This window comes from Psammomys obesus, unplaced genomic scaffold, assembly GCF_907164565.1.
Source record: "Psammomys obesus unplaced genomic scaffold, mPsaObe1.curated_primary_1811, whole genome shotgun sequence".
Lineage (NCBI taxonomy): Eukaryota > Metazoa > Chordata > Mammalia > Rodentia > Muridae > Psammomys > Psammomys obesus.
In genome coordinates, this window is record NW_026590809.1 from 1727308 (window position 1) to 1799396 (window position 72089).

General features: G+C 42.4%; 1 protein-coding gene across 1 annotated transcript; it reads left to right on the forward strand.

Moving 5' to 3' along the window:
• The first annotated feature begins 6568 nt into the window (after positions 1-6568).
• On the forward strand, positions 6569-38617 carry Usp38 (ubiquitin specific peptidase 38). Its single transcript, XM_055609069.1, has 10 exons — positions 6569-7722; positions 9059-9194; positions 13765-13894; positions 16855-16956; positions 21762-21920; positions 24313-24506; positions 29598-29691; positions 32088-32194; positions 33426-34788; positions 37324-38617. The coding sequence occupies exons 1-10, from the start codon at positions 7041-7043 to the stop codon at positions 37483-37485; spliced, it is 3129 nt and encodes a 1042-aa protein (XP_055465044.1). The 5' UTR covers positions 6569-7040; the 3' UTR covers positions 37486-38617.
• The last annotated feature ends 33472 nt before the right edge of the window (positions 38618-72089 follow it).

Sequence of the window (72089 nt, forward strand, 5' to 3'; positions counted from 1 at the left end):
TGTTTACATATGCCTCTTGAAATATGATTTGGAAATCTCCAGCATCACTGTTCCTAAATATTAGAGACTGTGTTTTTGTTATTGTTGTTGTTGGGAAAATTATAGAGGGTGCAGCAGAATCACCTGATCATAAGCTCTAGCTACTTACAAACGAAGGCTAGATATGAGTGGGAGGTCATTTGTCCCTTTTTATTTTGAAATAGATTACAAAGAGTTACAAATATGGAGACCGTTTGAACCCTTCGTTTCATTTCCTCCAGTGTTACACATCTACCTACATTCAGCAGATAAAGATCTGGAAATTAACATTGGTATGATGTGTGTAATGTATGTATGTAAGCATCAAGGTGCAGAACCAGTCCATCACAAAGAATCAGCCTCCTCCTTTATAGTCATACTCACCTGCCTCTACCATCCTAAAGCCTTGTAGTCACCAGTCTTTTGTCTCTAAAACTCTTCTTGACGATACTATACAAAGGGACTTAGACAGAGTAGGACTTGGAGATTGCTTCTTTAACTTGGCGTAATACTCCTAAGATGGATCAGGTAGGTGTGCCTATCAAGCCTGTTGCTTTCTCTTGTTGGTATTTGAATGTACCAGTTTATTTATCCAGTTTAACCATTCCATTGATTACCATTATCTTGATTACTACACATACACCTGCTGAAAACATCTGTGTGTGCTTGCTTTTATTTTAATATAATTTCTCATTTCTCTGAAATATCAATTGCATGGTCATATGATTAACGACACATTTAATTCTGAAAGATTTTTAAAGTTATGCACATATGTCTGTGTGGCAGTGGAGATGGGTCTATGCAGGTGCACACTGAGGCCACAGGCACTGGGTCTCTCTGGAGCTGGAATTACAGGCTCCTGTGAGCCACCCAATATGAGTACTTCAATTGAAATGCTGACAGTAGGCACTCCTTACTACTGAGCCATTGCTCCAGCCAACATGTTTAATTTTAAGAAGCTGCCAAGTAAAATGGATGTAGGGAATCATGCTTGTAATTCTAGTACTGCAGAGGCTGAGGCAGAAAGATTACAAGTTGAGGCAAACCTGGGTTACATAATGACACCTGTTTTAAAAAGAAAAAAAAAAAGAAGAAACTGCTAAATACTTTTTCAGAATAATGTATATCTATTTTCTCTGCATACTTGCCAGAATTGTCACCACCTTTAAAGTTCACTGTAATAACAAGAATGTTGTGGTGCCTCGTGTTTTTAAATTTCATTGTTTTGTGGCTAGTAACACTGAATATCTTTTCTGACTTACTTGCCATCTGTATGCTCTTCTCAGTTAAATGTGTTTCATGTATTTTGCTCATTTTTAGCTGGATCGCATATATATACACACACACACATCTAAATACATATATATTCTTTTTATTTGGGGTTTCATATAGCCTGGCCTGGTCTATATAAAATAAAATAACAAGCTCCTAATGTCCTTGCATCTACCTCCTAACTGTTGGTATTATAGGTACACACCACCACACCCAGTTTACCAAGTGCTGAGGCACAGGGCTTAAGGCATGTTAGGCAAACAACCACTCTGCCAGATCATCTCCAGCCATACTTTAAAGTGTTAAGTTCAGTGGCAGAAGACTTTCCCATTATCATACAATCACTGCTGCTGTTCATTCCCAGACCTGTCTATCTTCCCAAGCAGATATTGAACACCCTCTAAAGAAATGTTCTCCTTTCCCTACCTTTGCAGAAACCTCTATTTTACTCCGTAGTGACTTAATTATTCTAGCTATCGCACAAATGTGGAATCACACAGTATTGTTCTGTGAGTAGCTTCTTTCACTTGTGCTAGTGTTAAAGGTTCATCCATGTATCAAAATTTCATTCTTTTAAGGCTGAATAATGTCCCTTTGTATACATGTATCACATTTTACGTAATCATTTACCTGTTCATAAATAGATTGTTTCCACCGATAGGACATTTTTTTAATAATGATGCTGTGAACACTGATACAGTTAGTTGTTGCTTTTAATTCTTTGAGGTATATGCCTAGAAGTAGAATTACTCTATGGTTATACTCTTCATGTAATGGAGCATAGTGGCAAAGGCAGGTGAGCCTGGGAAGTGGGAGGCAGGAGGAATCAGTAAGTCAAGGTAATACTCAACTAAGCCTTTCTGGGGGCAGCCTGGACAAAATCAACAACAAAGGCACAATCCTGACACTTCTAGAAATGCAGAGAAATTTTAATTCAGAACAAGGCTTCTCTAGGAAGAAAATCATCCAAAGACTTTCTAGGTCTGTGTGATCCAGCTGGGATACAGACATGGATCCCAGGAGACACAAGCAAGCAGCTCTCTGAGTTCAAGGCCAACATGGTATAGAGCAAGTTTCAGGTAAAGAAAAGCTTAGGTCCAGGTGGTTCAAGCATTTAATCCAAACACTCAGGAGACAGAAATATGCAGATCTCTGAGTTCTAGTCAATTCAGTTGAGTCAGTGAGCTGAGAGGTAGTGAGTGGAGTTCAGTACATGGCAGTTCAGTTTGTGAAATTCAGATCAGTTTTACCTGGAGAGTTTTACATGCTGAAGATAGAACAAGCTAAACACAGATGAAGACAGAATGAGCCAAAGAATGAAAGGAGGCAGATTAGAAGAGATTTCTGGAGTTAGTTTGAGCCAAAACAACTGAGTTCAAAACAGCTAGTCGGAGTTCAAAAAGAACTAGAGAAGTTGAGCTTATTCAGCAGTAAGTATCAGAGGCAAAAAACATTCTAGGCCCAAGTTAGATTGTACAGAGGCTAGAAGCTTCCAGGACTAGGCCTAGGTTAGCAGACGGAGGCAGTCAGCCAAGGAGACAATTTTACCAGGTGAATAGAAGTTACTTTTACGTAGAAACTTCACTTTCTTCACTGTATTTGTTTTCTTTTTTATTAATTTTTAATTTTTTATATTAATTACAGTTTATTTACATTGCATCCCAGCTGTAGCCCCCTCCTAATCTCACCTGTCCCTCCTCATCTCCTCCCTGCCCCTCTCTAAGCTAGGATCAGATGGAAGGGGAAGAGGACCTCCCCTATCAGATTTGTTTTCAAATGTAGCCGGAAAGCCAAGCCAAACTTTTCTCTGTAGCTTTATCTTCTACCTACCTGAAAAGGGAAAGGGGGATGAAAAGCCTTTCCTGGGTCTAGATACAACCTCTTTGCTTGCACTTTTCCATCTCTTCCTACAAATCAACTGAGTCTCCAGTTTCTATCTCCTCTCCACTGCTATTTTTAGTATTATGAAAATGGACTATGTTAAATATATTGATGTAATAATCATCTTGTAGCAAGAAAAAAAATATTCAAGCAAATGGAAACAACTTGCCTTTTTCCTCCCTATTGGACACTTATAAAGGGATAAAATGATAGCTAGAAATGTCGGATTCAACAAGATTGAAGGAAACTAAAATTAGGCTACCTTTCCCAAAATAAAAGGCTATGATGAAAAATTTTGTTGTTCTAGTATTAAGGGGTCCAGTCAGGGGCCTTGTCAGGTACTTTTCCTGCTGGGTCACATACTCAGGCCTAGAGTTTGAAATTGTTTTTTTGAATCTTTGGGATGTAACTTGAAAGGGCACACATGTGAAGAGCCCATCTGTCCTCCCTTGCTGCACACATCTTCAAAAGTTTCTCTTTTCAAAGTCTCTTCTTTACAAGCACATACATTCACTTTCATCCTCACCTCCGCACTCCAGCCAATGTGAGGTGCCGTTTACACACTGTCACTGAATGCAGCTCAGCAGTTGTATTTTTACCACAACCTTGCTTCGAATCATCGATAAATATATGTACTACCAGTACTCTCCTTACCTTAGCAACCATTTCATAGGGAAAACCCAGCCTTACCCAGCCATTTAAGGCACTGGAACATGTCTTGACCCAACTGTGTGCTTTGCTGTATTAGGTTGAAGTCTGACATCTCTGGATAGCCATTTGCTTGCACTCCCATCTATTATGGTTAACTCCCTTTTCTCAGCAAGACCCCCCCCCCCATATGTGGCCCTTCATCTTGAAAGGAGTGTCACATGGCCCTCGGGGATGATTATAGGCTAGACCCTTTCCCAATAGAGAAACCGGTTCAGCTAGCTACCTATTCCTAGAAATAGCCCACCCTGCTAAGGATCTTAGTCTTCAGCAGTGACCTTCAATTGTACTTGGAGATTCCCCCATCCATAGACTAATTAAGTACTATTTTCTCCTCCTTGTGATAGGAGCATGCTACTGTATGGAAAATGAAGCGCTGCACACGGTACCACCACAGGTAAATCAAGTACCCTAACCTCATCAAATCAAACACATTTACCCTCGAAATCCCTCCCACTGCCCAAGGTTTATAAATCCCTGATTCCAAATAAATGTGCTGGGGTTGTATGTTTTGTGATACTATCAGCCTTCCAACATGGCCATCTGAGATTGGTCATTTATTTCCCCACTGGGCTGTGTCTCACCAGGCCTACCCTCCAGCCTGCTGGGCCTGGGCCTTGGCTGCAAGCGGAACAGGCATCGGCTTTCGCCTGCACTTCTGCCGTGCTTAGCACAGCAGTTTAACCCAGCGCTGTAACACGTTGATATCGTCATAGGTTTTGAAACACCTCAGTTTCCAATGCTACTGGCAATCTCATTCTAAAAGAGCTAAACTGTAACACTCCATGGAAAACCTTTCCACACTCCAGCCTAGCACACTCTGGCCTCTCTCTAAAGCACTGTAGCTAATCCTGAGAGAAACAAAAGCCCCATTCCCTGTCCAGAAACAAAGTTCCAGGCCGACCACCGAAATCCAGCCCCCACCCCACCTCCACCACCAAAATCCAGGCTCCTGCCCAACAGAGAATACCACCAACAAGGTATTTAATTCCCAAAAAGCTTTTTTTTTTCTTATATTTTTTCCACTTCCTCTTCCAGTGTTCTCGAATTTCTAAAACTTTCTCAGACACAAGATTTTAAATAAATAGCACTTTCTCAAATTTTCCTAAGGAACAAAACAGGTTCTTCCAGTTTGTCTCAGCTGAGGCCACTTTTGGTTTCGATGAAAAAGACACCATCACCCCCCTTAAAACCTCCCCCGTGAAAAGTCCTGACACTGGAAGTGGATGAAGAGAGAACTGAGTGAAAGAGGGAGTGGGAAAGGGGAGAGCAGGGGTGGGGCGAGAGGGCCAGGAGAGATACGAGAAACACCTCTGAGCAAGCTGGGAGCACATGGGAGTGACTCTAGCTGAGACTCCCAGCAGTGGGGGATGTGAAGACTGAAGTGGCGCCTCCTAGCCAGGCAGGACTTACAGTGCCTCGGGAGGGGGACACAACCCATCCACAAAACCTTTGACCCCAAATCTACCCTGCCTACAGGATAATCAGAGATAAAGATGGAGCAAAAAAAGAGGGAATGGCCAACCAATGACTGGCCCAACCTGAGGGAGGCCCACCCCGTAGGAGAAAGCCAAGCCCAGACACCATTAATGATACTCCGCTATGCTTGCAGACAGGAGCCTAGCATAGCTGTTCTCTGAGAGGTTTCACCCAACAGCGGAATAGGACAGATTCTGTGACCCACAACCCAACATTAGGTGAGTCTAGAGTGTTGTGGGGAGTTGGGGGGGAAGAGGTACCCAAAGGGGACAAAAACTCCTTAAGAAGACCAACAGAAGAGGACCTAACCGAGGACCATGGAGGCTCAGAGACTAAACCACCAATCAAAGAGCATGCATAGACAGGACCTCGGCCCCTACCCGTAAGCAGCTAATGGGCAGCTTGCTCACGAGCATCCTTCTAGCGGGGTTGTCTCTGACACGGACTCTGCTGCCTGCTTTTGGATCACTTTCCCCCAGCTAGGCCGCCTTGTGCCGCCTCAGTGAAAAAGGATGAGTTTGGACCTGAATGTGACTTCATGTGTCCGGGAGGGCGGGCTCCCCTTTTCCGAGTGGAGGGGAGAAGAGGGTGAGAGGGAGGAGGCTGTGATAGGAATGTAAATAAATAAAAACAAACAAAAAGCCCTGTACCCAACCCTGTTCTAAGAACTGGGGACATGCCCCAGCTAACTGTACGTTCTGGCTACGGTTAACCTGCCTGCTTACTTTACTTGCCCCTGCCATTGCAAACAAGCACGCAGTTTTCCTGTGTTCTTTGCCTTTAAACGCTTCCTGTAAAGCGCATTCGGGCTGCTCTGGGGGAAGAGTTTCTCCGAAGTCGGTCGTGCGGGGCGGTTCTTGAGCAGCGAGCCAGCCACACTGCCGGAAGCCCCGTCAGGCGACAGAAACCTCAGAGCAGCGAGGGACTCCCACAGCGGCCCCTCGGGAAGCCCGCCTATGACGTCCACTCCGCCAGGGACGCAGGCGCGGCCGCGCGAGCACGCAGAGCCTCGGCGCCCGCGCGACAGGAAGGGGGCGCGGTCGGGACGGGAGGGGAGGAGCCGGATGGAGAGGAGGAAGGGGCGGGGCTGGCGGGAAGTGGCCCTCATGGAGGAGAGGGAACCGGAAGAAAGTAGGCGGGGCGAGGTCGGGTCTACCTGCTGTACCTAGCGTCACTTCCTGTTTGCCGGTATTTCTGCTTCCGGGTCAAGGGTTTCCGTCGCCTACAGGTCCTCTCCCCGGCTGATCGCGGTCCTCGGTGACGGCGCCTCCTGACGCAAGCCGGGGCGGCTTCTCTGCCCGCCCGCCGGAGGCTGGACCCCTCACCGCCCGGGACGCCAAGGCGCTCCTTACCTTCCGGCCCAGCCTGGGGTCCTGGAGGGGCCCTGAGCCCGGATGCCGAGCGGGGCCGCGGGCCCACTGAGGCAGCCGTGCGCGGGCCTCCGGCCCCTCGGGCGGACCGCGGAGCCCGGCCGCCTTCCGGCGCCCCAGAATTGCCCGCTCCCGTCCCAGCTCGGATGGGCCTTCCCGCTCAATAAATGTGGCTGCTGAGGCGGCGGTGGCGGTGGCCGGACCTGCTGCTGCTTGGCTCCAAGTTCACCTCCGCCGCGGCGCGTTGCTGCCCCCCGGGGCTGCCGCCGCCAGCTCCTCGTCCCCTGGGCCTGGCCTTGCAGCGTGGCGACGATGGACAAGATCCTGGAGGGCCTGGTGAGCTCCTCGCACCCGCTGCCCCTCAAGCGGATGATTGTGCGGAAGGTGGTGGAATCCGCGGAGCATTGGCTGGACGAGGCGCAGTGCGAGGCCATGTTTGACCTGACGACCCGCCTCATCCTGGAGGGCCAGGACCCCTTCCAGCGGCAAGTGGGCCACCAGGTGCTGGAGGCCTACGCGCGCTACCACCGGCCAGAGTTCGAGTCCTTCTTCAACAAGACTTTCGTGTTGGGCCTCCTTCAACAGGGCTACCACTCGCTGGACAGGAAGGACGTAGCCATCCTGGACTACATTCACAACGGCCTGAAGCTGATTATGAGCTGCCCGTCGGTGCTGGACCTCTTCAGCCTGCTACAGGTGGAGGTGCTGCGAATGGTTTGTGAGAGGCCGGAGCCGCACCTCTGTGCCCGGCTGAGCGACCTTCTGACCGATTTCGTGCAGTGCGTCCCCAAAGGGAAGTTGTCCATCACCTTCTGTCAACAGCTGGTTCGAACGATAGGTCATTTCCAGTGCGGGTCCTCCCAGGAGAAGGAGCTACGGGAGTATGTCTCCCAGGTAACAAAAGTGAGTAACTTACTACAGAATATATGGAAGGCTGAGCCCTCCACGCTGCTACCGTCTCTACAAGAAGTTTTTGCAAGCATCTCTTCCACAGGTAAGGGTCATTATTTCAGGAGAATGTGTCTTGGAAATTCAGCAGGTGTCTCCCATAAACACACTACGATTTCTACCCTGAAACATTACCTTTTGGGGACTGCTATGTCAGCAAGCATATTTTATTAGGGTAAATCCTCCAGACGAAGGCATTCTTGATGTAGAGTAAATCTAAATACCCTTATCCAAAATTTTATTCGATTTCTCTCTTCAGAGTGGTACGTTGTAGCCGAAATGTTTGAGGATGTCTAAGTACAGAGGCCTTTGTCACTGAACAAGTCCCCTAATTATGCAGCCTCTGCTCCAGTTTTGGGATGCTTACAGGCTGACAGCCGCTGTGAAAAGCTTCTAGTCATTACTGACTAATGGTCATATATGATGTGTACCATATCATTATTACTGTATGTAACCTATCATGTTGAATTTTTTTTTTTTTTTCAGTTTTCACATGTTCTCATTTTTAAAAAAAAACTTGTGAGTGGTGCACGGTCTTTTATAAGATTTTCCCAGTTTACCATGTTTTTTAAGTATCAGCATTTTCGTTCCACAACAGTGTAGTGGCAAGAGATCCAGGAAGCGGGAGGACACGGGAGTATGGCAGCTTAGGTGCTTGTCTGTCAGGAACTGCATCCTCACAAACTAGGAAAAGGTCAAAGGCTCACTTAGAAGACCTCTCACCCAAGACTTTTGTCTGTGTCTGTTCTTGAAGGTGCTTTCGAATCTGTCAGTTGTGAAACAATAGGTTCAAACTGAACTTGTGATGCTGTTCTCATTTTACCTTAACCAGAAATGAGGGTTGAGTTTTAAAACTTTACGTATCAGGTACATTTTCTTCCCCGTTCTGTAGTGTTGCCTGTCGTCTGTCATAGCTGTTAGGTATTCCCTCACAGTCTTTCACTGCAGTGGTGAGGCCAGCCATCCTGAGGCCTTACATTTTATATAAGTAAAGCCATCCCTTTCGTTCTAATTTCCACTCTCACAGTTGTGCAATGACTACTATAACATTTTCGTAATGACTTTAACACCCTGACATGGAAATTAGAATGATATCTGACTGGTCCTCCCCTCCCCCCTCATTACTGCTTTGCAAAGCATTATCTAAATCCAAAAATGTAATGTAAATAATGAAGTATCTTATTGACTAAACTTAATAGTTTTTCTCATGAGTGGTTATTGCTATTTACTCTTAACCTCTCATTTCAATGATTTAACTTTTTATTTAGACTCTACCCATGATGCTACCTTAGTGCAAGTGTGTGTGGGAGTTTTTTCTCCTTTGAACTACTTCAGTTTGAACCTCCGTGCTATATTTGTCTGTCTTTTTAACTAAAAACTAGATGCATCCTTTGAGCCCTCGGTCGCCCTGGCAAGCCTGGTGCAGCATATTCCCCTGCAGATGATCACAGTCCTCATCAGGAGCCTGACCACCGATCCAAATGTCAAAGATGCAAGCATGACCCAGGCGCTCTGCAGGTAGTTTGCTGTTGTTCTTCTGGGTTTTCATAGTGGGAACTTAGAGACATTTCTAAAACTAGAGTCATGAAATTAATTGGTAGTTTCTCCGCATTAATTAGAATGATTTACCTTTTATGGTCTCATCTGGTTTTTTGGTTGGGTTGTTTTTCTAGTCTCTATTCCTTACTGTTTCCTGTAACCTACTTCCGTGTGGGGTGGTGCTTGTCATCATCATTTGGTTCTGGGTTTGGTTTGGTTTCCCCTAGCCAGGTATAAATTGTATTTTCTTTTTCAGACATACTCCATAGGTACCACCTTTGCCCTTGCCTCTTTGGATTGATTTATTTTGTTTGTGTATATGTTTTGTCTTCTCATATGCGATTGTACCACACGCATGCTTGGTGTCAGAGAAGGCCAGCTCCTGCAGCTGGAGTTGTGGATGCTTGTGAGCCATTAAGTGTGTGCTGGGAATCAAGCCTGGATTTTTGCTCTTAACCGCTGAGCTATCTCTCCAGCACCTGCCTTTGCCTCTTTGGAATTTGGTTTCTCTCCCTTATTCTCAACTGGATGAATTTGGCCAGGAACAGAATTATGGTTTTAGAGTTGTGTTTTCTTTTAACATTTTGAAAGCTCATTGTTATTGGGCATCTACTGTTGCTGGGGGGAGCTGCTGGAAAGTCTGATTGTCAGGTGTTTCTCATTGCATGTTTTTCTTTTTATCCTAAGTGATCTTCAGTCTTATTCTCCAGTGTCTAGATATAAACTGATTTGCCTTAGCAGCACTTTTATGCTTATACTCAATCATTCGTTCGAAGTGATTTACTGAGCACTTAACAAGGGTGTCAGGCAACATTTAAAATACCCTCAGCAAACTGATAAAAATAGTTGTCGGAGAGACCAACAGTAATGTAATAGCACTTCACTGACTCCAGCATTTATCCTGATTTGTAAAATGCTAAAACGTGTAGCAGTGGGTGTTCTAGTTAAACAGGCCTGGCATTCTTGCCATACTGCTACATAATTAAATTACGTTTGGTTTTTTTGTTTGTTTGTTTTTGGATTTGAATTTGTTTTAAAACATACAGTAAATCATTTAGTATATTAAATGATAATAAGCATTTATTGAAAAAGGTAGACAAGAAGAGGGATAGTCTATAAATAGGTAGTTAATTTTCAGTAAGATGGCTAAGGAAGGGTTCATTGAGGTCATGACGCTAAAGTGAAAGAGGAAGCAATGCTGTGTGTATTATATTAGGAATATACAGCACAGACAGTATCTCAGTTTTTGATTTCTCAACTTTCTGATGGAAAGCCATGCTTTGACTTTTGAGTTCTGGTTTTCCTGGGCTACCATAAAAAGTATGAAACTTTCTTGAACTTCTGGACACCGTGAGCCACAACACTGAGTCAGTCACACAGGCAGGGTAAGAGCCCAGTGTTGTGCAGTGAACTGTGTTGCTAAGTCAGGGTGTTTGGTAGGCTGTTAAGTTGAGGTTTCTCCTTGTGTTTTCTATTTACAGTAGGTTTCCAGCACTGTTGTAAGTCAGGGAGTACTTGTCCTAAAAACGTGCTCATTTTTCTCAGTGCTTGTCTCACCTACTGAGGGACAGTATTGTTCTCATACTGAACTTGAACTTTCTCTTCTTGCTGAGCTGCTTAATTTTTGTCTCTTCTGTGTTTAGCCTGTTTAAACAGAAGATTACAGTGCCTTCTGTGTCTATATTACAATCGCATGAACTGAAGTATTCTACGGTGTGCAAGAATCTTAGGAAGTGCCATGTGCACTACACAGCTCTACATCACAGACTCAACCCTGGCCGCTTCTTTGTGCTGCTTAGTTAGTGGAGCCAAGTAATCTCTAACTTGTGCTGCCAGTTTCTAGATCACAAATCTAGAAGCAAGTGTAACTCCACTCCATCCTTTCTCTTACTCACTGATTAATATCTAAGTCCTTCGATTTCTGTCTTTACTTCTCAGAATGTCATTTTTCTGTCTTTACCATTTGTGGAAATCAAACCTGTATTGTTACAATAGTCTGCTACTAAAATGTAAATATATTCCAAGAACATAGATAACATTTATGTATGAAACAGGCCAGGAATCAGTGAAATGATGGGGACTGGGCTGGATAAGCAACTTCTGAAAGAGAAAGATGGGCCTTGACTCCAGGTGGCCATTGATACAAAGAAACTTGAATCTGCTCTTTCTTCCTGTCTGTAAAACATTGGGCCAAATAAGACTGAAAGCTAGATGGAATCCTCAGCTGCCTTGTAAAAGTGAAAGTTGGTTTTATATTCCAAAACTTATGATTAACTCTGTTTTGTTGCTTTTCAGAATATTGCCGGGTTTTGTGTTTTGTTGGTTTTAGGTTGGGGCTGTTGTTTGGTCTGTTGGTTTGGTTTTGTTTGTTTGTTTGTTTGTTTGTTTTTGTTTTTGAGACAGGGTTTATCTGTGTAGTCCTGGCTGTTGTGGAACTCACTCGGTGGACCAGGCTGGCTCAGATTCACGAAGATCTACCTGCCTCTGCCTCCCAAGTACTGGGATTAAATCCATGTGCCACCACTGCCCAGCTGCCTGCCTGTTTTAATGTTAGGGTTTTAAAGCTGTATTTCTCTGAGCTGTAAGAATAAATGTCTTACTCATCAACACTTACCAACAACTCTAGTCTAGTCCAAGCTAGAATCCAAAGTGTTTGATGGAAGCAATACAATCACTGGAGGAGAAAAGACTGAAATATATGAAGGACTAACACAGTTAAAATTTTAAAGTACTCTAAAAAATTGCATTATAAAGTCCTGTATCATAGACTGACCTTTAGTTTCTGATCCTCCTCTCTAGTGCTGGGATTTCTAGGCATGTGCCACCATAACTGGTTTATGAAGTGCGGGTCACCAAACCCACAGCTTTGTGCATGCTCAGCCAGCAAGCAAGCACTCTACAGCTCTGTACCTGCCTCCAACATGAATATACTCCTCAGAAATGCACTTGTCTCTTTTCTCAGTCTCTGTATAATGGCTACAAATAAGAGCAGCCCTGCAACACTTAGAAGATAAAGAATAGCTAGTAGAAATTACTTAAATGACTTGTAACCATCACAGTTGTTGTAAGAAGCCAGAAAAAGAAGAAAAGAAAGAATACTTGTCTAGGACATAGAAGGCACCCCAATAACTTAGTGTGCATTGCACTTGGGATCCTCACTTCAGAACATTTAAACTTTTAGAACATTTAAAAGCAGAAACAAACAAACAAAACCTGGCTGTGCAGTACTATAAGCCCAACGCTTGGGAGCCTGAGACAGGAGGATTTTCACAAGTTTAAAGCTAGCCTGGTACCAAAGTGAGACCCATCTTAAAAGCCAAAAGAAGAAGACTGCTAAAGATGATATCCCAGACTTAAGGTAGATGGTTATAAAGTGCCCGTGTCATGGTAGTATTTCTGTTACAAGTTTCTGTGCTCAGAATTTCTTTTGACATTTTATACAGTGTTTATTGCTGGGCTGCTGAGATGGCTCAGGGGAATAAATGTGCTTGTTGCGCCAGTCTGACAGCCTAAGTTCACTCCTCAGAACCCAGGCTTTGGTCTCCTTGTCTGTGTTCAGGCACACACATCGCACATGCACACATGACCGTGTGCGATGTACACGCTCACAGAATAAGAAGAAGTAAGCTGTTTAGAAAGATGCCGTTGCTCCCTGTGTCAATATCATCATCATGAGGTGGCTCTTCCCAGGGCTTTTCATTCATTTGATGTTCAGAGCAGCCCTGTAAGTAAGTGTGTTTATAACCTAGAGATAAAGAGGTTAATAAAGAGAAAAGAAGGTATTTACATTCCCCCAACTAGTAAATTGGGAAGTGAGATTTTTAAATCATTTACTCTTGACGACAGAAATCTGAGAACTTTTCCATTCTCTTTTATTAGTATCTGATTATTGAACTAGATTACTTTGTCAGGGTACATAAGCACGTAGCCTGCCTGTTCTTCACAGACTTGTGCTGATCTTCAGTGTGCTGTATATCAGCTTTAGAAAGAGGCTCCATCAGAACCCAGAGCACTTTGTCTCTTTTCCATAGAACTGGCTTGATATTTAAGAAAGGAGATACTCGGTGATCGAAAATCAGGTCATTGGAATGTTGACACAGTTGCTGTTTTTTATGATTGGAAGTTTTCTTCTGTTGCAGGATTTTGAAAGATTTAGAGACACCTGCTCCAGGGCTCAGAATAGGGTGTTTCACATTACATTGCTTACCAAGAAGCAAAGTCTTGGTTGATAGTCATACATCATAGTTCAGATGTCTGATTTTAACTTGAACAGATTCTTTATCCCTATAGCAAGCATCCATTTGAAATTTGGCATTTATGAGAAATGTTCATTTATCATAGAGTCGTATAGGAATATATTGAATAAAGAAACTGTCAGCTTATAAGACCAGAAATGCTTGAAGATGGGCCACTGTTACACTCATTTTTGTACAGTTACTTTTACTAAGAGCTCAGTAAATACCGAGTCAGGAAGTGAGTGATTACTTATTATAACTTTATGTTGAAAATATTTTTAATCCTGATAGTGGTGTTTTCCTTCACGTTTCAGAATGATTGACTGGCTGTCTTGGCCGTTGGCTCAGCATGTGGATACGTGGGTGATTGCTCTCCTGAAAGGACTGGCAGCTGTCCAGAAGTTTACTATTTTGATAGATGTTACTTTGCTGAAAATAGAACTGGTGAGTAGCGGTGGAGCAGCCCATTGGAGTGCATAGGATGCTGAGTGTGTTCCAGTTTGGGTTTTGTTTCAACTAGGTTTTAGGGGTAGAATCCAGTGCGGCACAAGGATATTCAGCTGAAACTAGTATACAGTTCTCAACCATTGCTATGAAAACACAGTCCACCCGTTAGCTCTTTTGTTGTGTATTTTCAGGTTTGTTGTTTCTTTGTTGCTGATGATGGTGGTTATGATAATGTTTGTTTTTATCTTTTGGTAATAGAGACAGACTCACTGAGAGCCTAGGCCAGCCTCACACTCAAAATCCTTGTGCCTTGGACACAGAGGGAGGAAGGTTACAGGTATTCAGCACTGTGCATTGCTGCCATGAGCCCCTAAATACAAACTGTCGAGCTCCTAGCACTGTGCTCTACCTGACTGCCTTGGGGACTCTGCTTCCAATGTTGCTAAAACCAGGACACAATTGATCACCACACTTTTTGTTTTGGGTTTTGGTTTTCCACAGTGATGGAGATCAAGCCCAGGGTGGTCAAGCCTCAGCCCTGCTCCACATCCTCAGCCACATTGCTCCCTCATTAACATACTTTTGCTACTTAATTCCCAGAACATTATGCTGTCGAGACTCTTGTCTTTTACTGACATGCCAGTCTCTGTCCTAATTTTTCTTTTTTGTGTGTTTGTTTGTTTGTTTGTTTGTTGTGGGGTTTTTTTGGGTTGTTTTGTTTTGTTTTGTTTTTGCTTTTTGGTTTTTTTGTTTTGTTTTATCAAGACAGGGTTTCTCTGTGTAGCCTTTGCTATCCTGGACTGGCTTTGTAGACCACACTGGCCTTGAACTCATAGTTCACCTGCCTCTGCCTCCCTGGGTGCTGGTATTAAGGTGTGCACCACCACACCCAGCCATCTCTGCTCTAATTTTTCTTTGGTCCACTTTCTTCTCAATCCATACTTCCTGCAGCAAGTGTTCTATGCCGTGAAGTGATCATAGATGCTCTATGGCTCTAAAGGTGTCCAACTTAATGGCTAACAAGTTTATGTTTTAGTTTATTGTTTGCCTTTAAGTTCCATATTGATTTTTTTCTTAGTTACTGTCCTGTTGCTGTGAAGAGACACCGTAACTGTGGGTACCTTAAATAGGTATGGTCTTCATAGACTCATGTGTTCAAATGCTTGGCCCATGGGGAGTGGCACTGTTAGGTGTGTGGCCTTATTAGAGGAAGTGTGTCACTATGGGGGCTGGCTTTGCGGTGTCCTATGCTCAAGCTATGTCCAGACATAGTCCCTGCGGGTCAAGGTGTAGAACTCTGGCTCCTCCAGCACCATGTCTGCCTGGATGCTGCCCTGATGATAATAAACTAAATCTCAGAAACTGTCAGCCAGCCCCAATTAAATGTTTCCCTTTACCAAGAGTGTCTCCTGTGGTGTCTCCTCACAGCAAACCCTAAATAAGACAATGACCAAGAAAAGCGCTTATAAAAGAAAGCATTTAATTGGAGCTTACTCAGAATTTCAGAGGGTGAATCCATGATCATCATGGCGGAATTAGACAGGAATGGCTTTATCCATAGTCTGTATGACTACAGAGCAGTAGCTGAGAGCTTTGCATCCTGACCCCTCAGGCAGAAATCAGAGAGACAGACAGACAGACACTGGGCCTGGCATGAACTTTGAAACTTTCAAAGCCCACACCCAGTGACACATCTCCTTATCCTTCTAATCCTCAGTAGTTCCACTTGTAGTTGACTAAACATTCAAATATGTCTATGTGGCCCATTCTTATTCAAACCATCAAACATTTATTCACTTATCTAAACTCAGATCTTTCTCTTTTGCTTTGCTTTTCTCTTTGGGGTGGGGTATCTGCGGGGGTGTTTTGGATTTTGTTTGTTGAGATATTTGTTTTTATAAAAAGATTGATCACCGCAAAAGAAAGCTAAAACATGGCAAAGACACAAGTTCTAAATACCTGAGGAAGTGAGTATCCTATGCTCAAAAATATTAAATTCATATTATGTACAATCTCACTACTGATTTTTACTCCCAAACCTGGTCTTCTCCTTCTTCATAAATAGCTATCCCAAATAGCTTCCGCTCACTTAGGCCCTAGTGTTTGAAGCAACCCTTATCTCTTTTTTAATGTCTCTCAACCTCTGTCCTGAAAATTCTAGCTGCTTTTAAAATATACCTAGAATCCTGCTACCACTGTTATCTTGGTCCTAAGTCATCATCATCATCATCATCTTTTGTTACACTGATGTCAACAGCTTCCTTGCTCCTACCTTTGGTTCCTTATAAATGTTGCACGGGGAACTTCTTTTGCTGTCTTTTGTCAACCCATCTCCAGATAGTCTTGCCATCACCTTTCAGTTCAATGACATTGTCCTTAGTTGTCTAGCACACCAGTCTGGGGGACCTGAGCCTGTGCACTGTCTGCCTATGTGTAAAAGCTCTTGTCCTAACTGTCTGTGGAGCTGATATCCCTTCATTTTACACTCGGATGTTACTTCTGGATCGTTTTTACCACGCGCTATAAAATGACAAGAGTCCTTTGCTACCCAGTGCTTCCTGATCACTGTGTTCACTTTGTGTTTTTAGCATGTATTGCTGTGTATTGCTTTTTTGTTATCTTCTACATGTCTCTAACCATAAGCCTGTGTGGCCTACAGTGCCTGAAACAGTACCAAATAATAGTAGGTGTTCAGTAAATATTGAGTACACTGAATGAATACCTTATTTGCAAAGTAGGACATATTTTCACTTAAGGAGGGAACTTGGGGAATTGTTTAGCTCATTAAGTTCTCTTTGATGTTAGTCCCGTTATTTCCTTTTTCTTCTTTCAGAGTCTAATAATGTGTTATTCTAGAGCTTTCAAGGAAGAAGGGAACAGTGACATAAAGGGCTGTCAGCATGGGAAAGGGTTAGTGCTTTTCCTGTGAGCTCTAAGGATGGTGTCTCATTCTGCAGGTTTTTAATCGACTTTGGTTTCCTCTTGTGAGACCTGGTGCTCTTGCAGTTCTCTCTCACATGCTGCTTAGTTTTCAGCATTCTCCAGAGGCATTCCATTTGGTGAGTATGATATAAGCGCTTGGAAGTAGAAACACTTGTTCTCAAAGTGTAGCTCACAGTATGCGTAATGAAAGACTGTAGGTTAGCTTTGTATTATTTCACGTAATTTTACAAACTTTTTTTTTTTTTTTTTGATGGGGGGAGGTTTCAAGACATGGTTTCTCTGTGTAGCCTTAGCTGTCCTGGACTCAGTTTGTAGACCAGGCTAGTCTCTACAGTCCAGAGATCTGCCTGCCTGTGCCTCCCAGAGTGCTGGGATTGCAGGTATGTGCCACCATACCCGGCTGCTTTATAAACTCATAACATTGAATTTATAAATTATTCCTGGCAAAGAACATATTTTCAGAAAGTTTTGTGCTTCACCAAAACTGCCCCACGTACAACCATTGCCAGCAGCTGGAAGTTGCTGTAGAGGGAGCCATCACTGCAAAAGGCCCTTACGTACAGTGGTGCAGGGTCACCGTGGAAGAGGGCGATAGCACTGGAAAGCACAAAACAGTTTAGCTCTGATACAGGGCTTTTCCCTCTTTCTCAGCCCACTAACTCCATCTTTAATCAGAGTCACAGTGCTACCTACCACCCGAAACCAGTCGCTTGCCAGCGTTGATTTGATTGCAGTTGTCAGTTACTAAAGATGAGGAAGGACAAAATGTTATTTGGACTCTGTCCATTTCAGGAATCATTGTCATCGTTATCTGCATTCTCCAAGGAAGGTCTGCTCATGTTTTACAGGAGTAGAACCTCAGCAGCAGCATCCCCACTACCTTAGGGACAGTAACATACCATGACAAGTCAGAGGAAGCATGAGGAAGGACAGAATTAATTACTCTTGATTGTGCTTCGCTAGCAAAGTACCCTCAACACTGTAGGTCAGTGACATGGGCTGCTCAGTGACTCCTCCTTTCAGGGAAAATCCACAGACTTTGTTTCCAGGAAACCTTGGCAACAGGTCACTTCATTTGATATTTTGGTTGGATGATTTTTGTAGTCATTGCTCTTACTATGGTGAAATTGATAGTGAAGCCGTAGGATTCTTATTTATAAGATGAATCTTGATTTTGAGCAAATTTAATAAGTATACAAACAAAATGCCCAAGAAGAGAAAACATTTCTTCCCGTCTTCTTGCATCATCCTGTTCAAGATATTTGAGAAAAGGCTTCTTCTCAAAAGTTCTAAGAAACATATCACCTTCACACTGACACCATTCCTTAACTTCTGTGGTTAATCACTTAGGCCCTGGTGTAAGTTTATTTCTTTCACAATTTGTTGAAAGAAGAAAAATATTTCCTTACCTTTTGTATTGCTTCTCTCTCTTTCCGGAAAAGGGACTTCAAATAACATGCTTGACTTTGAAATCTTAGCCATTGGATTAAAGTAGTTTTAAATTACCTATTTAAGAAATATCTGGGTTTGAAACTTGAAATTTTTGGTCTGAATTAGTAAATCCTAAAAATCAAGACCTACTACTGTGTAAGTACCCTGCACAGCTGAACTAAAGATAGCTTGGAGGTCCAGCAGTGAAGCATGTGGGGTTAGTTAGCAGTGACTCCAAGTAACTCAGTAGAGGATTTTGTGTAGGGTAGGTAAGTGTGAGCAGTAGCCTGGATGAACATCGTTAGCATTCTACTTTGTGTTTAGAATCTGAGAGTGAACCAGGAAGTTCTGGTATGTGTTCTGAGAGGCCAAGCTGCTTTTCATATACTTTTTATTAAAAGAAAACTTCATTTTAAACAGATCAGTTTAAATAGTTAAAATGGGGGAAAAAAGCAAAGTTAGTAATTAAATAAGTTATATGTATTTCCTTAAGTAGCAATTATATTTAATGAATAATACAGTAAATTCTAGAGACATGCAATTTCACACATTTAAAAAAATTAATTTGGGGGGTAGAGAGATATCGCAATGGTTAAGAGCAGTTGTTGAACAACCCAGTTTCATTTCCAGCACATATACCATGGCTCACAACCATCTGTAACTAGAGTGCCCAGGGCTCGGACACATTCTTCTGAGCTCCCTGCATATGCACATATGTGTGCTCATGGACATAAAATAATTACTTTTTTAAGTCTAACTTGGAAGCGTTTAGAAGGCATCACTTGAAACTACGGAATTCACTTTTAGAATCCTCTTTCATCTGTTTCCCTTCACTTCTGAGAAAACTAACTAATTTTGGGTTTCAGACTAATTTAACAAGAAAGTGACAGACTTCAGCTTTATAAAATTATCACTGAGATGTGTTTAGAAATGTAGAGGTGAGAGCTAGGGATATTCTCAGTGGTAGAGCAGTCATCTAAGACACAGGAGTAGCCTCAGGGTGAGGGAGGAAGGAGGGAGATAGAGCAGACATGGTAGTAAAAGAACATTCTCATTAAAAACTGGTAGCAGCCATGTCCAAGCTGCATGCAGCCACACGTAACTGAGGAAAGCTGTGACCAGAGCCCAACACAAAATCATAAACCTACAAAGAAAAGGGATTTGTAGGATCAGTGGTTGGTGAATCCAAGGGAAGTATGAGAGAGCAGAGAGGCTTGCAGTTAAGAGCGTTGCTGTTCTTCATTGGACCTGGGCTTAATTCCCAGCATACACGTAGTATTCACAAGTGACTGTAACTCCAGTTCCAGGGAATCTGATGCCCTCTTCTGGTTTCTGTTGGCAACAGACCAGGGACACATGTGGTACATGGGCATACATGCAGGGAAAACACTCAAGCGAATAAAATTAAAATTCAAAAAGAAAGAGGATGGGGAATGAAAATAATTAAAATGTTTACTGTGTGTGTATGAATTGTCCAAGAACATATTTAATGGATGAAAATTAAAAATTTAAATCAAATTTAAAACATTGTGAGCTTTCTTTGCCTCCTCCCCAAACCCCCAATTCTGGAACACAAACCTAGTAGATAACTGTGATACTGCATACACCTGCTAGAATAGGACCACATTAGTAACTGTAATAGAATTGAGGGTAGAGAAAGTGAAACCTACAGTCTGACTCAGCGCATTTGACACAGAATAAATCCAGACAGTGCAGGACAGAAATCACCGCTGACTGAAGAATCTGACCGCTGACTGGAGGCAGCAGGTACGAGAAAGGGAGTGGATTGGACCAGCTGTTCTTAGTACTGTGATGAGACAACCCTGACAAAGCTGTGACTGCACACTGTCATGATGTGGAGATGGAAAGGTGTTTTGCATACAGGACCTGAGACACCTTTAGTTTCAAAAATATACGTAGAAAGTTATCAGATTATGACTGACAATTAGTTGATAAATAATCTATCTTGATAGCAGCCATTTCTGTTAAATAGAATGTTTCATTTTGGTTATATCTTAAGTCTTTGATAATATGAAAGTTGACTTTTACACTATTTTTAAATGAATGAGCATTAATGTATTGTTTACCGATATTAAATGTTTTCAAGATATTTATCAGTAGTGAGCATTTACATTTTTCAATTTACTTTTATTTTTAGTTTCTTAAAAATAGATGTTGCCAGGTAGTGATGGCACACACCTTTAATCCCAGCAGGAGGCAGAGGCAGGCAGGTCTCACTGAGTTCAAGGCCAGCCTGGTCTGTTACCTGAGCATAATTTTAGTTACATATTTAAGTTATTTCAGAGACTTTCTTGAAGTACACATTGTTGTGCAAGGTGTGTATAATTTTTTCAATTAAAAATTTAAAATTTTAGTTGGATGTAGTGGTGTATATGCACTTGCTTGTAATCCCAGCACTCAGGGAGATAGAGGCTGGCAGATTGCTGTAAGTTCAAGGCCAGCCTGGTCTACAAAGGGAGTCTAGAACAGTCAAGGATATACAAAGAAAACCCTGTCTTGAAAAAGAAAAAAGAAAGAAAAAGAAAATTTTAAACTCACAACTAGACGGAGGTATTTCCCTAATTCCAATTTGGGGTTTTCATTGTGTTTTTGTGGGAGTTTTAACATGGTTCTGTTAAACAGTCTGGTTGGCTTGTGGATGCATCTCACTGGCAGGGCACTTGCCTGGCATCCACACAGGTAAGGCTTAAGCCGAGTACTCAAAACAGTTTTCCAAAAACAAATGGTCTGTTCCCTAGACCAACTATTGCATTTTTCAAGTGAAAGTTTTTTAAATGCTACAGTGACTGAAACGCCTATATTACATTTATTTTCTATTTTAGGTGGATTGTGTTCATAGCATGGCATACATACAGAGGTCCTAAGGATCAAAGTCATGTCCCTCAGGCTTGGTAGCAAGTACCCTTGCCCACAGAGGCATCTCACTGGCACTGTTTAAGAAATTATTTTTTATTTTTGGGTTTGTGTGTATGCACGTGTGTGCGCACACTGTGGCGTATGTGTGGAAGTCAGAGAGTAATTTGACAGTGAGTTCCACTGTGTAGGTTCCAGCAGTTGAACTGAGGTGACAAACGCTTTTTACTGCTGAGCTGAAGGAGAAGCCTACTAAATGCAATTACAAGAGCTGGAGAGATGGCTCAGGAGTTGAGTCTTTCAAGAGGACTGGAGTTCAGTTCCTGCACCTACATTGTGTGGCTCACAGCTCTAGAGGAATTCTACACCCTCGTCTGTCCTCTGTGGGCACACTCACACACTCAGACACATACAAAAAAAAATAAATTTTTAATGCAATTACAGTTATGTGACTTCAAAAATTAGGTTTACCTTGCTGATTGAACAGTGAGTGACTTTTGAAGAAAAAGCATGGCTTAAGTATGCGGAAAGTATGTGCTTATCATGTAAGAGTTGCATTTTTTCTGTCGGCTGGGGATATGCTGTCAACGTGTGCTTGTCTCTGTTTTCTCTTCAGATTGTCCCTCATATAGTTAACTTGGTTCACTCTTTCAAAAGTGACGGCCTGCCTTCCAGCACAGCCTTTTTAGTGCAGCTAACAGAGCTGGTCCACTGTATGATGTACCACTACTCCGGGTTCCCAGATCTCTATGAGCCGGTTCTGGAGGCAGTAAAGGTATGAGCGCACACGGTGTAATGCACAGTCTGGTAAACTGTGTTGTTGCAGTGATGAGCAGTCTTTACCGTGGTGTGTTCGTTGATGCCAGGGCATCACCTCTTATTTGCTCTCACCCTTCAGAGTCGCTAGCCACAGTTCTTAGTCTGTAGTGCCATCAATAAAAGGTGTCACCGTGAACGTATAAGAGCTGTGAAAGAAATTGCCTACTGACAATATGCTACATTAAATGTGTACAGACATCAGTTTTGCATCTCGTATCAAACCATCTTGGGATCAAGGAAATAGCTGACTATGGTTCCTTCTATTTTGATTTTGTTTTGTGTTGTAGACTTTATAAATGTCTATATTTCTTTAGAATTATTTAAATTATTTGTAACCTTGTTTTTCAGGTTCATAATAGGCAAGTTCTAAAAAGTATTAATTCTATTTGTGTTGAAGAATGGAAGACTGCAAAATCAGAGTATACCCAAAGTATTGGCTAACTTAATTTAGCCAGGCTTAATCAGAAGTTACTAGATATCAATTCTAATTATGATATTAATTTTGGAAATAACAATATACAGACCTCATTGCCTTACTACTCTATGTGGAAGGTAAATGAAGAGCGTGTTGTTTCCGAATCTATTCAACAAACTCAGCCTAAGGACTAGGTCTAGAACCTCAGGCTGTTAGCCTGTGTGGTGCTAATAGAACCCTCCCTTTCAGAAGTAAATTGTGCACAGAAGCATTTGCCATGGACATGAGAGCTTGTTACTGTCATCACTCGTTGATGCCATGTCAATATTGACCATATTCTTCAGCTTTCCAGCACTCAGAAGCAAAGAGCTTACTCTTACCCCAAGGAAAGTATTTGCAACTAGCTGTCAGGAGCAAAAACAAAACAAGAGAAACATGGTTTAAAATGCCATTTCAAAGTGTTAGTTTTCTCTGGGGTAAACATTAAGATAGTACCTTGGTGTCTGAGTTAGGTTTTCTGTTGCTGTGAAGAGATACCATGACCATGGCAACTCTTATAATGAAAACATTTCATTGGGGCTGGCTTACAGTCCAGAGGTTTAGTCCATTATCTTCATGGCAAGAAGTATGGCAGCGTGCAGGCACAGATGGTGCTGGAGAAGGAGCTGGGAGTTCTACATCTGAATTGGCAGGCAACAGAGAGAGAACTGGCTTGAACATCTGAGACTTCCAAGCCTGCCCCCAGTGATGCTCCTCCTACAACAAAGCCACGCTTACTTCAACAAGCCCATGCCTCCCAAAGGCCTAGGGGGCCATTTTCTTTCAGAGTACTACACTTGGTCTAGAAAAGCTAATCGTTTATGCATAAATAACTTTTCTAGGATTCCTTATTGCTCATTGCTCTGCTCTGACATGAAGTCGTTTACACTTAAATTTTGATTTCATTATTTGCTGCTTTAATAAGAAAGAGGACTCTGTGTAGTAGTAATTTTCTAGACAGCAAACCGTGAGATTGAGTTTTACTTTTCACAGTAAGGTCAGTATGCTAAACTCGCTTTTAATCCCTGCTGCAGTAGGCCACCATCTCTAAGGGCTGGTACTGCATGAACCAGGGTCGCCATCTTGGAACTTGACTACAAGTAGTTCACGTGCAGTTTGAATTTCTTATTCTGTTGACTTTTAAAGTATTTTAAGGCAAGCATGGTATCTCATGCCTGTGATTTCAGCACTTGGGATGCTGAGGCAGGAGGATTACTGAGTTCAAGGTGATCTTGGGCTACAGATTGAGATTCTGTCTCAAAAAAATAAATAAGTAAATCCTCTTAAGATTCTAGGAGGCATTTGTTTCCCTTGTCTGTTACTTTTCTTGATGTTCTGATGGAGTTAGTGACAAGAAGTCACGAACAGGAGGAAGGATTCTCTTGCCTCACAGTCTGAGGGTCCACTCCATCACTGTAGGGAAGTGAGAACGAGAGCAGCAATCTGCTGGCTATAATGCAAGAGCTGTCCACACCTGAGCAGAACAGGAGACAGCGAAAGGTGAATACCAGCACTCAGCTGCCCTTTTCACTTTCCTTTTCTGTTAGTTTAGTCCTTGGCCCCAGCCTGTGGGATGTCACAGCTCATATACAGGGTGAGTCTACTCCTCAGTCAGTCCTCTCTAGAGACTCCTCACATACATACACAAAAGTGCACTTAATTAATGCCTCCTTGTTTTCGATTCAGTAAAGTTGACAATTGAGAGTAACCATCACCCTGTAGTATAATATAATCTTTTTAAAGGGCTGACTAAATGCTGGCTGTAATATACAAATGAGTAACAGCAAAGAAAGCTTAAATGTCAATGGGGAAGATCCTCGTTGTGTTGTTAGCTTGTTTAAAACATTTTTTTTTTTTAATTTCCTTTTAAAATACTTTTTTCTTTATGACCTAGGATTTTCCTAAGCCCAGTGAAGAGAAGATTAAGTTGATTCTCAATCAAAGTGCCTGGACTTCTCAATCCAATGCTTTGGCATCTTGCTTGTCTAGACTCTCTGGAAAATCTGAAACTGGGAAAACGGGTCTTATTAACCTGGGAAACACATGCTACATGAACAGTGTTTTACAAGCATTGTTTATGGCTACAGAGTAAGTTTCAGTGTGAACTTTGTGGTTTTAACTGGAAATGAGTGCATGCTGAGGAGACAGGAGAAAGTGAGAATCGCCCCTCCTTCCATGTAAGCAGCATAAATGCTAACATTGCCAGTGAGTTGCCTCAGTCTGATGTGAAACTTCCCCTAACACTTAGGAATGATTGAAATACCAACAGGAACAGGCTGCCCAGTTAGACTGCACATTGTTATTCGCAATGGCACTTTTTAATCCCAGTGACTTTATAGCTTTGTAATGGAACCAAGGGATTAACTGAGCTGACTCCAAAGAGTGAACGTGCCCTGTGGTACTTCTGCTTCTTAACCTGTTTCTTTGCTTCTACTGTCCCACTGTATTTTGTAATTCATATTATCCTTTGAAGAGTCACTTATAGTCTTCTCTGGCTATACATATTTGCTGTTGATCCATATCAGCAGCTGCTTCTTTGCTTTTAGCTTTGCTCTCATCCCAAGGTGTTGATTCCTGAACAGATGTGAAAACAGGCATGCTTCTTTCCATTCCCATGAACTTACTTTCAAATCCATTTTCTTTTGAAAGCAACAAAGCTGGAGTCAGCTGCTCATTAGCTAGCTGAGTGGCATCCTTGTGCTGGAGGCTCAGCTGCTCGGAGCACCTGCCTGGAGTGCAGGAGGCCCTGTGTGATCCCTGGCACCTCACAAAGTGAGGCGTGCTCTTGCACATCTGCAAGCCCAGCACTTGTGATGGAAGCAGGAGGAGCAAGAGGTCATGGTGTGTTCAAAGCTAGCCTGGACTACAACAGGCTTTTTCTCAAATATGTATATTTGAAGATACAAAACAATAGTCAGCTTTTCCTTTTAAAAAAAAAAAAAAAAAAAAAAAAAGAAGAAGAAGAAGAAAGAGAAAGGAAAGAAAAAGAATTTTTCTCTTATTGCCAATAAAATTGAGCTGGCCCAAAGATGGGAGCTGTTGCTGTTCACACTTCCTGGAAGGATAGACTGTTAGATGTGGACTTAGCTTTAGGGTTTTGTTGTTTGTCCCAGATTATAAGAACCTGGGTGTTTGGGGTTCTGTTGAGCTTTGTTGTTGGTTGTTTGTATTTGACAACTTTTGCTGTTTTAAAGTAAAGGAGTACTCTTAGACACAAGCAGTATTAGAGGTACGGCTGAAGAGTCCATATCTCACCACCAGAGGTCGCCTTTCCAGCCATGTCATGAAGCAACTGGAACTGGAAAGAGTTGTGGTGGCCCATAATGGTAACTCAGAACAGGAAGGTCTCTTAAGGAACACATTAATTATTTTTTATGGTTTAAAAAAAAAAAAAAAATCTATAAAAACCCAAAATGCATACATTCTCAAAAATGTCAGCCATGTGCATTATTTCAGCTCTTTTAACAGTTGCATGTAGTTAATGTATGTGTACACACACATCTGGAAGAAGTCCTGTTGAAAGTTTTCCTATCAGTCATTTGCTTTAGCACTTAATCACTTGCCCGTGTGAGAGCAGTATGGATCTGTTACTCTGAGTGAGTAGGACATGGTTTTCATCTTTTCTCTTTAAAGTTAGTGTTGGGTTAGGACATACATGTCATGACACCAGTGAAGAAGACTCTGTGGAGTCAGTTCTCTCCTTACCTCTCCATGGGTTCCAGTCCTAGAACTGAGGTCATCAGGTGTGTGTGGCAAGTACCTCTCCCACTGAGCCATCTTCCGGCCTCTCATCGGCCTTCCCTATACTTTTGGTGAGCAGCATATTGTACTGCTCATAGTTAACATTTCTGTAACCATGTTCAGATAAGACATCCTTTGACTAGAATACTCCAGGTCATTTTCCCTTAAACACTATGGAGGCGTGTGGAGGGCTGAGTCTACAGGATGATACCAGGATAATTGTCCTCAGTCAAACCTTCACCTGACGGCCTCTCATGGAACCTGAAGCGCCCCACTTTAGCGAGACTGACTGGCCAGAGACTGAGCTCCCAGAATCTACTTGTTGTGCCCCACAGTGTTGGGTTGACAAAGGAGAGGCACCTTGCCCAGCTTTCATGGAGACATGAACTTAAGTCCTCACCTTACACACTGGCTATCTCCCCAGCCCAGACTGACCTTATGTAAGATTGTACCTGTGTCCCTGCCCCTCTGACGGCACTTGATTTAACCAGTCTTAAATTTTTCATAACTTGGCAAATGTTTTTCTTGTTTTCTTATTTTAAAAAAGATAGGGTCTTGCCCAGACTGGCCTTGAACTCATGACCTCCTGCCACAGCCACCTGAGTATTGGGGTGTACAGATGCATGCCCTGCACACAGCCATTGTGTTTTTATGTGAACATTGCTGATCATTGTAGAATTTTTCCCTCTTTACTCAGCAAAATGAAATGAATGAGCTAGTATTTTCTTTGTATGTCTTTCTGTTGACTTTTTGTTTGGTTTTCATGTCAGTTTATATAAACTTAGTATAATCTTATAGTACTTTCTTCCAGTCATGTGATTTAAATTTATAGTGTTTTATTTATATATTTTTGTTTTATGCAGTCACATCTTCAATTTTTGTATTGTCTAGACTTTAGACCCCCAAAAAATCCTTTTCACTTTTTTTAATTTTTATTTTATTTTTATTAATTATACTATATTCACTTTGTATCCCAGCTGTAGCCCCCTCCTTCATCCCCTCCCAATCCTACCATCCCTCCCTCTTTTTCTCCAATGCCCCTCCCCCAGTCCAATGATAGGGGAGGTTCTCCTCCCTTTCCATCTGACCCCAGCCTATCAGGACTCATCAGAACTGGCAGCATTGTCTTCCTCTGTTGCCTGGTAAGGCTGCTTCACCTTCAGGTAGAGGTGATCAAAGAGCCAGCCCATGAGTTCATATCAGAGACAGTCCCTGTTCATATTATTGGGAAACCCTCTTTGACACTGAGCTGCCATGGGCTACATCTGTTCAGGGGTTCTAAGTTATCTCCATGCATGGTCCTTGGTTGAAGTATCTGTCTTAGAAAAGACCCCTGTGCCCAGATTTTTTGGATCTGTTGCTCTCCTTATGGAGCTCCTGTTCCCTCCCACTTTCTGTCTCCCCCTTTCCTAATAGTCACTGCATTCTGCCCAGAGTTTGGCTATAAATCTCAGCATACATTTTGATACCCTCCTAGGTAGTCTTTCAGAGGCCCTCTGTGGTAGGCTCCTGTCCTGTTCCATTTTCTCTCTCTCCTGATACCCATCTTGTTTGCCTTTCTGAATGAAGATTGAGCATCTTACCCAGGGTCCTCCTTCTTGATTAGCTTCCTTAGGTGTAGAGATTTTAGTATGATTATCCTATATTATATGTCTGATATCCACTTAAAAGTGAGTATATACCGTGTGTGTCTTTCTGCCTCTGGTTTACCTCACTCAGGATGATCTTTTCTAGATCCCACCATTTGCCTGATTTCCTTTTTTTTAATTGCTGAGTAGTATTCCATTGTGTAAATGTACCACAATTTCTGTATCCATTCCTCAACTGAGGAACATCTGGGTTGTTTCCAGCTTCTGGCTATTACAAATAAAGCTGCTACAAACTTAGTTGAGCAAATGTCCTTGTTGTATACTTGAACATCTTTTGGATACATGCCTAGGAGTGGTATAGCTGAATCTTGAGGTAGCACTATTCCTAATTGTCTGAGAAGGTGCCAGATTGATTTCCAAAGTGGTTGTACAAGTTTATATTCCCATCAGCAATGGAGTAGGGTTCCTCTTTCTCCACATCATCTCCAGCATGTGTTGTGACCTGATTTTTTTTTTTTTTTATCTTAGCTATTCTGTTAGGTGTAAGGTGAAATCTCAGGGTCATTTTGATTTGCATTTCCCTGATGAATAAGGACTTTGATCATTTCTTTAAGTCTTTCTCTGCCATTTGATATTCCTCTATTGAGAATTCTGTTTAGCTCTGTACCCCATTTTTTAATTGGATTACTTGATTTGTTGCTGTTTAACTTCTTTAGTTCTTTATATATTCTGGATATTAGCGCTCTGTCAGATACAGGGTTGGTAAAGATCCTTTCCCAATCTGTGGGCTATCGTTTTGTTCTGACGACAGTGTCTTTTGCTTTACAAGAGCTTTTCAGTTTCATGAGCTCCCTTATATTGATTGTTGATCTTAGAGCCTGTGCTTTTGGTGTTCTGTTCAGGAAGTTGACTCCTTTTTTTTGTTTGTTTGGTTTTTTTCAGATGTTTAACCAATTTATCCTATACTGGTTTGGGGGATAGTTTGTATGGTTTGTTTTTGTTTTTATACTCTTGTTTTGTTTGTTTGAATAGACTCTCTCCCTCTCTCCTCCGTCCAGTGTTGTCCTGGTACTCACTCTGTAACCTAGACTGGCCCCAAACTTAAATTTCCCCTCTGTCTCCTAAGAGCTGGATTACTGGTATATGCCACCAGACCTGGCTTGTAGTACACTCCTTTTATTTTTAAGACTTTCACTTTTGAGAGAGAGAGAAAAGAATTCAGGTACCTATGGAGGCTGTAAGATCCCCTAGAGCTGGAGTTATAGGTGGCTGTGAGTTGCTAACATGGGTGCTAGGGGCCAGACTCTGGTCCTCTGCAGGAGTGATAGCATCTCTAGCGACTGAGCCTTTTCTCTGTCCCCCATATGACTTCTTATATATTTTATCTATTTTGATGTTTTGCCTGCATGTCCGTCTATGCACCACTTTAATGCCTGGTGCCATGGAGGCCACAAGAGGGCGTCCGAGGTCCTGAAACTAGAGTTACAGATGACTGTTAATGAGTTCAACCCAGGTCCTCTGGAAGAGCAGCCAGTGCTCTTAACTGCTGAGCCACCTCTCTAGCTGTACTCCTGTTCTTTTTAAATTACCCTGACTTTATGATATACTTTGATGGAAGCATATTTCTTACTTGGTGATTATTTTGAAATAATTTCAAAGTTAATTTTTTGTAAGTTAATACTTTAGGCAATTTACGAAGTGTGACAGCATGTAGACCAGATCATGTAGCGGGAGCCCGTCCGTTTATTGCCACCCTGCCTCCTCCGTGACAGAGGTGTGCTGGTGACCTTGTTACGTAAAGAGAAAGTGCATGTGTGTGTAAGTAACATTATATTTTGTTCTTTTTCAGTTTCAGAAGACAAGTATTATCTTTAAATCTAAATGGCTGTAATTCATTAATGAAAAAATTACAGCATCTTTTTGCTTTTTTGGCTCATACACAAGTGAGTATGCGTGCAATATGTCCATATAAGCTGCATGGTCTTTAAACTACACATTATCTTAATGAGGTTTTTTTTTTGGGGGGGGGGGGTGTTTTGGTGGGTGGGTGGGTTGGTTGGTTGGTTGGTTTTTCAGACAGGGTTTCTCTGTGTAGCCCTGCCTGGAACTCAGAGAGATCCTCCTGCCTCTGCCTCCTGAGTGCTGGGATTAAAGATGTGCTCCACCCCACCTGGTTTTTCTCTATTTCCCTTTAGGTACCTTTTCATTGTAATTGCAAGTCTTTATTCATCTCTTAAGCTCTTAAACTTGAAACTTTGTGGTGATCTTTCATATCCACAAATTAATTCAGGGACGTCACTTGAGGCAGTGGCTGAAGGTCTTGTAGTAGAGAGGTTCTGCCTGTAGTCTGTGGTGAGATCTAACGGGGACCCTGCTTCCAAGGAACTTCTAGCTAAGGCTTGGACATAAATAGAATTTATGTATGTCACTCATGTAGCACATAAATCTTTATTTTTCTGGTTCACTGTGATTGCCATTGTCTCACAGTATGACCTGTTGTTAGGACTAGAATAAATTTCTTTTGTTCTTTTTCTTGTTTGTGTTTTGGTTTTTATTTAGTTTTTCCAAGCAGGGCTTCTCTGTGTAGACCTGGCTGTCCTTGACTCACTTTGTAGATCAGGCTGGCCTACAGAGATCCACCTGCCCCCGCCTTTCAGAGTGCTGGGGTTACGAGCATGTGTGCCACTGTGCCCAGCTAGAATAAATTTCTTGAATGGAAAGATAAAGGTAAGGGTGATACAGCATTAGAATCGGGAGTGTACTCAGAAATATTATTCTCCTGGAAGAGATATGGTAACAAATTAACATTTTCAGTACCCGAGGAAATGAAAACTGCCTCTTAGCCAGGTGTGGTGGCACATTTCTGTGATCCCAGTATTCAGGAGGTGGAGACGAGGATCAGACAAAAGTCTTAGGCCAGTCATGACTACAAAAGCAGTATTAGACCGTAATCAAAACAAACAAACAAAAAAACCTCTCTCTCTCCTCACATATTGTTTTCCAGTAATTTACTAATGAATTGTCTGTATTTACTTTCTACATAAACATGTATGTGCATCTGGGCAGGTGTGTATACTTCATTTATGTACTAAATCAGAACGATTAGGAAAGAAAACCTTAGGAACTTTCCTCACTTTCAAGAAAGATGATTTTGCTGGGCATGGTAATACACGTCATTAATCCCATCACTCAAGAGGCAGGTGGATCTCTGAATTCAGGACCAGCTTGGTTTATACAGTGAGTTCCAGGACAGGCTATGTAGTGGGACCCTGCATCAAAAAAGTGGGGAGGGTTAGCAAGAAAGCCTAGCTGAGGTTCTGTCACTGTAGAGACCTTGTCAGATAGCACAACAATACGGTTACTTTACATAAGCAGATGTCTCCACATAGGTGAAAGACTTTTTCTCTTACTAGGAAAGCTGATGCTTAGCAAGCATTAACATTTTTCTAGCCCTTATGCAGTCTTTTTTTTTTTCTTCATCCTCAAAAGCAAAGTCTACTGACAGAAATGTCTCCAGTTGGCTGAGAAAAAAAAAAAAAGCTTATTCTGATTTTGGCACTAGGACGCTGACCCTTTCTTCAGAGTGCTATAGAATAAGTCCTAACACATGTAAAATTTTCCTTAATTGTTTCTTTATGCCACAAATATTTAAAATATTGTGAGAATCCAGATTTTCAGGTCATTATCAGGTCTTTTTATATCTGTGCAGTACCATGTGAAAATGCCTAGGATTTGAGCCTGGGTGACCCTAGAGTCCATTATCAACTACCATTGCACTTCTGAAGGAAGACAGGGGAAAAGAAAAAGAGGCGGGGAAGAAAGGAAAGGAAGCAAGCAGAGAGAAATGGAGAGTAAGAGATTATCCAGGTCTTAACAAGCATGCTCTTTCCATACATGGATGACTTATGCCAGACAGAAATTTCCAGCAAAATAGATATGTATGGCTTCTATTGCTCTTTTGCACAACACACACACACATACACCCCATTCTCGTTTGTTAACATCCTTCTCACACTGAGTTTTTCGAAAACCTTAGGGACTCAAATACGTGAGTGTCATAGAGGGATATATCAGGGATGGTATGTCAAGAGTAGAGGCATCTGAGACCTGTTGTAGTCACCCCCGCTGCCCGCTTGGCTGTTTGATATGAGCCGGTCCCATGGCTTTTCTGCATGTCAGTTCTATGCAGAATTCATTTGTGACTGGAGCTTGCTTAGTGTGAAAGTTTCCTCTGCCTCTGGCACACCTTGGTAGAAATGGAGTGTGGGATAATTTTAAGTAATCTTTATGAGTCAGTTACTGATTTGTACCATAAGAGTCACTTTCTTGCATTTTCCAGAGGGAAGCGTACGCACCTCGGATATTTTTTGAGGCTTCCAGACCACCATGGTTTACTCCCAGGTCACAACAAGACTGCTCTGAGTACCTCAGGTTTCTGCTGGACAGGTACAAAGTATTTTAAACTTCATTTGAACTGTGTCATCTCTTAGTACATCTGTTCCCCTTAATACTGATTTTTAAAGCACATTTTCAGAGTTGATCTTTAAAACACCCTAATATGAACAGTGGACACCCTGTGTTACTTGTTCTTGTTTGGTTTTTGTTTTGGACGCTTTCACTTTAGAGTACTTGTGATCAAAATATAGTAACAGGGTTCCTAAGGGGCTACCAAAACCTCAAGTCCCCTTTTAACTACATATCTGTGGGAGCTCAGGTTTTCTTCTCATATTTCATCTTTAAAAAGGAGATATGAATAAGGAAGGATGCGGTACAGATACTAGTATCCAGTTGTCTTCTATGAAGCCAGATGCTTAGCATACTCAAAAAATGTAAAGCAATGCCACTCATTTAAAAATACTGTAGATTAATTTTTGATGAATTCATTTTAAATATATTTTATTCTGTTTTTAATATAGTAAATATCAATTATATATACATATATACCTACTTTTCTATTGCTTGGTAAAATACCAACATAGAGGTAAAATCAACACAAAGGAGAAGAATGTATTTTGGCTCAAGTTTGAGAGAGCCTGTAGTCTATCGTGGAAGAGAATTCAGGGCAGCAGGAGTTTAGGACCAGCCTGGCAGCTGGAAGCAGAGGGAGAACGGAAAGTGGGGCCAGGCTACAAAATCTTAGCGCCTGTCCTCAGCAGTGTGCTTCAGCAAGGCAACACCTCCTAAACATTCCATGACCTTCCAGAACAGTGCCACCAAGTAGAGATGCTGGTTCGGTACGGTTTGTTTTGCTTTTGTTTTGTTTTTTTTTTTTTTTTTTTTTTTTTAATGAATATTAAGGTTCCCTAAGACCAAAATCATAAGAACCAATTTGTAATTATAAGGGCATGGTATGTTGTAGTGTCTTTTTACCACTTAATTAATAATAAAACCTCTTATGTCTGTATATTTCTCTGTCTCTTCCTTTCTGTGGTATGAATAACTAGGAAAGTTAAGTCAGCCTGCACATCCTTCCTTTTTTCAGTGTGGTCATCAGTTTCTTGGTGCTAGGCTACTGCGGTGTCAAGCACATAAGGTGTGTGTGAGACGGTACAGCAGTGTGACGTGCTGTAAACAGCAGTGCAGAGAACATGAGATGGGTGTGTAGAGTGGGCAGAGTCTTCTAAGGCTTTCCTAGACTACACTAAACTTGGCTATGTGATGATGCACATTCTTGCAGACTCCATGAAGAAGAAAAGATCTTGCGCGTTGAGTCCTCACACAAGCCTTCTGAAGGTCTGGGCTATGTTGAAACCTCTTCACAAGAAGTAGCCAGTAACGTTGCTGTGCCAACAGAGTCTCCCGGCACAGGGGCCGGTGAGAAAACGCTAATAGAGAAAATGTTCGGGGGGAAGCTACGGACTCACATCTGCTGCCTGAACTGCAGGAGTACCTCACAGAAAGTGGAAGCCTTCACAGATCTTTCACTAGCCTTTTGTCCTACCCCTTCTGTGGAAGACTTGTCTTTCCAAGATCCAGCTTCGTTACCCGGTGCACAAGATGATGATGTTCTAATGCAAACCAGTGTCACTGACCCAGAAGAAGAGCCAGTAGTTTATAATCCAGCAACAGCTGCCTTTGTCTGTGACTCAGTTGTGAATCAAAGATTATTAGGCAGTCCTCCTGTTGAGTTTCACTGTGCAGAAAATACTTCTGTCCCTAATGAATCTGCAAAGATTCTCGTCAGTAAAGATGTACCTCAGAATCCAGGAGGTGAAACCACACCTTCAGTAACTGACTTACTAAACTATTTTTTGGCTCCAGAGATTCTTACTGGTGACAACCAGTATTATTGTGAAAACTGTGCCTCTCTACAGAATGCTGAGAAAACTATGCAAATCACAGAGGAACCTGAGTACCTTATCCTTACGCTCCTGAGATTCTCATATGATCAGAAGTACCATGTGAGAAGAAAAATTTTAGACAATGTGTCACTGCCACTGGTTTTGGAGTTGCCTGTTAAAAGAACTGCTTCCTTCTCCTCCTTGTCGGAAAGCTGGTCTGTAGAGGCTGACTTCAATGATATTAATGAGAACCTAGCTAAGAAGTTAAAACCTGGCACTGAAGATGCCTTCTGCCCTAAGGTAGTGCCCTACCTGCTAAGTTCGGTTGTTGTGCACTCTGGTGTGTCCTCGGAGAGTGGCCATTACTATTCTTATGCCAGAAACATAACAGGTTCAGGGTCCTCACACCAGATGTGCCCCCAGTCTGAAAGTCTGGCATTAACACCATCCCAGAGTTGTTTACGAGGCGGAGAAAGCCCCAGTACAGTCATTGAGCAGGACTTGGAAAATAAGGAAACGTCACAAGAGTGGTTTTTGTTTAATGACAGCAGGGTGACATTTACTTCATTTCAGTCAGTCCAGAAAATCACAAGTAGGTTTCCAAAAGACACAGCTTACGTGCTTTTGTACAAAAAACAGAGCCGTGCTAATGGCTTACGCAGTGACAATCCAGCCAGTGGCGTCTGGGTCAATGGAGATCCACCACTGCAGAAAGAGTTAATGGATGCCATAACAAAGGACAACAAACTGTATTTACAGGTGAGTTGCAAGCACAAGGGTCATTCCTGAACAATATTAAATACTACAAAGTTAATCTGGTAATTTCACACTTGGCACGTTTTCCAGGGTACTGAAGCTTAAATCTGGATGTGTATATTTCAACCGGTAAAGTGTGAAAAGTACCAGTTATCTGCAATTTAGGAGACATTATTTTTAATTACAAAACTGCCTCAGTTATTTGTAGCGGCAAAAGATGATCCTTTCTAATTAAAATGATATCAAATCATGCCATACAGAGAGAGAAAGTGTAATGGAATATGAGTGCACAGCTCCCCTGCCCGGCTATGCCACCTGCAGAGAAGACAGCTGCTATTTTTTTTTTTTTCTGTTTTTATTTATTGTGAGGAGCAGTGCACACATGGAGGTCAAGGACAACTTTGTAGAGTCAGTTCTCTTCCTCCTCCCTCTACTTGGTTCTTTTAAACCCAGGCCCTTAGGTTTGGACAGCAAACACACGGAACCACCTCACCGGCCCACAATTAAATTTGATGTTAGTTCCTGCAGGTTCTTTTTGTCACTGTGTTACGGAAAATTATTGACATTCAGATGAATCAGATAAAGAAGTTGATGAATGTGTGCAGGATGTTTTTGTGTGTTCTTCAAGGGTCTACCACAGAGCCAAGGGATTGTAGAACACTTACTAAGTAAAAACTGAGGAGTAAAACCTTCATATGAGATGAATTTATATTCTTTCAAGAAACTATTTCCTTTAATGTTAATTGAAGTCTTTCTTCAAGTTATTTTTTGTGAAATTTTCCAACTTCCTGTCAGTGAAAAGAGCCAGCAGAAGCTAGGAATGATAGTGAGTGTGTACCACCAAGCCTAGCATGAAGGAACTGGAGGCAGGAAGATTGCCAGGTGGGGGCTGGCATACCACATAGAGACCCTCTCCCCAAAACAAAAAAGAATCCACAGTAACTTGTAGATGAAATTACAGGAGTAAAAATTGGCTAGCTCAAGTAAGTTCATGAGCTTAAATGGTAACTTAAAGTTTTATGTTTGAAATCACAGAAGCCATAAAATGCTAAAAGAAGAAATGAGCCATCAGTACTGATTTTTATGGAAATTTTTTCCAAAGGCTTACAGATTTATTGAATTATAAAATATTCAAAGGATGCTACATTTTATAGGGGTATGGCAGTATTCGAGAGTGTTATAAAAATTAATTAGCTTTACAAAGTAATTGGAATTTTAGAACTGCCCTGATTACCGTTAATGCTCATCCAGGTGGCTTAATTTCCAGGTGATAGAAATAGGTGTATGCAGTCATCTCTTCCTGCCTTGTTTTCACTTAACACTACAAACCACCACAGTATTTACAGGTTGGAGAGGTAGAGTGGAGAACAGAGGGCCAAGTTGAAATGGGAAAATGTATAGCATAAAATATACTGCACGGCCCAGCACAGCCTGCCCTCCTGAAGTAAACAGGTTATCATTGTTAGGATGATTAGTAGAAGAGAAGCTTCTTTCCATGATTGAGCTGCCAGGCACGTTTTAGAGCCACAGCTACTCCACTTGGAATGCAGTCTGGGTCTGTATGTTCTTCTGGCTTACCTGTTCCTCTGGCCACATGGTATTTGAACATGAGGCCTTTCTTTTCAGTGTTGATTTTAGGTCCATTTTACCACACTGCCATGTGCTTCTGCCATTATTTATTCACAGTTGCTCTTTGTAAAACTGATTTTTTTTTTTTTTTTTTTTTACTCTTTACATTTTTTGCATGAGCATATGTGTATGCATTCATGTTGTTCACATGTGGAAGTGGGAGGACAGTGTGTGGAAGTCAGTGCTTTGCTTGGACCATGTGGGCTCCAGAGTTGGAACTCGTCAGGCCAGCTCATCTTCCCAGGAACAATATTTTAAGATAAGATCATTAGTATTTACAGCACCCAGCATGTACCTGGCACATAGACAAATACCACTGATTTCCTGGGAGACTTTTCAATAAACTAATAGTAGAGTTCTAAATACCACCGTGAAGAAGAGATGGGCTTCATTTGCTCATTGATGTTTCTCAACTCTTTAACCTAAGGAAGCAATAGGGAGGAAACTCAGGCATTTGTAGTGATTTCTCACACTTCCAAAATGGATTATAGCTGTTAAAGAATGTCATTCCTTTTATATTAGAGTGTTTTGCAGGAGTTTCGGTATCCTCTGTTGTAAAGTATCACTCTCTAGAGTTACATCAGGATTTTGCCCTCTCTGCGTTGTTTGCACCATGTACTTCAGTGGGAGTTAACAAAGATAGATGTCAGTGTTTATTTTGTTTTTTGGAAATAGGGTTTCTCTGTATAGCCCTGGCTGTCCTAGAACTCTGTGTTGACCAAGCTGACCTCAAACATTGCCTCCTAAGTACTGGGATTAAAAACATGTGCTTGGTGTCAATGTCTTTAAGTGTTGTAAATGGAGAGTCCTTGTTTGATAAAGACTAAGGGTTAGATTTGTGTATGTGCCTTACTCATCCATTGTACTCAGCGTTCTAATTCAGATCATAAACATTACTTTTAATTTTAGGAACAAGAATTGAATGCTCGAGCCCGGGCTCTACAAGCTGCATCTACTTCATGTTCATTTCGGCCCAATGGATTTGACGACAATGATCCACCAGGAAGCTGTGGGCCGACTGGTGGAGGGGGCGGAGGAGGATTTAATGCAGTTGGCAGACTCGTGTTCTGACCTGAGAGAGCTGGCAGTGCATCTGGTCACAGAACATCAGTACTGCAGCTGTTCCATGTCAGGCTGCAGCCCATAGCTTACCTATCCTCTATTTTTCTCTTCAGCAGACCCGAGTACTTTCAGAAAATACACTCAGTGGTTGTTTTTATTTTCTTGACAAAAATGCATCATGGAAAAAAAAAAATCTACCTCTTAAACTTCCATTTGCATTTATGGTTAGACATGCTTGACCAAAAATGTTGAGAGGAAAGGAGTGTACCTGGTCTCTATAATTAAGCTGCATTAAATTTGGTAGAAGGATTTAAATGGTGTATTTTCAGTTTTACTGAACGAAAATAATTCTTTTAGCATTCTTTATAAAAGAATTGAAGCTAGAGATTCAACATACGTTGTTTTAAGAAAAGTGAAAATCTTTGTTTCTGGTATCATTACCCCATTATTAAATTCAAGTCTTTGAAAACAGTAGAGATGATCAGTCTCTATGGAGGCAATAACAGTTTTAACTTGAGCCACCAGCCTTTGGGGCTTTTGCTTATGCTGTCCTCAGCATCGCCTAGTTTCAAGAACAAGTGTCTTTAAAGGATTATTTACACATGTGCCGAGGAAGCCTGCAGAAGGTGCATGATGCGGTGGGGCTGTGTTTTAACCTGTGTAGTGTTTCCAGTTGTCCAAGGACTTTAAGATCCTGTTCCAGGGAGTGTATCTCCTGTGTGCTTCAAAGGAGGCGAGTCCTGTATGTGCCTTGCAGTACTATAATTCAAAAATAGGTTATCTTTGGCTGCAGTAAGTTTTCTAAAACAAAATGTTAGGAAGTAATTTTGTGCTAACATTAAGATTATAATTTTTTAAAGGTATTAGATTTTTCAGAAGTAAAAATCTGATGGTTCTAAACCAGTAAGTATAATGGTAAATTTCTAACTCTTAGAAAAATTCAGATGAAATGAAGCTAGTTTAAGTAAAAAAACAAAAACAAAAACTTCAATTGATTTGTTACTTAATCCTCAAAACATTAAACATTGATAACATTTTTAGAGTTGTATATTTGGGGTTTTTTTCCTTTGTTTGAGACACATGCCTTACACAGTTTCTGCTTCATAAAATATTAAAATGCCACACCCCACCATCCCTACTATCCTTTTTTGCTTTTTCCTTTTTGGTGTTTGCTGGGGGTGTTTCATGTGTGTGTGTTTCTTTTTGGTTTGGTTTGGTTTGGTTTGGTTTGGTTTGGTTTGGTTTGGTTTGGTTTTTTATGGTTCTGTTTTTGGCAGGAAGCTGGGTACCTGTCACTCCTCCTGGGTCTTGATTATATAGTACTCAAGTGTTGTCCCAGATACCCTTCTTCCTGTCTGGTTTAACACATCCATGACCATGTATTGTTCTGAAGATCACTCACATATCTATTTTTAAAACACTTTAAGGAAATAATGGTCTTTGGTGACTTAAGGTTTATCTTTTTCCCAAGCTTTTGTAACAGGGATTAAAAACAACTCCTCATCTTCATCCTGCTACCTCCCAGCCCTGGCCTGTGTCCAGTCACCAGGAAGGTTCTGAAAGCAGGCTAGTCTATCGATGGGAGTGCCTTACAGATTGATGAAAGCTGCTCTGCCCTTCCAGGGAAGACCTGTGGGCTTCCTGCAGTCCTGACCAGGCTTTCCCGGGTTACCCTGTGTTTGGTCAGCCACAGGCTGGATGGTAACTTACAACCAGATTGTGTCAGTCTTATCATTTGCTGAAACTGATAATTCATTCAGCACTTGAGTTAATATTGGTTAAGGTGCTAATGGAACATCTGCAAAGGCAGTCAGCCCCAGTTTTCCTTGTGACTATCAAAGATCTCACGTGTTTTTTGTGTGCCAAACAATATTATTGAATTGCAAATGAGAAAGTGTAAATTCCAATAATAATACTAGGATTATTCAAATTTTAATTGACTAACCAGTGCCCAAATTGAGGGCTTTCTTTTAGGATCAGGAATTAGCACCCTAATGCCTTGCTAGATTTGATACCTTTGGAAAGGGAGAGAGCTCCCTGTTGAGAAGCCCACCCAGCTGAATTTAGAGGAACTGCTGCACCTCGCACATCTGTTACTGCTGCCTCATTTATACAGTGACACAGGGCTTCCCTGTCACCTGTACCTCCAAGTCCTCCTCACATTTATTCTTTGTAAATGTTGTCGACGTCTCATGCTAAAGGCTGGCCAGAGGACCATTGTTAACTTCTGTTCAGTTCAAGACAATCAGCTCAAATGAAACTGCCCATTGCTGCTAAAGAGAATGTGTATTAGGCTTCACTATAACCCAGAATGTACAGCTACACATGTAAGTCTGTGCCCCTGAAAGATGTCTCTTGATATCTCCTCTGCCCGCCCCCCCCAAAAAAAAAAAATGCAAGGAACAAAATATATATAGGGCTTGAAAGCCCATTTAGTGGGTGTGTAAAAGTCTGAGTCCTGACATTCATGGAGCCACTTGGAGGAATGAACCTGGATTGAGGCATCAACTTCCACTTGAATAGGCAGAGGCTCTTCCTTAAGAGGCCATTGGAGTCCTTTAGTGGCGACACAAGATTCCCTCATTTTCAGTCTTAGACGTATTGCAATCCTTCTGGCATTTCAAGCAGTTCATCAGATCACATCTAGGAAGAAAAAAATTTTAGTCTTAGATCTATAATTTTGGGGATCAATAAAATAAGTCATTGTGAAAAGGTGCTTGCCACCAGGCTTGAGGACCTGACATCAATCTTCAGGATCCACATGTTGGAAAGAACCAGCTTCTACAAGCTGTCTTCTGGCCTCCACACATATGAATTGGCACAAGCACACCCATCCACATACATACACACACTAGAAATAAAAACTATGGTCGGTTTTCTTTGCCCATTTAACTGTTTTGTTTTTGTTTTTTGAATCAGGGTTTCCCTGTGTGGGGCCCAGGCTGGCCTTGAACTCGGAAAGATCTGGCTGCCTCTGCCTCAATTACTGGGATTAAAGGTGTCCACCACCACACCTGGCCCTTAACTGTTCTTTTATGATGGTGTTGTCTACAAAAATATTTTTCACGTACTGCCCCTTTAATGCTACCCTTCTATAAATGAAGATTGGATGCTTATTCTGTGCCCAACACTGTAAGAAGGGAGGAAGAAGTTGGTGCAGCTTGTCCAGTTACTGGAAGTCTTTGACTATTGTTTTGTTCAAGGTGTATACATTGCATAGTACAGTCTCTGTATACTCGAGCACTTTTTGAGGGAGTGTCTCAATGAAAATGGTACTGTACATTTCTATATAGCATCTTCTCTCAAGAACGCCATACTTCAGGCCTGGGGTTATAGTTCACCGGCAGAGCTTGCCTACCATGCACAAATCCCTGGATTTTATTCCAAGCATCACCCACACCTTTAATCTCAGTGCTTGGGAGGTGGAGGCAAGAGGAGCAGATAGAAGTTCAAAGTCATCCTCAGCTACATAGTTCAGGACCAGCCTGGGGCAAATGAGACCCTGTCTTTAAAAAAAAAAAAAATCTTTATGTATTTCACTATAGTGTTTTTGTTTCTACTGAGTTTGGACTTGTGAAACTATTCCTGAGGTGGAAAGGTTATCTGTGTTTTATTCTAAAATAGCTAAGTGTTAACTGTTACTAAAACTTGTGACATCATTAGAAGAGTAAGGATAAGTCTAGATACCCTGTAACTGAGGTCTAAGTGCAGCAACAAGGCAGTTGGATTAGAAGACACCCTAAGTGAAAAAGACAGTAAGCTCCTCACTTACTGAGCAGACTTGCCCAGCTGCCTACTTCTTCACTGTTGGGCTCGTTTCCCTTGCTAAGTTTTTGTAAAGAGTCCTTTTTTAGAAATGAATGAACCTCAAAATAAGTAGAGTTTGGTTTTTTGTTTGTTTGTTTTGTTTTTTTTTAAGGGATTCAAAGTAAACAGTGCTTTTAAAAAAGAGTATTTTAATCAGCAGCTTTCCCAGGCAAAGAGAAATTCCTATGGAAGAAATTTTTTCAAAGACATGAAAACCAACATTTCTATAAAGTCAACAATCTGAGTTTCAGGCATTCAAAAGTTGTTATGTAAAACCTTCGGCCCCAATGTTATGTAACCAGTGTGGGTTTAACATTAAAAATAGAATCTAAGAAGTCAGCCAAGAGTATTGCCAGCTCTTGTCAGTGTCTGTTACAGCCTGCAGTGTTCTCGCATGGATGTATTTTCCCGTGTGTGCTACACACCAGCACACACATGCATACAACTTCTGCACTGATTTGGGGGCGTGAAAACCTTACTTTCACTCACTAGATCAGCAGAGTTTTGGTGCTGGTGAGGTTTTGTTTGTTGTTGTTTTGCACATTGACGTTCATGTTAAAAATCACTTGGAAGCTACCTATAGAACCACATACCTTCAATGCCAGCACTCAGGAGGCAAATGCAGGTGGATCTCTGAGTATGAAGTCAGCATCATCTACAGAGTGAGTTAAGGACAGCTGGGGCTATACAGAGAGACCCTGTCTGAAAAAAAAAAAAATCCTTGTTCAGGCCTCATCCCAGACTAATTAAATTATGAGAGCACTGGACATCTGTGTTTGAGGATATGGTGAAAGGCTGGGTTGAGAGCTTAGGGTCAGAGGAGGAGTCTTCTTCCTAGGGCTTTTCCCCAGGGAAATTCGCATAATGTTACGTGTTTCTCTATGTGCTGTATAGTGCCAGATATTTTTGCTTTTAATTCACACTAGCTTCGTAGTGGCCTTATGCCCATAACCATCAGAATGAGGATTTTACCCATTTTCAAAACTATAATTGGTAGTCTTAAAATGGAGGTAGTGACAGAAGGAAAATAGAACTTTCCCAAACCACATGTTAGTAAAGCTCACACTAAGTTTAATGAGGCATTTCTTCTAGTCAGCCTAGATGTGGAAACCAGAATCCAGGAGGGTGTGAGGGAGGCAGCCATGAACATGGGGAACATGTTCCGGGGACCAGCATCGAGGTTCGGGTCTATTTTCACTACAGAGCAGTAAGCATTTGTATACAGCCTTTGGACCAATGGTGAATTGACACGAGCTCTGGGGTAACAGCCATCCCCCTGTCACTACCTGTCACAGGTGCTAGGCCTGTGAGTGCCCGGTTTCCGTGAAGATGGGAAGCAGCTGCAGCTGGTTTCCGGGCCCATTCTAAGGTTCTACTAGTTTGCTAGGATCCTCTGTTTTGTGTCACTCTGTATGCCAGCAGAAACAGGCACGCACTATAAAGCAGTGCGGAAACCTCCCCCCCTGTCCACGGGCCCCCACTTGGGGCCACAGCCCCAACACCTGGCCTTTGTGTTTTGTGAGTGTTGGTAGACCGGACCATCGTCCCTACTCCACTCCCTGCTTACAGTTACTATTCCCTGGTCAAGTAAGAGAAGGTTTAACAGTAAAGGGGAATTGGCTCTGCAGGATTTTTTATACTCAGAAACAGGTCAAAGTAAACCTTAAAAAGAGTCAGATTCTATTTAATTTATTGTGTAGGTAATAGAACAAAGTTCAACACTTTTTCAAGAATAAACATTTAGGAAAGTAAATTCATAATGATCAAAATTACCATTCAAAGTCAGGAAGACATCTTCTCACTCACAAGTGAAAATCTGTTAGATCCAAAAATTAATGGAAAGGAGGGAAGTTGCAAACTAGAAGCCTAAAAGAAACGTGAAGAAAAACACATGGAGAGAAATGAAAAGATCCGAGAGTTAACTGAGGCTAGAAACTAAGACATGCAGTAAGGGCACCCCATCTTGTTACTTAGAGACAGTAATGAAGAAAATCTTAATGCAGCTAGAGAAAAACACAGATAGACCCAAATTCAGCAAACTATCCAGCCCTCAGACCGGGGCTCTCCTGCCACCTTCCTGGAGCTAGACTGAAGCACTAGTCCCTGTTGCCTTACATACTGTCTTTTTACATGCTACTGTGGCAGCCTTGAGTGCTTGTAGCAAACTGTCAGTAGCATAGTTCTCAGAGTACTTTGCAGGAAAACTGACTCAATAAAGACTAAGAGCTGTCAGGGAGCATACATTAAAAAATTAAAACCCCCAGGGAAATTTTCGAAGAAGAAATGAAGTAATTTTTTTAGATGTATTTGGTTACTGTTTTAATTGATGGCAAACACTTGAACCAGCAGTTTAAACAAAGGACTTGCTTGGACTCAGTTTAATAATTCTGGCCATTATGGAGGGGAAGGCATAGATGTGCAAATGTTTCTGGGCTCTGGTGGCAAAAGCTTGAGGCTGGTGGCTCAGCTCTGGAAAAATCAGGAAACAAAGAGCAGCAAGTGTGAGGAGCCTACAGACTTTATGCCTTGGCCCTACTCCATGGCCATTTCCTCCTTCTAGGCCCTGCCCTGGCCCAAAGAGCACCCCCAGCTGAGCACCAAGTCCTGTAACCAGACTTTTGGAGACTTTATTGGGTCTTTTTTCTACCGCCCTTCACCCCAATCCCTTCCAACCCCCTAACACTAAGTAGGAGAGAAAGAAGGATGAGGGGAGAGGGGTCATAGATGTTTTTAGATTACTTCCTGCTGATTAGGGGCTTCATGGTCCTTGGGGCAAGTTTGATCTTCGAAGTCAGGGTATCACCAAACAGCAATACAACAACAGCAGCAGGAGCAAGAAGGCACCAGCAGGAGCAGCAGCAGTAGAGGAGCAGCAGCCACTGTGCCTCTCAGGGCTCCCGACATTTATCAAGAGTACCCAGAATTCCAAACAGAAACTATCTTCACCTGGCAAAATCACTTTCCTGCTAGAGCATGAGACAAATCATAGTTAGCTGCTGTGGTCAATCTGAAGCAGCCCCAAATTCCACACCTGCCTGGGATTGAAATGAAAACATATTCCCAGAACATTTCTGTTTTTAAAGAAACCAGAAATTCTCACAACAAAGCCCCAAACACATGAGCACCTTATCCAAGCCAAAGATAGCAGCATTACCCCCCCCCCCAAAAAAAAGGATAGAACTCTCCTCAGATACTTGTTCAATGTGAAGGAAAGGTCTTTAGGCCAGTGGGAAATACCACCAGGCAGGGACACCCAGACAGGGTGCTGGAAATGGATTTGTCGCCATGCACACTCCAGGAAAGGAGAGCAAATTCACTGTCCACAAACAGCCATTGGGGTGTCATACATCTGTTGCGTGTCAGGCACACACAGAAGTATAAACAGGAACTAAAGCAGGAGCTGGCAAGCCACAACCCATCGTTTATGGTTTTAAAAACCCAGAATACTTTACATGAAAATATTTAACTTACACAGACACTTTTAGAATTAGCTAACCATTTTAAAAAGTTAAGGCAATCTGGGGCATTAAGAGTGAGCTACTACCTTTGAGAAAGGAGGCGTGGTCTCTGGTGTGCACTGGTTGTATTTTATACCTGATTTCTCATGTACTGGGTTGTTGCTCCTATTGGTGTTGTGCCCGAATCGCGATACCCCAAAAGACCACCACCAGGAGCCGAGACCATTGCAAGCCATATGAGGATCTTTTTATTACAAATTACAAACTGCAGCTCAGGCTCACACCCCCTACATTGAAGCGGCGAGAACTGAGAGCCCGGTGCTCAGTTTAGTTGGGTGATTTAAAGATTCTGGTCCCTCCCAGCATGCCCAAGGCAGAGGCGACTCTTGCCTAGCAAGCATCTATTGGTCAAAATGCTGCATTTTTAATTGATTGGCTATAGGAAGGTCCCCAAACCATTAATGATCTGGTGTCCCTCCCTAGGGGGATGGGCCAGTTTCCTAGCAACTGTATCTCTAGTGGGTGGGGAAAGAATGCAGTATGACAGGTTCTTCCTCTCAGGACATAACTGGACCTCACCCAGCTAGCCTTAGTTCAGGCCTTAAACTTTAATAACTGCTCATTTTTAATCTTTTGGTCTCTCATTGGTACTTAGAATATTAAGGTTTGACTTTCATACCCTCAGAAGGTTTTATAGTTGACAGTTCTTTTGAGAAAAGCCTCCTGGGGTGTAAGACCAGAGGAAAGGAAAAATTTAAAGACTTGAAGGGTGAGACAGGAGGATTATGAGTCCAAGGTCAACCTGGGCGACATAGCAAGCCCTTGTGAGGACGAGAGGAGAAAGACCAAAAAGACAGGAAAAAGGGAAAGAAGGGAGAGTGAAGGAGAAAGAAAAAAGGATAGAGGAAGGTCGATCTCCAGTGAAAATAAAAATGAGTTGTTTGCAATTTCGAAGCTGAGTATCCATTTAAATGTAAAGTAAATGAAATGTCAGTCCCTTGGGTATACTAGCCACAATTTAAGAGGATGTGGTCTCATGAGGCTTGTGGCTGCCCACCCAAAAGGACTCAACTCTAGATGATGGTAATGAATTAATCACCTTTTGTCATTCTGTGCTTCCCTTACTGTCTTGTCCATTATCAGGGCACTCTTAACTAATTAAGTGCATATGTATTCTCTAAGTACGAAAGAAATGAAAATGCTTAAGGAAAGTATTCTGAGTATCTGCCTTCCAGGAGATGGCAAACTCAATTGAGAGACTAGACCACATACGCGTTATAATAGAGAAACAATATTGATAGCTTTCTCATGGTTGACACAGCAGACCAATAAACTTATTTTTAAATGCTGCTGCCGCTTCTGCTGCTGGCAGCTTATTTTCCATCTTTCCATGGCTGTAATGAAGGAAATAACTCACAACATGTACATGACCCCAAGAAAACACCATGTCTTCCTTGTAAGTTTATTTTTATTTCTTAGTTTTGGGTCATACTCTTTTCTGCACTCCTTACCAAGGACCCTAGTTTATTGAGATGAACAAGAACAGAGGTGAGTATTTTTCAGGATGTTGCTTTGTGGTTTATATGGCCTCAGTATCAAAACAACAGCACATTCCAGGGCAGAGCTCTGCAGCCATCTCATTTCTCTAGTACAATGTGTGCTTGGCCAAGACCAAGATACATTTACAAATCATGCTCATGTTGTATTTTTGACAACTTCTATGTCCAAAGAACTTCATTTTCAGGGGTGAAAGACAAACTTGACCTCAACGTGGTAATGCCAGGAGCAGTTTGTTCTCAACCATGGCCCAGAGTTAATAGGGAAAATATTGAAATCTCCATTCAGAACATGGAAAACTAACTTGTCACTGAAACTGATGGCATACTTCTGTAGGTCTGTGCTGAGCAGTTTCTTTCCCTGGATATTTTCTGCCGTCTTGGCTTATATAACAGCAGAAGCAATTTCATAAACAGATTAGCTACTGGACAAATGGGTATTGCTTTCCTCACTATAGCTAAGAGTTTGCCACAAAATCTTACTGCCCAAGTTCAATCACTGGGGCCTGCACAGTGGGAGGAGAGAACTGATTCCTCTGACCTCCACACTCATATCATGACATGCCTGTCCACCACTACACACACACACACACACACACTGATTAATTAGTCTGATAAAATTTTAAAACTTGTCTTCAAACTTGGATTATCTTTCCTTAAATTGCAGCAAAATGACAGGAAAACACTCTAAGCTAAACTTACAGACTCTTGTTTTAGGAGTCACTTGTCTGGAATATTCTGCTTTGTCTTCTTTAAAGATACTGGCTCTCAATAAATAGGTCAGCAGTTGTCTGGGACAGTAATTTATTCTGATTTCATTGGAAGGTAATATTAAACCACCACAGTTAGGCATTTACAAGTATACAACAAGCTAACTGTGTGTTAAATACTAGTAACAAAATAGTAGATCTATTATGATCTAGCCAGTTATCTTCCCAGATGAAACACTGAATGCTTTGAACAATCCCTGTATCTTCTCCAGATGACTCAGCGTCAGTTAACACCTGGACGAATTATTTTGAAAAATGAGTTAAGTATTATGTTTTTATAAAGAGCATCTCCATTGACTATTACTAAATAATTTCTTTGCCTGGATAATATTTCTCCTTTGGGCTTTTATTAATAGCAAAAGCAACTTTACAACTAGATTAGCCAGTAACTAGACAAAGGTATATTGCTTTTTCACCCATAGCTAAGATGAGCACAAAACTGATGGTGATGCTGATGTTGATAACATTATAATCTTTGGTGAGTTTGGTGATAATTCTCATGACTCACATTAGTTGATGACCTACTCTCACAGAAATTTAACAGCTAAAAGCAAGGAGTGGCACACCCACAGCCACCCACACAAACCCATACATACATACCTGAGTATTCCTCTTAACTTTCTTTGCCCCCTCCCTTGTCTTTAAGAGGCTTTAGTGGTTTCATTGATCTGGTGTGATAGTGGTTGGGTCTGGAGATGGGGCCCGGAGCCTACCATGTGCTAGGCAAGCATCCTTACCCCTGAGCTACACCCCTGACCCTCCCTAAAAGGCTGTCACTCTAACAGATAGGTACCATTATTCCCGCTGATGATGAATGCTCATCCCCAGTAACCTGTATACGTCTCTGGTACTATGAAAACTAGCCAACAAGGAAGTAGCTTCTAGTTCAACTTCAACTTTTCTCCATGCCCTGCATCTTCAGCATGTGATGTCTTCAGCAAAAGGGGCTTATCATTTAGTTCTAGCAGGTGGCCAAGAGCGAGGTCAATGGCCTCTATTGTTCTTGTTGCCTCTGAGAGCTTCCTGGCCGCAGTTGGCTCTAGAATTTTCCTTTAAAAAATGATGGCTTCTGAGGGCAGCATTGCCCATCTACACAGGGTGTCTTCATTCAGACTCTTTTCTTTTGTTGTTGTTGTTGTTGTTAGCTTATAAAACACTGGGCTTCTACATAGCTTCCTTATACATCTTAGGTTTCAGCTGATTATCCCACAGTCCTTCCCTTTCCCCAGCCTCTCTCTTCCCATCCCTGTTTAACTTTGCCAACCCTAGTGCTCCTCCTCCACTTCCATATCACTTGCTACATGACTTTTTAAAATTTAAATTTTAACTGATACATAAAAACATGAAAAGTATACTTATCATTGGGCTTCTGGGTATTATTTGGACCTGTGTATACTCTAAATTCAAATACCTACCTACTTTATCCCAGAATTATTTTGAAACCATCTTAGGCACCACTTAGTAATGAAGTATTTCTACTATTGTTACTGTGAGGTTTGAAGGAGATGTTCCCATATTATTCTATATTTGAATACTTGGTTCCCAGTGAGTGGTTTTTAGGGAGGCTTACAGGGTGTAGTCATGCTGGAGTCAGTGGGGGCAGGCCATGAGGTTCCAAAAAGATTTGTGCCATTTAGAGTTTGCTGTCTCTGCTTCTTGTTTGAGGTTCAAAATGTGAGTTCTCAATATGCAACAGTGCAGAACTGTATTGAAGGGTCACAGATCAGGAAGGTAAAGAACTTCTGCCTAGGTGTTAGAGTCAAATTAATGCCAGAGGCACTTCAAATAGTTATTCCCTGTATTGTTTTGCTTATAAATAGTTACAGAATTAAATTACTTTGCCTTTTTCTCAATTTATAGTTTTGTTTTGGAGGGTGTTGTTGTTGTTTAGAGACAGGATCTCACTATGTAGCCTGGACAGTCTAAAGGTCACTATATGTACTAGGCTGGCCTTGAGCATGTAGAGATCCACCTGCCTTTGCTTTCCAGGTGCTGGGATTAAAAGCATGTACCACCACACTCTGCCTAAATTTTTTAAGTTTTAAGTGTGCATTAAAATAGTAAATGTCAGTCAGGACGTGGAGAAAAGAGAAGCTTTGTTTAGCTGTCAATATGAATATATAAGTGTAGTAATGAGATAGAGCAGTACAAAAACTTGTCTAAGAACTAAACAAACAACAACAACAAAAAAAAAATAAAACCAGTATATGGCCATCGATCCCATTACTGGGCATACATCAAGAAGAAATGAAGTCAGTTTGTTAAAGAGATAATTAAAACCCATATTCGTGTAGCACCAATCACAGCAGTCAAGAAGTGAAGAGGCTAGAGCACTGCCTTCGCAGTTAAAAGCCCTGCTGCTCTTGTCGCTTTTAAATGGACATATCTGTCAGCCAAGAGTGAATAAGGAAAATGTGGTATGTTTACACAATGGAAGACTATTCAGCTGTAAAAAATAATAATAATAATAATAAATTTAAGACAATATAGAGGAGTTCCAGTATGCACCATCCCTGAGGGGCAGAGGCTCTGAGGCTTCGGAACTGGTGAGTGGACGGGCGGCTGGATCCAGAGCATCGACCCTGGGGCTTCCCAGGACTCGTGGGGCCATCCTGTGAGTTAGGGCTGATAGGATACAAGCCCTCGCGGCCCTCTCCTGGTCCAGGAATCGCAAACTGTGAACCCCAGGATTTTCTGCACACCCCAGCGAGTGTGGAACCCCAGGTCCAGGGACCTCCGCTCTAGCAGCCAGACATTGGATTCCTGAGGGCAGCAGCTTCAGGTTTCCTGGGACATTTGGGACATCAGATCCGGGCCCCCAAGGCCGTTTCCCTGATCTGAGAGTCACGAACCATTGGCCCCCAGCACTCTCCACATGTCAGTGAGTGGGGAGCTCCAGGCTCAGGGACCCTCCTCTCTAGCATTCAGACATCTGATTCCTCCAGCACCCCTAGGGCAGCTCAGGATCCAGGATAGGGCGGTCCAGATGAGTCTGAGTGGTGGAAACACGGAGTCTGGTAGGCTTGTAGGCCCCAGCCCACTTACCTTCCGAGACACCCAAGATTGCCACCCACTCGTGTACCGCACCTGCACCCCAACCTGTGCCTTCACACCGCCCTTCAAGGCAATTATGCGCTCGCCCCTCCTGACCTTCAATGCACAGCACCCGCACCCGGCCAGCGTGCACGCACTTGCGCTTGCGCTTGCGTGGGCCCTGCCCTTCAAGGCACTCACCCCAGTGCCCAAGCCACGTCCTCAAGACAACTGTTCTAGCACCCTCCCTTCCTTAGCAGCATCTGAATCACTAGCACCCATTCTTAAACCCCTGGGCCTCTCTCATCTCCCTGTAGACTACTCCAGATGCCAGAGACAGGTGGACCCAGTCTGCAGTACAGGCTCTAGGAACAAACAGCCAAGGCTATGAACAACCAGATGGCTAAAGGCCAGCATAAGAACTCAATCAACAAAAAACAGGACATCATGACTTCACCAGAATCCCCCCAAATCAATGGATATCCTAATGCAGCTGAAACACAGGATCATAAATATATGATTATGCAGTTATTAGAGGCACATAAAGAGGAAACAAACAAACAAATAGAGGCCATCGTGGACAGACATGAATCTACAATCAAAACATAAAAACAGAATTAATAATAAAGAAAACATAAACTGAGAAAACCCTGGAGATGGAGAACTTAGAGAAGAGATCAGGAACCACAGAGGTAAGCATCACCAACAGAATACAAGAGATGAAGGAGAGAATCTCAGGTGCTGAATACAATTGTACAAATTGATACATCTCTCAGAAAACAAAACAGAACAAAAAACTGAAAAGTTCCTGGCACAAAATATCCAAGAAATCAAGAAAACACAAAACCTAACAATAATAGGAATAGACAAAAAAGAAGATTCCAGGCTCCAAGGTCCAGAAAATCATAGAAGAAAATTTTCTCAACCTTAAGAGAGAGATGCCCTTAAACATACAAGAGACTTACAAAATGCTAAATAGACTAGACCAGAAAAGAAATTTCTTCCACCACATAATAATTAAAACACTAAATCTGCAGAACAAAGGAAAAACATTAAAAGCATCAAGGGAAAAAGGCCAAATAACATATAAAGCTAGACCTATCAGAATAACACCAGACTTCTCAACAGAGACTATGAAAGCCAGAAGGGCCTAGGCAGATATCACGCAGACTCTAAGAGACCCAGACTACTATATCCAGCAAAAGTTTCAATCAACATAAATGGAGAAAGCAAAATATTCCATGACATAACTAAATTTAAACAATATATATATGCCGCAACCTAATCCTACAGAAGATATTAGAAGGAAAACTCCAACCCAATGAGATCAACCACACCCAAGAAGACACAGGATAAAGATAACTTCACAACAACAAAAAAAAGGGAAAAAAGAAAACTAGTACATAAACACACAATCATCACCAGCTCTACAATAAAAGGAACTAATAATCATTGGTCACTAATATCTATCAACATCAGTGGATGCAACTCTCCAATAAAAAGACACAGACTAACAGAATGGTTGTGAAAACAGGATCCAACATTCTGCTGCATTCAAGAACACACCTCTGCAACAAAGATAGACACTACCTTAGAATAAAGGGACAGACAAAGGTTTTCAAAGCAAACAGATCTAGGAAGCAAGTCGGAGTAGACATTCTAATATCTAATAAAATAGATTTTCAACCAAAATTGATCAGAATGGAGAGGAAATCTTCATTTTCATCAAAGGAAAAATCTACCAGGAAGAAAGCACAATCCTGAACATCTGTGCCCCAAATACAGGTGCTCCTGCATTTGTAAAAGAAACATTATTAAAGCTTAAATCATACATCGATCCCAACACCTTAATAGTGGGAGACTTCAACATGCCCTCTCACCAAGTGACAGATCAACACAGAAGCTAAATAGTGAAATACTGACACTTACAGAGGTCTTAAATCAAATGTACCTAATAGATGTCTACAGAACATTTCACCCAAACACAGAAAAGTATACCTTCTTCTCAGCACCTCAGGAACCTTCTCCAAAATTGACCATATAGTCAAGCCCAAAGCAAGCCTCAACAGATACAAGAAGATCAAAATAATACCGTGTATATTATCACACCATGTGGTCTAAAGCTGGACTTCAATAATAATAGAAACAGCAAAAAGCCTACACACACATGGAAACTGAACAACTCTCTACTCATCGACAGCTGGATCAGGGAAGAAATAAAAAAAAAAGAAATCAATGAAAATGAAGGCACAACTTACACAAACTTATGGGACACAATGAAAGCAGTGCTAAGAGGAAAGTTCATTGCACTAAGTGCCTTCATAAAGAAATTCGAGACAACTCACACAAATGGCATACCTTAATGGCATACCTGAAAGCCCTAGGAAAAAAAGAAGACACATCTAAGAGGAGCAGACAGCCGGAAATAATCAAACTCGGCTGAAATCAATAAATTAGAAACAAAGAAAACAATTCAAAGAATCAACAAAACCAAGAGCTGGTTCTTTGTGAAAATCAACAAGTTAGACAAACCCTTAACCAAACTAACTAAAAGGCAGAGAGACGTCATCCAAATAAACAAAATCAGAAATGAAAAGGGGGACATAACAACAGACACTAAGGAAATCCAAAGACTCATTAGGTCTTACTTCAAAAGCCTGTATGCCATAAAATTTGAAAATCTAAATGAAATGGATAATTTTCTTGACAGATTCCATTTACCAAAGTTGAATCAAGATCAGGTAAATAAATTAAACAGTCCTATATCCCCTAAGAAAATAGAAGTTGTCACCAAAAGTCTCCCATAAAAAAAAAAAAAAATGCCCAGGGCCAGATGATTTCAGCTCAGAATTCTACCAGACCTTCAAAGAAGAACTAATTCTACTACTCTCCAAACTATTCACAAAACAGAAACAGATTACCAAACTCATTCTATGAGATCACAGTCACCTTGAAAACTAAACTGTACAAAGACCCAACAAAGAAAGAGAATTTCTGGCCTACTTCTCTTATGAATATTGATGCAAAAATAAACAATAAAATATACACAAACCAAATCCAAGAACACATAAAAGATATTATCCACCATGACCAAGTAGGCTTCATCCCAGGCATGCAGGGGTGGTTCAATATATGGAAATCCATCAATGTAACCCACCATATGAACAAACTGAAATAAATAAAAACACATGATAATCTCTTTAGATGCTGAAAACGCATTTGACAAAATCCAACACCCATTTGTGTTTAAAGTCTTAGAGAGATCAGGGATACAAGGCACATACCTAAACATAATAAAGACAAAATACAGCAAGCCTATAGCCAACATCAAACTAAACTGAGAGAAACTTAAATCAATCCCACTGAAATCAGGGACAAGGCAAGGCTGCCCACTCTCTCTATATCTCTTCAACATAGTACTGGAAGTCCTAGCTAAAGCAATAAGACAACTAAAGGAGATCAAGGGGATACAAATCAGAAAGGAAAAGTCAAAGTATCACTATTCCCAGATGATATGATAGTATACATGAGTGACCCCAAAAATCCTACTAGAGAACTCCTACAGTTGATAAACACCTTCAGCACAGTGGCTGGATACAAAATTCGCTTAAAAAAAAATAAGTAGCCCTCCTCTATACAAAAGACTAAAAGGCTGAGAAATGAATTAGAGAAACAACACCCTTAACAGTAGCCACAAATAACATAAAGTACCTTGTTGTAACTCTAACCAAGCAAGTAAGACTTGTATGAAAAAAACAAAAAACTTCAAGTATCTGAAGAAAGAAATAGAAGATATCAGAAGATGGAAAGATCTTCCATGCTCATGGATTGTTAGGATTAAGATAGTAAAAATGGCCATCTGACCAAAAACAATCTACAGATACAGTGCAATTCCCATAAAAATACCCACATAATTTACAGACCTTGAAAGAACAATTCTCAACTTCATATGGAAAAAAAAAAAGCAGATGCTATCTTTTTTCCATTGTACGGTTTTTGCTCCTTTTGTCAAAAATCATATGTCCATAGGTGTGTGGGTTTATTCCTGGGTCTCCAATTTGATCCACCTGTCTGTTAATATGCCAGTACCGTGCAGTTCTTATTATTGTTGCTCTATAGTATAGCTTGAGATCAGGGGTGGAGATACCTCCAGAAATTCTTTTTGTACAGAATGGTTTTACCTATTCTGCTTTGTCAGAAAACTGGGAATAGCCATACCTCAGGACCCAGCTATACCACTCCTGGGCATATATCCGAAAGATGTTCAACCATACAAGGACATATGCTCAACTATGTTCATAATAGCTTTATTTGTAATAAATGGAATCTGGAAACAACCTAGATGTCCCTCAACTGAAGAATGGAAACAGAAATTGTGGTACATTTACACAATGGAATACCACTCAGCAATTAAAAACAAGGAAACCATGAAATTTGCAGGCAAATGGTGGGAACTAGAAAATATCATTCTGAGTGAAGTAACCCAGAAGCAGAAAGACACACATGGTATCTACCAACTTATAAGTGGATATTAGATATATGATATAGGATAACCACACTAAAATCTGTACTCCTAAAGAAGCTAAACAAGGACGATCCTAAGTAAGATGCTTAATCATTCAGAATGGCAAATAGGGTAGTCACTGGAAGCAGTAGAAGAGAGGGAACAGGACAGGAATCTACCACAGATGTCCTCTAAAAGACCCCACCCAGCAAGGGATCAAAACAGATGCAGAGACTCACAGCCAAACTTTGGACAGAGCGCAGGAAGTCTCAGGGGGATATAGAAGGACCCGGAGGGGACAGGAACCCCACAAGGAGAACAACAAAGCCAAAAAAAGCTGGACCCAGAGGGGACTGCCACAACTGATGCATCAACCAAAGACCATGCGTAGAGGGGACCTAGACCCCCTGCTCAAATGTAGCCCATCGACAGCTCAGTCTCCATGTGGGTTTCTTAGTAAGGGGAGAAGAGACATTCTCTGACATGAACTAGGTTGTCTGCTCCTTGATCACTTCCCCCTGGTGGGTTGACCTAGCCAGCCCATAGAGAAAGAGGATCCAGTCAGTCCTCATGGCACCTGATAGACTAGGGTCAGAAAATAGGGGAGGAGGACTTCCCTTATCAGTGCCCTAGGAAAGAGGGATAGGAGAGGAAAAGGGAGGGAGTGTGGGACCTGGAGGAGCTGAGGGAGAGCATTACAACTGGGATACAAAGTGAATAAATTGTAAATAATAATAATAAACATTTAAAAAGACAATATAGAATTGGGGCTCACTGCTTAAATGTAATAAGCCTGCATAGGAAGGTAAGTACTGTTGTGCTGTGCTCATTTTTAAACTCTTTTTTTAATTTGGGGTTCCTTAAGTCCTCTTCCTTCCAACCCCCAACCTTAGGAAAGACAGAGAAGGTTAGGGGGGAGAAGAGCACAGACCCCTTTACTTCTCCCGGCTGTTTAAAATCGATGGGTTTGGGGGGGCTATATACCAATCTCCATCAACAGCAAAGGCAGCAAGCCTCTGCATTGAAATACTTCTCTTTGTCTATCTCCTTCAAGACACCACACCATCTGTCTCTAGTCTCTCCAAACTGTCATACTTTCTCTTTCTGGACTCTCATATTTATATCCCTCATAGTCCTAGACCACACCCCTCTCCGTGCTGCATGAGGCAGGCCATTACCAGCTGGCAAAGACCATGCCCGCAGGAAGCAATTATCAGCTGTGGACAAACTAAAGCCCAAACTAAAATTCCACACTTGGGATTAAAACAAAAACATATTTCCTAACATAACAGTTTTTAGAGAAAACAAAACTTCTATTAAACTGCTGATTTCAAGTGTAGGTAGAATTTTACAAGCTGATTTGGTCCAAACTAATATGTCTACAATACGACTCCTACACGAGGACTCAGGGCTCATTTTGGAAGGCGGAGTAGAGAAACTGTAAAAGCCAGAGGAGCTGGAGGTTTGCTATGAGTGTGGCTCCTGGATGTGCTAGAAGCTGCTTCCATGAAGTCTCACAAACATGGCCTGACCAGGGACAACACCAAGACATGCTAGTGTAGAAGCAGGACCTGAGGAGGCCCCATTTCTAGACAAAGAGCTACAGGCAACTAAGTGGGGAGTGGGAAATAGTCTTCCCCAGGGCAGAGCACAAGCACTGGTTAGCCAATGCCAACTGGTCAGCCCTCATTACGTCCAAACAAGTAACAGACACAAACTGAACAGGTTGTGTTCATGTGTTTAGGAATACACACACACACACACACACACCACCACCACCACCACCACCACCACCAACAACAACAACAACAATTGAAGAAAAAGAGGCCATGAATTTGAAAGAGGGCAAGTGGGGGTATATGGAAGGATTGGAGGAAAGGGAAGGGAAAATAATGCAATTATATTATAGTCTCAAAAATATACATATATAAAGAGGAGGAGTTAGTTTACATATTGGTATTACTGGAGGTTGTGGAGAGGAGGAGAGCAGGGTGAAAGGTGATCAGTGAGGAGGGAGTGACCTGCACAACTTTCACAGTAGGGCAAGCACAGATGACAGCCAGGAGAGAGGCACTGAAAGTTTACACCCTAAAGAAAAGGCCTCAGATGACAGAAAGACCTCCCACAGCTGTATATGGCTGGAAGTATTACATCGTGCTCCAATTAATATATATAATTCTCAAGTTTCTGCTTCACTAAAAATTAATTTTTTAAAAAGTTGTACAGAATTATACATTCATGTGGTCTTGACATCAAAACCTGCAGAGCAGAGTGTGTTTAAAGAAAGCCAACTTCTCTCCTCTTCCTGTGTTGTTTCCTCTTTGTTTACATCCATCCTTTGGCCTCTGTAGTTTTAAGTGTGCTAGCTTTGGGAAGGACTCAGTTCACTGTGTACCAGTATAATGATGAATGCTGAAGTTTGAGGCTTACTTCGTTAGGTAAAGTCACTGTCTGTGCCTATTAAAATGTGGCATTGAGACAGCTGAGGATGTAGCTCAGGGTACAGAGTGCATGCCCGCATGCACGAATCCTAGGAGTCCATGCCAGCATAAATGGAGCAAAGTGGCAGACCCCTGTAGTCCTAGCACCAAAAGTAGGGGCGGAAGGATTAGAAGTTCAGGAGCAAAGTGAATTTGAGTCCAACCTGGACTACATGAGATCTTGTCTCAAAAAAATAAAAGTGTTATTGAGCACATTGCCTTGATCATCCATCTATGTTTTGAATAATTTTAAATGTTTGATGATTTGACAAGGTAAAGGATTTTATTTTTATGCAATGTCTTGAGTTTGGTTTCATAGAAGCAGAACCTGAGGTAAGGATTATTTTCACTTGAAATGATTGTTTGGGAAGTCATCCCAGAAGAGGGGAAGAGAGAGGTGAAAAGAATGCCAGCTAGGAGGAGAAGGAAAGAGGGGAATGGAGGGGAGGGGAGGAGAAAAAAGGTAAAGAGAGAAGAGGGAAGGGGGAGAAGGGGAAAGTTAGGATTGGAGGTGAGGGAAGAGAGGACAGAGGAGAAGATGGCAGGGGAGGTAGTATGGGAGGGAGTGGAGGGAGTGGGGGAAACTAAACAGGGTCCTGATCCCCAGGCCACCATTCTCTGTGCAGTGGGGACAGAAAGCCTGGCAGCACCTGGATTTGGGAAAGTGTTAGAGAAAAAGTGCCAGCACCCATTATAGATGACCAAGGAAGGCAGGCAAAACATCCGCTGCTCCTCTAAATGAATACTAACAAAACAGAGGTGACAGAGGGTGACTCTCGGAGTCCCTACATTTGGGTTTGTTTTACCTCCTCTGATTCTCCCCTGAAAAGCCTCAACATGTTCCCTGAGCTAGTTTACAGAAACCTGGGGACTTAAAGAAGCGAAAAACAGGGTCAATTGACAGCCCGAAACCAGCCAAAGCATGTCTTTGCCCTTTTGGAAAGATGTTTTAAAAGGTGTTAAAGCTAATTTAACTTTGCAGATGTATTTCAAAAGGTTGTCTGTTGACTGTGAGAAGGGAAATTGAGCTAGGGCACAAGTCTGAAGTGTTCTGTGAAATTGCAGTAACTGCCCATTAACTAAAAACAATATTTGCTCACCCCCACCTCAACTGCTCTAGCTTTCCCTACAGAACTGGGATATTCAGGCCAGGGCTGCTCATGCCCTCCTGCCGACTTGGGCTGCAGCCTGGACCTTCTCCAGCCACACCTTTCTATAACTAAAGTATTTACAATCCTCCTTTACTTAGGTTGAATACAGCATATTGTAGCGCTCATTTTAAAAACTCTACTTTATGTGGGGTGTTCAGACCTCAATCTCCCAACCCTAAGTAGGATTGAGAAAGTTAGTGGGGAGAGGCCTTTACTTCTCCCAGCTGTTTAAGATCATTTTTGTTTTGTTTTGTTTTTTGGGCTGTATACCAATCTCCATCAACGGCAAACACAGCTAGCAATCTCCTTCAAGGTGCTGTGCCTCGTTTCTTTGTTTCTTTCCGTCTGTCTGCTCCAAACCACCACACCGTCCATCTCTGGTCTCTCCAAAATTGCTACATGCCACACGCCAACACCACATGCCACAGCAAGCCATGCCACACCTTCTCTTTCTGGGAGACCTAGACCACGCCCCTCTTCAGGCCACACATGGATGGTCCTAACCAGCTGGCAAACGCCACATACCCGTGAGACAGTGAAGAGGTGTGGAAAAACTATAGCCCAACTGAAATCCTACTCTTGAGATTAAAACAAAAACACATTTACATAATATAACTGAGCTTACAAAGAACCCCGAACTTCCATTACAGCATGTGGTATTACTAGGTAGTCTGGGTAGAAGTGGAAACTGACTGTAGAGTGACGGTGTATGTGTAGAGCAGTGGTTCTCAACCTTCCTGCGGTTGTGACCCTTCGATACAGTTCCTCCTGTTGTGGTGACCCCTCCCCCAAAACATAAAATGATTTCATTGCTACTGTTATGGATCGTAATGTAACATCTGATATACAAGATGTCTGATATGTAACTCCCTGTGTGGGTTGTGACCCACAGGTTGAGAACCACTAATATAGAAGGATGGTGGTGGCAACCACTGAATGCTATTTTTCTGTTGTTCTCAGCTGTGCTTCAGCTTGCAAAAACAAGTAGAGGAGTGAAAGGTGGCTTGCACCACCCTCCTGGGTTCCCTGGCTGAGCTACAAATTAAATTAACCTATAACCAAATTTACAAGAGAAAAACAAAGTAAAATGCACAGTAAGGGTCAGATTAAAATTTACACAACGTCCTGCAGAAAGGAATGGGACTTGGGACTACTGGGAGGGGACAGTGGAGACAGTTTCTCAGAGCCTGGGGCTCAAGGGGTCCTGCTATGCAGATAAAGCCCTTCAAGCAGGCAAGTTGTCTAGAGCAGCCCCCAGAAGAGGAGGGGTACCTGAGCATCGTGTCAGCCTCCAGTTTTCCTTCCCAGCTGATGAGCATCCTGAGAAGGGGTTCAAGATGACTTTTAGAGTGTCAGTCTGGGGACAGGTGGGAGGAGCTCAGAGAAAGCAACTGTCTGAATCCTGCCTGGTGTTCTCAGTTCAAAGGAACCCATGAACTGAAACACTGTTTCTAGGTGTCACCTCAACTTCTTCAACACTGTATTATTCTTATTCTTCTTATTATTACTGTGGTAGTTTGAATAAGAATGTCCCCAATAGGTTCATATATTTGAATGCTTGTTCACTCGGGAATGGTGCTATTTAGGAGAGATTAGGAGGTGTCACTGGGGGGTAAGCTTTTGGGTTTCAAAAGCCCAAGCCAGGACCAGTGTCTCTCTCTTTCTGTTGCCTGCGGATCCAGATGTAAAACCTTCAGTTTGTCCAGCACCACGTCTGCTTGCATGCCACCATGATCCCTGCCATGAAGATAATGGACAAAAGCAGTAACAGCATGATCTGATGCTTCATGTGTGATTGTTCACTATTTTGCCCCCTGGGGTCTGCTCGCTATCTTTTACGAGCAGACACTCGAGTACCCCCAACATGACATCTGTACTCCTTGCCTCCAAGTTACCCCTGATTGGCTGAAAAAAAAAAAATACCTACACACCTGGGCAGGGCAGAGTAAGGTAGGTGTGGCCAAAGTTCTAGGGCTTTGAGGAGAGAAGGCTCACAGGACGGAGAGGACAGGTACAAGAGGAGAAAGAAGGAAGCACAGTCACCATGGGATTGGCAAAGAAACAAGCGGACGGGGAGGAAGAACTCTGAGAATGATGTGGAGAGGAGTGGCTCAGATGGAAGCATGTGCAAGGATTTATGGGGATATTGGGTGGGAAGGAGCCCAGTTAGGAAAGGTTAAAGCTGTGGCATGGGATGAGGGGATGGGTGGTAACCAAGGTAGCTTAGGGGGAAATATCTGCCCAGACCTACATAAAACAAGGCTTATCTAACATCTATCAGGTGTCTGAGCAGTTTATTGATTTGGTAGTGGGTTAGAAAAGAATACTGCCACAATAATTATAGGCTTTTAATAATAAACATTATTAATAATTGTTTTAATTTTCTACTACAAAAACCTCTGAAACTATAATCTCTTTCCATTATAAGAGTTTCCATGGTCATGACATCTTTTCACAGCAATAGAACACTGACTAAGACTATCACCATCACCATCATCATCATCTGGTTTTTTGCTGTCCTGGAACTCCCTATGGAGATGAGGCTGGCCTCAAGCTCACAGAGCTCCACGTGCCTCTGCCTCTCAAGTGTTGGGATTCAAGGTGTGCACCACTCACCTGCTTCCTTCAACACTTTAAATTGGCTGAAGTTGGCTCTTGATATCCTCCTTTTCCAATTGATTTAAGACAACTCACTATTTAATAGTAAAGTCCTGGTAGTTTGTTTCCTCGTACACACACACACACACACACACACACACACATATCCCCTTTGAAACAGGGTTTCTCGTAGCCCAGGGTGACCTCAAACTAGCTATGTAACTGAGCATGACCTTGAACTATTGAACTGCCCAATTCCATCTCCACAGCTCTAGGATTGCAGATCTCTGCCACAACTGGCTTTTTAAAACATTTACTTGTTTGTGTGTTCATTTGTTTGTGAATGTATATCCAAAGGGGGTAAGTCAGCTTATCACAGTAAGTCCACTGTCTTTCATAATAGCAAAAATATGGAATCAACCCAGGTGTTCATCAGGTACATAAAGAAAATGTGCCATACATACACAATGGAATGTTGTTCAGCAATAAAAAGGAGCACACATGTTGAAACAGAACACTGCACTCCAGAAAATGCACAACTACTACATGTTAAATTTTTGAAGTTTACAAAGACAGTATCCAGGCATGGTGGCTTATAATCCTAGTGCTTGGGAGGAGAAGGCAAGGTGATAAGGAGTTCAAAGCCAACCTTGGCAAGTTCAAGGCCAGCTTTTGGGATTTGTGAGACTGCCTCAAAAAAAAAAAAAAAAAAAAAAAAAAAACAAAAAAACTTTAAGGTATAGTAACCAATCTGATGCGACCATTGGACACATGCATGGAATTATCACACAGGACCCCCTAAAGTTATACAGTTTAAGTACTGGGAGCCAGCAAGGTGCTCATACAGTAAAAGCCACCATGTCTGATGATCTGACTTTAATCCCCGAACTCACACGATAGAACCAATTTCCACAAGTTGTTCTCTGCCCTCAATATGGATTCTCTCTCTCTCTCTCTCTCTCTCTCTCTCTCTTTCACATACACACATGCAAAAGAAATGCCTAAAAATTAATTTAAAACAATTTAAAATGAACTGGGTGCACACCTCAGGGGGGCAGAGGCAGGCAGATCTTTGTGAGCTTGAGGCCAGCCTGATTTACAAAGTGAGTCCAGGATAGCCAAGGCTACACAAGAGAAACCCTGTCTTGAAAAAGAAAGAAAGAAAAAGAAAGAAAGAAAGAAAGAAAGAAAGAAAGAAAGAAAGAAAGAAAGAAAGGAAGGAAGGAAGGAAGGAAGGAAGAAAGACAAAATAAAAATGATTTTTTATTATTTTAAAATATTTTAGAGTGCTAACAGTAAGACTGCTTCCTGTGTAAGTGTCAGGTTCTGAGTTCAAATCCTAGCACCAATATAAGAAGCCTGTTGTTACCACAGATGTGCCTGTAGCCCCAACATTCAAAGGAATTAGGACTCTTTCGGCCCCTATGAGCATGTGTGATGCATGTACTTTCAAAACACATGTGTGCACATACATCACACACATGTAAAAATACTCATAAAGATAAAGATATGTTTCTAAAGGCTGATCTGTAATATAGACGTGTGCCTTTTATGTTAAAATTAAGGGGCTAGGGACAAGGCTCAACAGGTGAGAAACCCTAGCAGCTCTTCCAGAGGACCAGTGCAAGTTCCCAGCACCTGGTCGGGTGGGTCACAACGGCCTGTAATTCCAGGAGATCCAGTGCCCTCTTCTGGATTACACAGGCACCTGCACACAACATGGGCGGGCACACACACACACAGATAACTAAAACTAAAATAAACCTTGTTTTTTTTTTTAAAGATATTTAAGTTAAAACAAAATGTAATAAATTCTTTACTTTAACTGATAAAAATTAAATTTAAAAAGCCTCCCCTACATTGTTTACCCTGTGTTTTTGTGTCCATAGTGTCATGGTTTTGATTAACTGCATCTAATTTTGGACAATCCTATGCCCATTTGCAATGCACTATGAATGTATCCACACACCCTGACGTCATCCCAGTCTTAAAGTCCCTACCTCCTTCTGCACACCCTCCTTCTTACTTTCATGTCATCTTTCTTCAGGTAGCCTCAGCTACTCTGTGCTAAATTCTTGGCTTTCTCCATATACCCTTCATATGTTTCCGTTCCTTCCTCGACATACTTCAGGCTGTCCTCAATGCCAACAGCCAGCAGTTAACTAAATTTACTGTTTTCTATTCCTGTTTGGACATAAAGAATGAAACTCTGAGGCACAGATTTCCCATCTTTGGGGGGAGAGTTATGCTGTCTCAATGAAGCCTGTGCTCTGTGTTACTTTTTAGCTTCTTCTGAATAGAGCCAGATCCCAGCTGCTCTACATCCCTTGGGTTGGGCCTGACAATGCCGTCCTGGCATTCTCATACCCCTTCTGGCCCAGAACAGCAGCAGCTCCCACCACCACGCCTGCTCTCCGCTCTGAGGACCTCAACACTGCTCAGCCAGAGACAGGAAACAGAGACAGAGGGGCTATCTCAGGAGCCTCAGACTCTCCGCAGCAGGGCTAGCCATGGTCCTTAGTTCTTTTCTGTTCATTCTTGGGGCCAGGTTCAACCAGTGACTGGTTCATCATGAATAGAAGAGAGATGTTTCTACATGGCAATTAAATGAACATTTCTCCCTGTCAATTACAAAGGTGTTCAAAAGGGATACTTGGCGAGCTGTTTCTGCCATTTACTCATAACTGTGTTGCTCATTATTTTGGAATAGTTATCTTTATTTAGAGTAACTATAACATTATACTTTGCAGAGGAAATGTACCAAAATTAGTCACAAGCAATGAGTCAGTCCAACCCAAAAATCTCTCAGCGGTGTCCCACATCAAAGACGAGGAAGGCATCCACAAGGAGGCATGCCTGAGCAACAGGCTCCACTCAGAAGCAGCAGAAATGGCTCCACTCAGGAGCAGCAGCAAGAGCAGAGCTATAAACAATGCGCAAGAAGGAACCTGACAGGTGGTCTCAGACACCTCCCCGTGCCCGTGGAACACTTGCCAAGACTTGGAGAGACACTGCAGAACTGTTGCTAATGGAGAGAAAGTCAGATTTCCACACAGGAAGAAGCTGTCTATGTCCTTCTATGACAACAGGAAGTGGGAAAAACAAAGGGGTGAGTGCTATATTAGGCACCCCAGGAAGGTAAGGGTCAAAGACTGGACACGGGGCTCTCTGCTCCTTCCTGCTGTGGAAAAACAACCTCCTTTTCCCCTTCCCATTCTATTATTTTCCCTCCCCCCATCTCTTTTCATCCCCGCCTCCATGCCTCTGTCTCCTCTTTCTCTCTAATTTTCTTTTTTAACATGGTCTAGCTACAGAGCCCAGGTTGGCCTCAGACTTGAGATCAAGAGTTAACACACTCTGGTTAGAAAGTCATGTTTTTTTTGTTTTGTTTTGTTTTTGGAGATGAAGCCAGGATGCTTAGTTAAAAGCAATTGCCTTAGTGGAGCAGGACAGAGACACAAAGACAGTTTGCTTCATCAGTGAGGTGGGTTGTCAGCAGGATTTTCGTGAAACCTCTCTACTGATTTCCATAGTGGCTAGAATAGCTCATAGTCTCATCAGCAGTGTGTAAAGATTTTCCTTGTTTTAACAAGTAATCAATTTAGACCCACTGTGTGCAGAGAGCTCCAATATGAAAAGCAAGTCACAGAAGTGAGACAACTCAGGGGTGGAAGTTGCCGAAAGAGTCTGGGAAAGCAAAGAAGTGAGACCCTTGTTATAATCCCTTCTGAAGTCAAGCAGAATGAGTTAATGAAATGCAGTTTGTTCTTGTGCATCATGGGGCTCAGCCAAGCTCCCTTGGTAGGCTGCTATTCTCTTCCTAAAGTTCTCCTGTTCACGACCCTCTGCGGTGTCATCTCAGACGCACACAGAGTACAGCACTTATCACTTGCCCCACTGCTATGACAGAACACCTGATGAAAGCAGCTGAAGGAAGAAGGAAGAGTTACTTTGGCTCCGAATTTAAGGGTGCAGTCTGCCACAGTGGAAGAGGCATGGGAGCAGGCGACCAGGCAAGCTGAGCACATTGAATCAGCTCTCAGGAGACACAGAAGGGCAGTGTCCATGCTCAGCCTGCTCTCTCAGTGTTCAGACAGGATGGTCCCACACATGCTCATGTGGATCTCACAGCCAAGTATTTCCCGAAGCATCCTCATAGACATACCCGAAGATGTGTTTCCATGGTGATTGTAAGTCTTGTCAAATTGACCATGAGTATTAACCATCACAAGTTGGAATAGACCATTGTCTATTCCTGATGGCTGTGTTGTTGCCCTAGAATGGACAAAACTGGTGAGCAGTTTGCCAGTGGACTTTTTAAAGACGTGTGTGTGTGTGTGTGTGTGTGTGTGTGTGTGTTCTTTCTCTGTGTGTTGTGATATGTGTTTATGTGTGCAAATATGTGTTCATGGATGCATGCAGGCTGCAGCAGCATGTTAAGGTCAGAAGACAGCCACAGATGTCTGTCCTCACGTTGCATCTTGTTCGATACAGAGTTTCTTGTTTCCATCTCACTGTAGTGGTGCTGGGATTACAGACATGTGGGATTACAGACATGCGCTCAGCGCCCAGCTTTACATGGCTTCTGGGCCATGTAAACCTCAGGCCCTCACACTTGTTTGCTTTACCGACTGAGCCATCTCCCAGCTCATCAATGAGTTTTTAATAAAGCTTTACCCCTGAGAGGGTGAGCTGCCTAATGTAAAACGTGGTGATCTGGGAGGGATGGATGCTGTCAGGGACCACTTTGTAGAGAAGGAAAGAACCTTTAGTCAGCCCTAAGAACCACAAAACAGTCATGAGCAAGGCAAAAGGAGCGTGTGATAAACCTTTACTAGAGTTTAGCAGAACAGAAAAGTGTGTCTATAGTGACTAGTTGCCATGGTTTCCTGTGTCCACCCAACAGTTCTCGATATTGTTCTCAGCTGGGAGAGAACAGTGTCATCTTGGTGTAGAGCATAGAACAATAGTGCACACATTTAAAACAACAAAGAACAAGAAAATAGTTTCCATCAGCCCTCCCAACTTGAGGCTCCCAGCTGCCGCCTGAGAGGTGAGAGGCGGCTCAGAAGCTCACCTGCTCCTGGCCTCACTCATCTTCCAGGGAGGGCGTCTCTGACCACCCAGGCTGTGAGCTCTGCTCTGCTTGGGAGGGAATACTTCTGGGAGCCGGCTGTGGCCACCTACATGGAGAACAGTGTCTGCTCGCTCTCTCTTCTAACCTCGTTCCTTAGGTTTGGGGAAGGCCAAGAAGCCACAGGGAGAATAGGGCTCTTATTTTGATTTTTAATTTAAGAAAAATATTCTTTTATCTTCCCCTGCACCCTGGGAGTGCAAAAGAAATTCAGGCTCCAAAACCAGCCAGCCCAAAGGTCCATATCTCCTTCTCCTCAGGCAGTAACTGTATCAGAGGCTCAGCCAAAAGCAACATGGCAGAGGCTGGGCAGGAAGGAAAGCTAGTGATGGGTCAGTTTCTTGGGATGCCAAAGGTAGATCCTCCCTGGGTCCCCTCACTGCAGGTGAAAGAAGGAACCCAGAGAACAAAACTATAATGAGCCATAGACAGAGCCCAGGAATCCTTTCAATGTCACAGGAGAGAGAGGAAGAAGGAAGGAGAAGAGCTAATTGTTTTAAACAAAGCTAAAATATTTGACATGAGGAAGCCTGTGTTTAGAAATGCTGACCCAAGTGAATAAACACTAATTAATATATAAAGAAAAAAAAAAGAATTGCTGACACTTCCAAACATATCTTCAGATGAAGAAGAGGCTGGAGGTAAAAGGGGTAACATTTCTCCTCTCAACATATTTTCTCTCGACCGGAGGAACGATGCACTTGCATTGAGGTGTGAGCTCCTTACATAACACAGATGACAATTAAGGATGGATAGAATCCATCCCTTTTTTCAGTCCTCTGTAACCCTGGGTGATAAATCGGCCGTAGGTGGGGGACGGTTGAAATCAAGAGGTTGAAACCTGCGAGCTGAGCAAATCCAAGTGGAGCTGTGCAGCTGTGGGGAGACTTCTGCCCAGAACTAATGAGAGATGAAAATAAGAATGTCTCTGTTCTCCATTCACCACAAGCTGGTTTCAATAAGTCTTCCATGCCGGGGGGATAAACACATTAGCACAAACCCAACTCTCTCTCTCACACACATACACACAAAATGTTGTAAGAAATAGAATAGAAATGAAAGGTGGGAATGAAAGGTTCTGTGTCTCCCTCCACCACTCCCTCACTTGCTCACTCACATGACCTCTTGCTCGCTCACTGTCTGACACATACAATCTCTTTTTAACATTAATAGTACCATCCCAGAAACCCAGAAGTTATAGCATCTAGAAAAAAAATCACAAAAGCTGAATTTTAGCAGATAATATTTTTGAAACCTGATTTTTTTTTTTTTTACTTGTTTTCTTACTTTTGTTTTGCTTTTCAGACTCTCACTATGTAGCCCAGGCTGGCTCTGAACTCGTGATCCTCAGCCTCAAGGTCTGGGTGAAGCATTACAAACCATAGCCATCAAGGCCTGGTTTTTGTAAACTCCTCTCTAACTTAAGCCCCACAGTGACACCATTTTTTTCATTTTTTTATTAATTACACTTTATTCATTTTGTATCCCCCCATAAGCCCCTCCCTCCTCCCCTCCCCATCCCACCCTCCCTCCCCTTTCTGCATGCATTCCACTCCCCAAGTCCACTGATAGGAGGAGAGCAACAGAACAAGATAATTTGAACACAGGGAACTTCCCAGAGACTCATACTCCAACCAAGGACTATTCGTGGAGATGACCTGGAACCCCTGCACAGGTGGAGCCCATGGCAGTTCAGTGTCCAAGTGGGTTACCTAGTAATGGGAAGAGGGACTGCCTCTGACATAATCTGATTGGGCAGCTGGAGAGAACATTCCAGGGCAGCCAGTCAGTCCTGAAAATGGCCTAGATTCACATAACTCACTGTAAAGATAGCCAACAGTCTCTCCTCATGCAGCACAAGCCTTTCTGAGGCTGAAGAAACAGCCCAGATGTTAGCAGTAATTACTGCTCTTACAGAGGACCTGGTTCAGTCCCCAGTATCCATGTCAAGTGGTTTGCAGCTACCCATAATTCCAGTTCCAGGAATCCAATATTCTCTCTTGGCCTCTGCGGGCAACTACACTCCTTTGCACAATAGCCAGGCCCAGAGACAAGTGCAGACACCTACACACAATTAAAAAACAAACATTGGGGGCTGGAGAGATGGCAGAGTCTGTAAGGCACTTGCCTTGTTGCTGTTGATTGTGGAGAGGGGTTTGCAGTGTAGCCCAGGCTAGCCTCAAAGTCACATCCTCCTACCACTACTTGCTGAGTACTGACATGGGCCACCACACCCAGCTTTTTCTTGTTTTTAAAGTTTATTGCAACATTGTCATCCAGCATTAAGTAACACTGACAGGAAAGCACTCAAGAAAGATGAAAAATCTTGTTTGTTATTGATATTGGGTTAATCTGCCTGACTTCCTCCTAGGTTAAAAAAAAAAAGCTTTCAAATGTGTTGTGAAAGACCTATATAACAAGTTACTGTTATTTGGGGTACACAAAACAGAACTTCAGTTCGTTACCCAACGAGGAAAAAGAATACATTAAAAGTGTGTTGATGAGCTGGGTGGTGGTGGTGCACGCCTTTAATCCCTGCACTTGGGAGGCAGAGGCGAATCTCTGAGTTTGAGGACAGCCTGGTCTACAGAGTGAGTTCCAGGATAGCCAGGGCTACACAGAGAAACCCTGTCTTGAAAAACAAAAAACAAAACCCAACAAACAAAATGTATATTGGTGAGCCCTGTGTGATGCCACGGACCCATGATCCCAGCACTTTGAGAGGCAGAAGCCGTGGGTTGCTGAGTTCCAGGACAACAGGCTCCATTGCTGTCTCAGTACTCCAAGTCCATAATGTTAAATCTAATAGGAAACTGGGGGAAAGGTAGGCCATTGTGGGACACGTAGGCTGGGTGACAGGGACAACAGGCATGGGGCTAGGGTGAGGTCAGAGAAATTCTCAAACCTGAGACAGAAAATCTCATCCCAAGTCGGGCAGGAGTAGGACTGTTCCCTCTGCTTCTGTGCCTGCGCGCCTGGTTCCACAGGCTGGTGACCCTGACTCTCAGGGTGGTCACGCCAGGATGCAAACAGGGCATCAGCATCCCCACCACACTCCCAAATCCCTTCCGACTCCCCAAGTTCATACAGTACTTGTTCACCATGGAAGAGACGGACGTGTACAAGCTGTTCACTGAACTCCATCAAAGAGCTGCTGCTTCGCCTGGCTGTAACACTGGAAGGGCTGTTTTAGAGAATGCTTTCAATGGAGACTTTCACCTCTGGATCCTCCGTCCTGCTCATCTGGCGGCCGTTGCCAGGTCTGACTCCAGCTGCCCAACTGCCCTCGCCCAGGCTGTTCGCAGCAGGGCTATAATCACCTGAAAGGCCTGTAACACTCCTCACAGAAGGCCCTCTCCGTCCAGCGCTCCCAGCTGGACAGGACCCTGCAGACACCACTCGTTCCAGACAGCTTCATTCTTTCTGGCTCTTCATTCTTTCTGGTGTGTACCTGGACACCCCAAGGGATGGAACAGAATGGGAAACCACAGGCCACCGGCTCTATAATTTGAGATTACTTTTTAGTATCAGTATCTAATTCTAAATGTCTTTAGAAACAAAAGCATCTTATTGTCTGGCAAAATAACACGGAAAATATTCCCAGGACTGAAAATATTCCCGCCCCTCCTTTGAGGATCTGTGGGCAGCCATGGTTACTGTGGAAAGGGGACACATGTTCTTCAGAGCATAGGCACAGGTACGGAGCGGAGCGTGCTCCTGTAAGTGACCTGCATTAGTCCCTTTTCTGTTGTGGTGATAAAACACCATGACCTAGGCAAATTATAGAAGGAAGGGTTTATTTGTGGCTCTGGTTCCAGAAGGACTGGGGTTCATCACCATCACAGCAAGGAAGCATGGCAGCTGGCAGACATGAAGTCTGAAACAGCAAGATGGGAGCTCACATCTTAAACAGCCAAGAGAAAGCCAAGAACACAAAATGAGAGCATGAGCCTTCGGCTTCTCAAAGTCCCCCCCCTCAGTGACAAACTTCCTCCAGTAAGGACACTTGTCCTAAACCTACCCAAAACGGTGCTACCAGCTGGGAACCTGCTACCAGCTGGGAACCTGCGAGTATTAAAACATCTGAGCTTCGTGCAAAGTACCACACAACACTATCGAGACTTGTTTCTCTCTTTCTCTCTCTCTCTTTCTCTCAGATATATGAGAGCAGAGAGGGGACTAGATAAGGAGAGGAACAAGGGGGCCATAACAGGGGTGAATGCAATTAATATATATTATATTTAGGTGTGGAAATGTAGAAAAACAATTCCCAAACCAAGTCTGTCCCTGAACAGTGCCACCAGGAAATAGAATCACTCCATCCTTTCATTTAGCTGGTGGCAGTGGGCTGGGCTAGCCATTCTTTGATTGTCTCATGGCCACAAAACAGATGCCTTAACCACTAGGCATCCATTCAAAGGCAGAAAGCAGAGGAAGACAAGATGAGGGAGGACAAGGGAACACTTTGCCTCATACTGTCTTTTTGTCAAGGAGGTGGGCAAACTGCCTGCCCTGTTGCATCAGTAGGACTACATTTACAGGCAGAGAGTTCACCATTATCATCTGCTAGAAATGGGCTACAGCCCGGTAGGCATTCCTAGACTAGGAACTGCGGCTGTTTCTAAAGCATTTCACTGGTACCTGGAGAAATCATGATAGCGATGAAGGACAACGCCAAGCCTCTCCCAGGCAGCTCGGTATGTGTCATACGTGGGATCCACAGAACTCGTGGAGTGTTTATTCTTCTGTTCATAGATTTCATTCCCTTTAGTTGTTGCTTAATTGGATATTTTTGTTTTTTAAAACAGGGTCTCAAGTAACATGATTGGCCTTGATCTCCTGATCCCCCTGACTCCAACTCCCAAGATCACAGGTATGTGCCATCATACCTGGCTTATTATGGATTTTCATGGACAGGAAATTCATATTTTTCTCCCTCTTAGGTTAATATTCCAAATGTCTACCACAAAAAAGTCTTTTGGGCCTTACTCCTGGGGAGAATCCCAAATAGCGGCCTGGCTTCAGGGAATGTCTCTGCTAATCGACAGAATGCTTCAGCTGGAAAGGGCTGTCAGTCCTCAGTGGGGACTGAGGGGGCAAGAGGGGTCAGCAGGTAAGGGTGTCACAGAAGCCTGGTGACCGGAGTGTAATCACTGCAGTTCATGTAAAGATGGAAGGAGAGATTTGAATCCACAAAGCCATCCTCTGAACACCAAACGTACACCATGGCATGTGTGTTTCAACACAGGCAAACGTGCACACACACAAACACACACACACCAATACTATTAAATAAAGCTTTAAAAGCATTGGCAGGGATTGTCCTGAGGCAGAGATTAATATCACATATGTGAGTTAAATAAAGTACAAAAAAGGGTGGGTTGGCATTCTGTCGAGTACCCTGTGGAGACAAATCCATGGGCTTTGTCTTCCTCGTAGACCGACAGAGTTCAGGGGCACTGCGCTGCAAGCGGTAGGTGATTTGCCTTTATCACGATGGTATTTCAGAGGGAGCAAGGGTCTGGAAAACTTGACCTCATTCAGCCAACCTTCATGTGTCAGCTACACCGCAGCTCTCTTGTACCCCAAATGCCAGAACTCTTCTGACACCAGCCATCTCAGTGTAGACCAGCGCAGAGGTGACCTAGGGAGAGTCTGCTTCTGTCCTCCCTCTTCCTAGTTTCTTTCTTCTTCTTTTTTCTTTTTTTTAAGAAAATAAGTGTATTTTTTATTTTTCTCTTTCTCTTTTATTTTTTACTTTTTGTTTGTTTCTTTATTTGTTTGAGACAGGGTCTACTATGTGACATTGGCTGTCCTGAAACTTACTCTGTAGAGCAGGCTGGCCTTGAAGTCACACAGACCTATCTGCCTCTGCTTCCTGTGGGCTGGGACTAAAGGTGTATGATACCATGCCCTACTATATTTTTACTTTTTAAAAATTGTGTATGTGTGTGTGTAGGTCACAGGGCAATTTTTGAGAGTCATTGTCTCTTTCACTTACCAAGTACCAAGGGAGGATGAAACTCAGGTTGCCAGGGTTGGTAGAAATACCTTTTCCTGCTGACCCATCTTGTCTTCTCTTGTCTTTTTGCAGGATATTAATTTTGACCTCATTACTTCCA

What these genes read in the sequence shown, in the direction of transcription:
- Usp38 (XM_055609069.1), top strand. Translation starts at nt 7,041, where the DNA reads ATGGACAAGATCCTGGAGGGCCTGGTGAGCTCCTCGCACCCGCTGCCC. An exon ending in CTCCAGAGGCATTCCATTTG is followed by an intron (nt 16,957 to 21,761) that starts GTGAGTATGATA and finishes TTTTCTCTTCAG; the next exon opens with ATTGTCCCTCATATAGTTAA. An exon ending in CTCAGGTTTCTGCTGGACAG is followed by an intron (nt 32,195 to 33,425) that starts GTACAAAGTATT and finishes ACATTCTTGCAG; the next exon opens with ACTCCATGAAGAAGAAAAGA.